The 60948-nt window shown below is 43.3% G+C and overlaps 2 protein-coding genes and 3 pseudogenes across 9 annotated transcripts; 3 read left to right on the forward strand and 2 right to left on the reverse strand.

Moving 5' to 3' along the window:
- Positions 1-11062: 11062 nt before the first annotated feature.
- On the reverse strand, positions 11063-11456 carry LOC149128484 (large ribosomal subunit protein eL39 pseudogene; annotated as a pseudogene).
- A 2050-nt stretch (positions 11457-13506) lies between these two features.
- Positions 13507-24018, forward strand: LOC138846063 (tripartite motif-containing protein 64-like). Of its 2 annotated transcripts, XM_089311936.1 has the most exons (8): positions 13507-13735; positions 14840-15004; positions 16443-16868; positions 17866-17961; positions 18939-19169; positions 20088-20110; positions 21014-21111; positions 23157-24018. In XM_089311936.1, exons 3-8 carry the CDS (start codon positions 16458-16460, stop codon positions 23648-23650), a joined length of 1353 nt encoding a protein of 450 aa, XP_089168062.1. In that variant the 5' UTR covers positions 13507-13735; positions 14840-15004; positions 16443-16457; the 3' UTR covers positions 23651-24018. The 2 variants fall into 2 exon arrangements, with proteins under 2 accessions (XP_089168062.1, XP_069916728.2); XM_070060627.2 differs by lacking the exon at positions 14840-15004 and having other exon boundaries at positions 13510-13735.
- Positions 24019-28701: 4683 nt separating this feature from the next.
- LOC149128485 (large ribosomal subunit protein eL39 pseudogene) lies at positions 28702-29094 on the reverse strand (annotated as a pseudogene).
- A 2049-nt stretch (positions 29095-31143) lies between these two features.
- Positions 31144-36106, forward strand: LOC138846066 (upstream-binding factor 1-like protein 1). 6 transcript variants are annotated; one of them, XM_089311939.1, is made up of 3 exons: positions 31221-31376; positions 31737-31872; positions 33486-34846. In XM_089311939.1, the coding sequence occupies exon 3, from the start codon at positions 33827-33829 to the stop codon at positions 34808-34810; it is 984 nt and encodes a 327-aa protein (XP_089168065.1). In that variant the 5' UTR covers positions 31221-31376; positions 31737-31872; positions 33486-33826; the 3' UTR covers positions 34811-34846. The 6 variants fall into 6 exon arrangements, 3 of the variants coding, with proteins under 3 accessions (XP_089168067.1, XP_089168065.1, XP_089168064.1); XR_016219421.1 differs by lacking the exons at positions 31737-31872; positions 33486-34846 and adding an exon at positions 35913-36106 and having other exon boundaries at positions 31144-31376; XR_016219422.1 differs by lacking the exons at positions 31737-31872; positions 33486-34846 and adding an exon at positions 33192-33477 and having other exon boundaries at positions 31144-31376.
- A 5198-nt stretch (positions 36107-41304) lies between these two features.
- On the forward strand, positions 41305-60524 carry LOC100357717 (tripartite motif-containing protein 51-like; annotated as a pseudogene). Its single transcript, XR_016214604.1, has 6 exons — positions 41305-41451; positions 55041-55136; positions 56778-57008; positions 57683-57705; positions 58525-58622; positions 59862-60524. The product of XR_016214604.1 is annotated as a tripartite motif-containing protein 51-like (transcript).
- The last annotated feature ends 424 nt before the right edge of the window (positions 60525-60948 follow it).

Genomic DNA, 60948 nt, shown 5'->3' on the forward strand with positions numbered 1-60948 from the left:
AAAATAACAGAATAAAATCTATGAATTTAAAGTGCAAAAGTATGATAGAGATGAAACTTTGTACCTAATTCTTAGGTACATTTCCCTGGGCCTGGGAGTGATCTAAGACTGCGGATAGTTAAATTCTAAGATGAAAATTCCTCTATTTTCAAGTTTTAAGGTAAAAAACATGAATTCGGTTCTTCGGACCCAGTAGTTACCTGGCAAAAGGAATGGGTCTTCTGCAACATCTAGGAATGGGTCCTGGGTCAGGTAGGTGGTTCTGAATTCCCTGGGCTCTGCAGGATCAGAAGGTCTCCACAGCCCAGTCAACACCAAGCCTCAGAACTGAATAAACCTTGACTGGGCAAGGCCTTTATACAAGAGGAGCAAGCCCGGCCCGGATGGGGTTACTGTAGCAGAGAGGATTGGGGGGAGGGGCACTATTTCCCATCATTCCTTGGGTGTACTCCTTTCCAGGTGATTTAGTTAACAGCAATTGGATCAATCTCAAATTACACAAACATTCTCTTGATTGAAATGAATAACTATTTGAGAGGTGATATTTGTAAATTTTTGAAATCCAGATAGATATTCTCTGAATACACCCATAAAAAGGATATTATGTATAAAAGCCTAAATTAATAGAAAGCTGAAGTATATTTTTATATTCACAAATTGATACACGATGCCGGATTTAACTGTGTTGCAAAGGCAAGGCCTGCAGCCAAGTACTTGGGAGTTCTTTTGCTGCCCTCCCAAGTGTATATAGCAGGAAGTCGGGTGATAACTGGTGCAGCCAGGGCCCCACACAGCACTGTGCTGGGTTGCCATCAGAGCAAGCAACAAGTTAAACCTGGATAGGTAGTTAACCTGTGTCCTCACACATCAACAGTCAATAACAGGTTGCGAGTCAGGGAATGCTGTTACTTCAGGATATTGGATGCTGGTGTTGAAAGCCACAGATTAACCAGCGGCCACACAACTCCCAACCATAGGGAGCTTTTAGAGTTTGCCAAAATGGTTGTTTTTTCAATATACACTCCTTCCAGATTAAAGGCATTTCAATTTTTTCTACATCTTTGCAGAAAGATATTAGCTTTCTACACGGTATTATCTCACTGTTATTTTATTTATGGGGCTTTCTTGTCTCATGAGGTGTGCACATACAGCCCATATTGTTAATAGCAACTTCCCAGTTGATCATTAATTTAGTTTTCCTTACTTGATTATAACAGAGAGGCTGAAGCTGTTGTGCTTTTCCGGGCTCTTGCCCTGTGGCACACCAGTCACTGGATGCAAGTGCTGCCCTTAACCCTGCTACCCCGGTCTGCATACCTGGAGATCCAGGAACAAACTGGCCAGGTGGACTGCTTCCCAGAGTGTACCAGGGCAGCTTGGCAGACTGCTTTTGGGGAGATTGCCTGTGGGGCACCCAGGCTACAAAGGCTCCTTCCACTGTGCACTCCTCCCAGGCAGCACAGGGGAAGGGAGGCCTCCTAGCTCCTTGAGCAATGGCTGGGGCACAAAGGACAGGAGCCAGCAGAGCCAGTAAGGCTCAGTCTGCACTGGAGCTGGGTAAGAGAGCACCAGGATCACAGCCCCAAAGGAATCCAGCACCTCCCCATCAGCGTCCTCAGGTGTGGTCTTTTCTGCCTGCTGAGCCTTGCTGCGCTCTGGAAGATGGGACAGATCCTGCATCCACTCTGACGTTGGTCCCAGCCATCCCCTGAGGGGACACCGAGGCCCCATTGGAACCACAAGATGACTTTGGACAAAGGAAGTTATGGGGGCTTGAGTGCAGCTCACTGAACCACCAGGTCCATGACCATTTTCTAAGTTCTCCTTTCTAACTTTTTGTGCTGCTGCCACAGGGTGCGCCTAGGAGAAGCCATGATGTTTCACTATCTCAGATCAGGCACATTGGGAGGCTCGCATGCCATGGCTATCTCCAAGGCCCCTGGGAGCCTGGTGTCCTATTTGTTGCCAGCAAACTTGCCTTGGCATTTCCCTGGTAGCTTGGAATCACCGCTGCCGCTGAGTTTGAAAACACAGGGTTTTTTCACGGGGGACAGCAGCTTTCTTTGAAGGAGGCTTCTTCATCTCCAGATCCCTAAACCCAGAAGGGGAGCTGCTGCCAGTCTTATCTCAGAGCCTGGAGCAGCCTAGGAGTCTCATTTACATATCTCTTTGGTCTCTGTCGCTCCCCCTCTTCATGGAGGAACAACACTAAACCCTGCCTAGGCTTCATATCTGAGTCACGGCACCATTATGTCGCTCCCCGTTTTTGTGGAGGAACGACACAGGACCCTGCGCTGTTCTTTTGTCTGTTCGGCCCTCCCCGGGTTTGCTGCTGGTTCTTCCCGGGTTGGCTAAAAAACCCTTCCACCTCCGTGGAAGGGCGGTTCCCCCTGCCACTTTCCCCACTTCCGCAGGGGAGCGGCACACCACCGGCTGGCTCTCTTGGGGGCTGCTCAGGTGTTCCTTCAGATAGATGTTCCTGGTGCATGTTGTCTCTCTCCTCCTTTATAGTCCTCTTCCACCAATCCCAACTCTGCTACCCACACGCCGAGTACGCTGCTCTCCTCCAATCAGGAGCAGGATCAGCTCCTGTAGGTCATCACTCAAGTTGGCGAGAGGCACTGCTTAGAAGTTGTTACTCCCTTCTCAGCGCCATATTGTGGGAGAGAAGATGCATAGAATAAGTCTTAATTCCAGTAACAGTCTAGTCCGAGTTGCTCCCCACAGTCTCTAACCAGCACCTGGAGCTGCAGGAGTCCCTGGCTGGAGTCTGTATAGCTACCAGGTCTCAGGGTCTGTGGGAGCCCTCAGACCTTGGCTCCACCCCTGGTGGCGTGGACTTCAGGGTTAAGGCAGAACCCAGGATCAGAATCTTTTACGCTCTGTCTCTATTGATTCAGTGTTTTCTTCATGGATGGATTTAGTACTTTGTATTGGATACATTTAATTTATTTAAAATGACAAGAACAGCTGTGCCTTGTTCTACAGCATCATTGAGAGTTAGTGGTTTCATAACTAATGGGTTCCCCAATGCTTTCTGTGTAATGTTTTTGGATTGTGTCTTTCTTTTTTTCTCTCTGAGAAACAGGTAGAAAAGAGGATGTCAGCCATCAAGGATTTTAATCAGTGTCTTAGGAAACTTATAAATCCTTTTGACAAGGTTATCTTTATTTATATTTTGTCATGTCTACAATGGTTGGCTTTATTCATTGGTGTATGTTTACATTGTGGTGTAAGAACTTGGCCAGAACAGCCTTGGCCCTCATCCCAAAATGGAGATTTCTCCTGCCCAGCACACTCCAGATCAAGCCTCCAGAGCTGTCCCAGCAAAGGAAGGAAAGATGAGTCTCTGTGTGGCACTGCCTGATCTGTCACCCAGAGCACAAGACAGAAAGGCAGGGGAACCCAACTCAGAGTCTCTGCTCAACACTGTGATAAGAAAAAAAGGACAGTAGAAATGACCAGAGAGAACAATTCTTTACCCTGATCTTCCCACTTAAGTGTGATTTAATAATTAAAGGAAGACGCATTCCTTTCAGGATGTGTTTCTCATCAGATGAGCTACACGAATGCAGCATTTTAGGGAAGAGTCACAAGTAATATCTGGTTTCTAACTCTTCCAAAATAGATGGAAATATACATCCCTATGTTCTTTTCCTATGGATGACCTAGGAAATTTTTAATCTAGAAAGTTTGTAGGTCCCCCCACCCCTGTCTCTCTCTCTGTAACTGCCTTTCAAATAACCAAGCATATCTTAAAGAAAACTCATTCAAAATACACTGATTTCAAAACAGAAGTGGTGAATATGTCCAGGACCATGGGTAAGTACCTGATTTGTACTCACACAGACTACAGGCTCAGATGCAGTTCCCACTTGGGGGAGTGTGGCACAACATCCCCATATAGGTGTTGGCAGTGCTGTCCCTGATGAGGCTCCTTTGAATTGGCCCACCTGGAGGACCCAGAACACACTGGTCAAGTGCACTGGTGCTGGGCCCTCCCCTGGGCCAATTGGAAACCTGCTCCTGGCAAGCACTCAGTTGGGACTTCCCTGCTGCACAGGTCTTCCCTCTGCACACTCCTCCCAGGCTGGGGAGGGGAATGGAAATCCTGTGGCTCAGACCAGTGGGAGGCAGAGCCATGAGACTTTAGACTCCACCCCAGCCAGGAAAGGAAGCATCAGGGCAGCAGAGAAGGTCTATGGAATCCTTGCCATTAATTTCCTCCAGGTTTGGTTCACTTTTTTATGATTTTATTTGTTTATTAGAGAGGTAGAGGCACAGAGAGGGAGAGCTAGAAAGGTTTTCCATCCCCTGGTTCACTCCCCAAATGGCTGCAACAGCCAGAGCTGGACTGACCGGAAGCAAGGCATCAGGAGATTCTTCCAGATCTCCTACAGGTACAGGGGCCTAAGCATTTGGGCCAACTTCTACTGCTTTCCCAGGCCATAACAGAGAGCTGGATCAGAAGAGGAGCATCCAGGACAAGTACCAGTGCCTATGTGGGATGCCAGCACAACAAACAGAGTCTTAGGGCACTAAGCCACAGTGTGGCCCCATGGTCTACTTCTTGTCTCTGGGCTGAGCCTCATTGCCTGTGGGAAGGTGGGGACAGATTCTGCCGCTGCTCTGAAGCTCCTCCTCCTCCTGCACCCACACTTGAGGGGAAGCATAGGACCCCTTTGCACTGCTGGATATCTTTGGACGAAGGAAGATTTCTGGGTCCATGAGCGCAGTCCATTGAATCACCAAGCCCTTGACGGTTCTCACATCCTTCCTTCTAACTCAAAGCAATGCAGGGCCACCATGTGCCCTGAACAGAAGTCTCCATTTGTCACCCACATGGGATTTCAGCACATCAGGGGACCCTATGTCCCAAGGATCCACCAGTCCCTGGCAGCTTAGTGTCCAAGTTCATTGAACTCCCCACAGCATCTCCCTGGGCCCAGAACACCCAGCATGTCTCAGGGAGATGCCCAGCAAACTTGACTTGGCTTTGCCATGGAAGCTTAGAAGGACCACTGTTGTGAGGGAAATCCATGGACATTTCCTTGAAGGAGGCTGCTCCATTCTCAGATCCCTAAGCTCACAAGGCTAGCTGCTGCTGGAGTCTTAGCTGGGGCCTGGAGCAGCCACAATGAGCCTCATTTCCACCTAAGTTGCGTTGCTAAGTGGCAACCTTGACCTACAGGAGCAGCTGGCTGGACTCTACACACCTGCAAGGATCCAGGGGTCTGGGACAGACATCATCCCTTGGCACTAACCAGGTGGTGTGGACTTTGGGGTTTAGCAAGTTCTCAGGATCTGAAGTGTTGTTTCCTGTCTTTGTTTATTTATTTTTGTTAGTAAAATTGGACTTTCTACCTTTCCCTTCTTTTCACAAATATATAAATAAACATGTATTTTATTGTATTTTTTATTTATTTGACAGGTAGAGTTACAGACATTAAGAGAGAGAGACAGAGAGAAAGGTCTTCCTTCTGTTGGTTCACTCCCCAACAGACTGCTATGGCTGGTGCTGCGCCAATCCCAAGCCTGGAGCCAGGTGCTTCTTCCTGGTCTCCCATGCAGGTGCAGGGGCCCAAGCACTTGGGCCATGGTGCACTGCCCTCCTGGGTCACAGCAGAGAGCTGGACTAGAAGAGGAGCAGCCAGGACTAGAACCCGGTGCCCACATGGGATGCAGGTGGAGGAATAACCAAGTGTGCTAGGGCACTGTCCCTAAAAATAAATATTTTTATACAATGGATAATCTTCTCTCTTGCTATTTTACATGAAATATCAGTCAAAGTGTTCTATTTGCCTTTCTATGCTACTTAATGAAAAAAGGAAGGAGGCATAACTCACTATGTGAAGAGGCCCCTGAGTATGGTTGAGGTGTTTCTGGATTGTGACCATGGAACAGTGGGTTTCTATGATGTTGACAAAGGTTCCCTCATACATTGTAACGTTCCAACCCAGTTTACTTCTCCTCTGAATCCCTTTTTTTGGCTTGGTCCCCCATGAAATGTCAGGTTTGATGATGATTCTTTGTGAACTCCCATATGGAGGAGCTTGCCACCCTGGAATATTTTTATGTGAGAGAGCAAAATTGTTTTGGAGCACGTTGTAACTTCATGAGCACAGTGTAGTCATAATTAGAGCTTGGTTAGAAACCACACAGCATACAACTGCAATGAATATATGAACGTTTTCTATTAAAATTTATTTTAGTAAAGAACTTTGAAACTTTCACAGTTATCTGATCCCAGTACTTTTTCATCATCCTGTAAAGAAATCCAATGTCTATTAGTGTACACTCCCCGTGGGCATACCTACTAACTCCAACACCTAAAAAATCCTTTTCTACTTTGACATTTGTGGGGTTGTATATTCTAAGCATCATGTGCTAATAAAATGATGAAATATGTGGCTGTGGCATCTTCTTTCCCATTTAGCTGAATGCCACCAAGGCACATCATCATGCAAACAGCCTTTCATTCCCATAGTTGACTATGTCTTGGGTAGTGGAGTGAGGTCTCTTCTCTCACTTTACTAAATAAAATGAAGTTTGCAAAGGTTTTTCTTCAAATCTGGCCTTTTGGGGTAGATGCAAATGTCTGACAACCAATCACTTCATCAAGTCCTGGTCATTCATTACATTTCAGCTCAGTTTTTTTCAGGAAGCCCTTCACTACTGCAAAGATCACACACTCTAAGCATAACATCCAACATCACCAATAACATCCAACATAAATTCAACAAACTGGTAGTTAATGATAACTGCTCAGTACAAATTCCAAATTTTCCAAATGGGAAATTTTCCTGGTGCTGTATTGCTATTACCCAGAGCACTGTTTAGGACATATCAGGCAAAACAAATGTAGTCAATGAGTGGACTAAAGAACAAATAAGAGTTCAGTGTTGGGGTCGTCGTTGTGGCTCACTTGGTTAATCCTCCACGACCAGTGATGGTTCTGTCCCCGTTGCTCCTTGCTTGTCTTCCAGTCCAGCTCTCTGCTGTGTCCGAGGAGGGCAGTGGAGGATGGCCCAAGTGCTTGGGTCCAGCATCCGCATGGGAGACCAGGAGGAAGCACCTGGCTCCTGGCTTCAGATCAGTGCATCGTCAACCCTAGCGACCACTGGGGGAGTGAACCAATGGAAGGAAATACTTTGTCTCTGTCTCTTTCTCTCACTGTCTACAACTCTACCTGCCCCTCACCCCCCCAAAAAAAAAGAGAGAGAGAGTTAGTATTAACAAAGTTATTCTAACATCAAGAACATTCATGTTTGGCTCAGTGGTTTCAGATCCACTTGGAATGGCCACATCTCTTTTTGGAGCACTTGGGGACATCTCCTGCTCCTCTGCATATTCTAGCTTCATGGTAACAACGGGCACTGTGGGCAACAAGAGGTGATGGCTCAAGTACTTGGTTTCTCCCACCCACATGGAAGACCAGAAATACATTTCTGGATCCTAGCTTTGTCCTTGCCCAATCCTAGCTATTTTGGGTAGTGAATTGGCAGGTGGAAACTCTGTAGGCTTAATATTAGGTAATCTACTAACTCAAGTCACTACTAATTCAACTAACTGTGATGGTCAATCCTGTCTCAAATGTCCAAAATCAACACTGTTTCTGGGTGAGTCTCTCAAAGTGTTAGAAGATGAAACTAGTTTTATCTTTCCCCAAGACCACAAACTCTTTGTTTTAGAAATAAAAAACACCATGAGAAGTGTGATTGTGTGTGTGGGGGGCAGTTTGTTGAAAATACAAAGCAGCAATCATACCAAAAGTGAGTTTCTGCGTTATACTCCCAGCCAGAACACAAGACGACAGGATTTCCTCATCAATGCCAAGCTCAGAATAAATAAATACACACACACAAACAAAAAAGAACCACCATGGAGACAGCATCACTTTACAAACTCTTTCTCTTGATAATTTCTGGTTTCCAGCTGACCAGATAGGTTGTTCTTCTTCTGTTTTAAAAGAGATTCATTTTATTATTTATTTGAAAGTCAGAGTTACACAGAGAGTGGAGAGGCAGAGAGAAAGAGATTTCCATCAACTGGTTCACTTCCTAATTGGCCGCAACGGCCAGAGCTCCCAAGCTAGGAGCCAGGAACTTCTTCCGGATCCCCCACACAGGGCACAGGGGTCCAAGCACTTGGGCAATCTTCACTGCTTTCCCAAGCCATAGCAGAGAGTTGCATCAGAAGTGGAGCAGTCAGGACTCGAATTAGCGCTCATATGGGATGCTGGCACTGTAGGTGGCAGTTTTACCTGCTTCCCCCAGTGCCAGCCCCTTGATGAATTGCTTCTCTCACTGTGTCATCCTTTCTGTGCACGTGAATGGTTTTATCAGCTGAAGCTGTTAGTAATTAACTTTCAGATTGATCAAAAGCACAAACGAATATTCCAGATTCACTGTCCAATGACCCAGGCTGCACCCCTGCGTGGACTCTGAAAATTGGAGCCAGTTCTCCAGTCTCAAAGGTGCATAGTGCCCTTGTCAGCTCCACATACAAGTACTCCATCAGAATTTGCAGTCAATGTGTTAATATTAGCTTTATGTCCAGAAACAATTTGAATGAAACATCCATCAGGGAATTTCCACTGTTTGATGTTCTGTGGCGAACCAGAGCAAATGTGTAATGTCTGGGATGTAACACCCCAGCTGTCACTGATCCTTTATGATTTGTTAATGGCACTCTCATCTTCCCAGCCACCAGATCCCATAATCGTATTGTAGTGTCATGGCTTCCTGTAATAATTTGTGCTTCTGCAGCTTGACACTTCACTGTAGCAACTGCATTTGTATGTCCAGAAAATGTGTGTACACTGGCGCTTGTTCTCACATCCCAAATCTGTGCAGTCGAATCTCGACTACAGATTACCAGCACATCGATTGTTGTGTACAAATCCAAGCCCTACACTGTGCTCAGATGTCCATGATAATGCCTTAGAACCTTATAACTTTATTTTACACTGAGGGCTGAGAGTGCCAGGCTTTTGCACAAGCTGACACTGGCAGGACGTTAGAGGGCAGGAGGATGGCAGAAGTCTCTGTGCCTCTCCTCTGCCTTAGAGGAACCACCTCTACCCCGCTGCCACCCTCCTTGCAGAACTCTGGTCCTGTTGTAGTTTATATCACAAACCTCCTTCACCTATAGTTAGGGTGGTCTCGGCTCTTTCAGATGTTACTTTCTGGGTTGTTTCACTGTCTCATGTTTGGTTTTTCAGGTCTTCCTTCACTCCCGTATCAAATACCTGGCAGGAAACGCCCCTATGGGAGCTCTCTGTCTCTCTCAGTCTATAGAAAGAAAGAAAGAAAGAAACAGGGTTAGCTACAATTTGAAGATTTTAAAAATTCATGGGTACTACATTCTACCACTTGTCTTCACCAATCATCATCCAATTCTATGGACACTTTCTTCATCTTTTCTACAATTTTAGGTGTCTGGGAAGAATTCAGAGAGGAAAACCAAGCTTTTTCCTAAGGACATTTGTCAATAATGGCGACAATAAGACAAATAAAATAATTTTGGAGGTATACCTATAATAATCATAGGACTTGGTAATAGACTTTTTTTTTTGACAGAGTTAGACAGCGAGAGAGAGAGAGAGAGACAGAGAGAAAGGTCTTCCTTTTGTTGGTTCACCCCCCCTCGCCAAATGACCGCCATAGCTGGTGCACTGTGCCAATCTGAAGCCAGGAGCCAGGTGCTTCCTCCTGGCCTCCCACACAGGTGCAGGGCCCAAGCACCTGGGCCATCCTCCACTGCCTGCCCGGGCCACAGCAGAAAGCTGCACTGGATGAGGAGCAACTGGAACAGAATCCGGTGCCCCAACCAGGACAAGAACCTGGAGTGCTGACGCAGCAGGCAGAGGATTAGCCTAGCAAGCCGTAGCACCAGCCTGACTTCTTAAACCATTAATACAATCTTGATGTGAATGGAAGGGGAGAGGGAGCGGGAGAGAGGAGGTTTGTAGGTGGGAGCGAAGTTATGGGGGGGAAAAAGCCATTGTAATCCATAAGCTGTACTTTGGAAATTTATATTCATTAAATAAAAGTTTAAAAAATGTTAAATACCAGATAGCAATATGAGTCACATATCTAATATTAAATTTTCTAGTGAACACAAAAAAATAAACCAAATAAAATTAACATTAATGATATTATTAAATTTCTTATACACTAAACATTTTAAATAGCTCTTGTTATAAATATTACTAATGTATTTTACATATTTATATGCTAATTTTGTGTGCAATGCACATTTTACACCTCAACCATCCCTGGCAATACACATTCTCTTTTAGTCACTTGTTGATTCAAGTTCTTTTGCTGGTTCTTCTCTGTTTCTCTGAACTGTTTTGAAACATGCCTGCTCAGATGTGCAAATCACTGAAGAATCGGCATACAGTGTAAAGTATGGTGCAGATTACAGAGTGGCACACTCTACCCAGGGATAGGGAATTTTCTTTCTGGCTGTTTATAACATCATTTGTGGCATCTTCTCTGCATTTATAAAAATGCATCTGCATATATTAACTGTCATCGGAGGCTCTGACTAATAGAACCGAGAACAAGATAATTCTTGTGAAAGCTGTTGGTGTTGTTTATTGGCGTTCAGTAATGAGTTCCATTGTCTCATTTAGGCGAGGAAGAGGTCCTGGGACATAGTGTTTGCTTACAAACAGTGGGGTGACATGCAGGGGAAATGTACACTGTGCTGTAGAGATGAGGGACACCAGTTCGAATATGTACCTTTGATTTCTAAAACAACCTGAATCACAGTGGAAAAATGTTTCATTCTCTTCTAGTTTTGTATCTCTCCTATATAACAGAGGAACATTTCTCAAACCCTGCACTAAAAGTTTTGTTCTTTGGGGGCTGGGAGATAGGATTAGGGTGGGGCATGTGTGAGTTCTCTGGGCTTCCTGGCTTATTGTGTGACTCCTCACCTGTATGTGATCTGCCAATCATCACTCCTCAGGCACCAGACAAATGAGCCACTCTAATTCTCCTAATCCTTTCATCTGTAGGTTCATGGAACTGAAATTACAAAATATATGGCATTTTCTATTTTTCTTTTCTTTTTTTTTTCAAAAGGGATCACATATTTATTACTGAACCAGCCCACTGGTCACAGCCCTAATCAAACATGTCCAGCTGTCCAGATGATGATGACATCTTCAGCTTGATGTGGTGATAGTGACGTTGTGACATTGAGACAGAAGAAATGAGCACGCCATTCAAGTGCAATTCCTTATAGACCCAGTTTGGTTCTTCTCCAATGTCTCCTCTTGGAGTTATACCTGATTTTATTACCAGTTTTCATCCGAATCCATTGCGGAATGGGGCGGTTTTGTTTTTGTTTTTGGCCAGGAACCTCTTGATTCTGAAGGTCTTGTGAGAAGACATGGCGAGGAAGAATCAGGGACACCCACCACAATGGCGGAGGAAAGGAGAAAGGCATTTTCTATTTTTCTTTCACATAACTGTGTTCCCCAGGTTCATCATTATTATCAGCAATAATATTAACATTCATTGAATTTTAAACAAATTATAGCTGACAAAAGACAATTCATGGAATGTTCCTTTTATTGAAACAACATAACTAAGTAGCCTTTTTTTGTGAACCTATTTTTGTAAGAGTTTATTACTTGAGAGTTGGAATTACAGACAGAAGGAGAGCCAGAGAAAAGGGTCTTAGATCTGCTGCTTCACTCCTGAAATGGCTGCAATGACCAGAGCTGAGTCCATTATGAACCCAGGAGTTTCTTCCAGCTCTCCCAGCTGGGTGCAGAGGTCCAAGCACTTGGGTCATCTTCTTCTTCTTCTTTTTTTTTTTTTGGACAGGCAGAGTGGACAGTAAGAGAGAGAGACAGAGAGAAAGGTTTTCCTTTGCCGTTGGATCACCCTGCAATGGCTGTTTTGGCGGCACGCTGCAGCCGGCGCACCGCGCTGATCCGATGGCAGGAGCCAGGTGCTTCTCCTGGTCTCACATGGGGTGCAGGGCCCAAGCACTTGGGCCATCCTCCACTGCACTCCCTGGCCACAGCAGAGAGCTGGCCTGGAAGAGGGGCAACCGGGACTAGAACCCGGTGTGCTGGCGCCGCAAGGCCGAGGATTAGCCTAGTGAGCCGTGGCTGCCGGCCACTTGCGTATCTTCTACTTCTTTCCCGGCACAATGCAAAATCCTGATCCAAGGAGGAGCAGCTGCACCACAAACTGGCAAACATATGGCAGCACTGCAAGAGGAAGCTTAGCCTACATTGCCACAGCACCGGCTGGGCCTGTCTTCTTTTGAAACTTCTATGAGATATACGTGCCTTATTACAACTGTTTTGAAACAGTGGTTAATTCCCTTTTCCAGATAATCAAAACACTTAAAGAAATAAAACAGCAATCAGGTAAAATCATCCCAGCAGGTTTTACTACTATTAATTCTGAGAATCATATCTCCAGGTATACTTCAATTGGTATTTATTGATATGGCCAATCCTATATATAACTTCAACATATTAAAGTTTTAATTTGAAAGTTATCACTAAAGTTATAACTTCAACACAATTAAATTCTGCATCATGTATCAATTTGTGAATGTAAAAATGTACTTCAACATTCTATTAATTTAGGCTTTTATGCATAATATCCCCTTGATGAGTACATTCAGAAAATATCTATCAGAATTTCAAAAAGTATCCCAGCAGGTTTTACTGCTATTAATTCCAAGAATTATATTTCCAGGTATTCTTCCTTTGATACTTATTGATATGTCTAACCCTATACATTACTGCCTTGTATTGATTTGTGAGTGTAAACATGTCACTCACCCATCTATTAATTTAGGCTTTTATACACACTATCTCAATGGGTTTATTCAGAGAATATCTATCTGGATTTCTAAAATTAACAAATATTGCCGGTTTCATTTCAGCTGCTCCCTTCCCATCCAGCTCTCTGCTATGGCCTGGGCAAGCAGTAGAAGATGGCAGAGTGAAGGAGAGAGGGAGAGAAAGAGATCTTCCACTAGCTGTTTCACTCTCCAAACTGCCAGACAGCTTGGGCTGGGTCAGGCTGACCCAGAAGTTTCATCAGGGAATCCCATTTGGATGCAGGTGTCCAAATGTTTGGACCATCTTCAACAGCTTTCTCAGTTGCATTAGCAGGAATCTGAAGTGGAGCAGCAAGGATTGCACAGGCACTTCCATATGTGATCAACCCTCAGTTTAAGTTGTGATAATCTCTGTCATTCCAAGCACATTCCATTTTTTAAAAAAATTTTTTTTAACTTATTTGAGGAGAAAGAGAGAGGCAGAAAGAAAGGCCTTCCATAGTTATACAAACTATCTCGATGGGTGTAGTCAGAGAATATCTATCTGGAATTCAAAAATTTACAACTGTCACCTCCCAAATAATTATTCATTTCAATCAAGAGAACTTTTGTGTAATTTGAGATTGATCCAATTGCTTTTAACTAAATCACCTGAGAAGGTGTTCACCCAAAGAATGATGGGAAATAGTGCCCCTCCCCCTAGTCCTCTCTGCTACAGTAACCCCATCAGGGCCGGGCTTGCTCCTCTTGTATAAAAGTCTCACCCAGTCAAGGTGTATCTTGTTCTGAGGCTTGGTGTTGGCTGGGCTGTGGAGACCTTCTGATCCTCCAGAGCCCAGGGAACTCAGAGCCACCTACCTGACCCAGGATCCAATCCAAGAAGTTGCAGAGGACCAATTCCAATCGTCAGGTGAGTACTGGGTCCAAAGAAATGAATTCAAGTTTTTTACCTTAAACCTTGAAAACAGAGGAATTTTCATTTTATGACTTGGCAATAAGCAGTCTTCTGTTGCTTTCAGGCATATGTTCATGTGTCTAAGAAATATATATAAGTCATCTAGGGGGTGAACCAATGGAAGGAAAACCTTTCTCTCTTTCTCTCTCTCACTAACGCTGCCTATCAAAAAAATAGAAATATGTATAAAAATTTTTGACTATTATACTTTTGTATCTTATAAATTAATATATTTTCTGTTATTTTTCTGATGCCATATGCATCAAATGCTGAAGTTCTGGCAAGGTTGCCATAGAAAATCTTGTGGAATCTGTAAAATGATTTCTCTACAGAAATTTTACAGTGCAGCCAGGTTGTCTAATGATGGTTTAATCTAAGCTAGGAAGGAGCCAGAGCTTATTCCAGGTCTCCAGTGAAAGGCACAGGGCCAAGCTCTTGAGCCATTTGCCAATGCTTTCTCAGGCATGAAAGTGGGGAGCTGGATTGGAAGTGGAGCAGCTTGGATTACACCACAGCTCCCACATGGAATGCCAGCATTGTGAGCTGTGGCCTAACCCTTAGGCCAGCCCCTAAGTTAACCATTCAAGAAAACATCTGAGACCATGGAACAAGGTCTTGGGGCCACTTTGGGAAAAAAAAAAAAAAAACATAATGGCAGATATTCACAGTGTTGGAACAACCCAGAGAGCAGCATCTGAAAGAGTGTAACTATGGGTGAAGGAGGTTTGTGGTGTAAACTACAACAGGACCAGAGTCCTGCAAGGAGGGTGGCAGCAGGGAGGAGGTGTTTCCTCTAAGGCAGAGGAGAGCCACAGGGACTTCTGCCATCCTCCCACCCTCTAACGTCTGCCAGTGTCAGCTTGTGCAAAAGCCTGGCACTCTCAGCCCTCAGTGAAAATTTCTTGGAACAATTTACATCTGGTCAACTTCCCCACATCTCCCAAACCCAGTCTACAGTTTGCTTGTCTCTTAGCCCCTGGGTACTATTTTCTGAACCTTGTAAATCCAATGAATCACTTTTCCACCTTCCCTGTAACCTCATGATGCAAATCCAATTAGTTCTGAAGACAGAAGCTCTCTCATTGAGTGGATTTGGTGGGTGGGTCTGGTGAAATCCTGTCAAAGGGGACACACCCAGAGGAGTTGAGATCAGAAGAGAGAATCCTGAACTGGAAACAGCTGTGCATAGAACTGAAACGACCAATCACATCTGCACTTCCAAAGGTGAGACTACTCATCACACACACTTTGAGTATAGAATTTAGAGGACAGGCCTTCATGTTCAGTTTCTTTTACAAATATACTTGAAGTTTAATGATCAGATTACAGATGTTTTATCAAAGCAAATGTGTCTTTTCTACTAATTTTTTTTTAAGATTTTATTTATTTATTTGGGAGGTAGAGTTAGTGAGAGAGAGAGAGGCAGAGAGGGAGAGAGAGAGAAGTCTTCCCTCCAACGGTTCACTCCCCACTTGGCCACAACAGCCAGAACTGCACTGATTTAAAACCAGGAGGCAGGAGCTTCATCCCAGTCTCCCACGTGGGTGCAGTTGCCCAAGCACTTGAACCATCTTCTACTTGATTTAAAGGACAATTGGCCAGTTGTTGCCCATTGCTGTGGTTGACTGTTCACCTTTTCAGAATGTGACCATCCCTCTGATGACATGAACTAACTCTGGGAAAATGATATTTTCTCAAACTGGAAATGATTTGCGTAGCTTACTACTTGAAGAAAATGTTCAGGTTGAGGTTGAAAAGGAAACTCACCTGCTTATTGTTTTAGAAGCTGAGCATTCAACTTAACACTGATTAAATCAAATAATCTTCAATTAAGCCTGGTCTCATAACTGATTTCAGAAAAGTACCTCTGAGTTGCAAGGCAGAGAGGATAGATCCATAGTATGGAGTTCCACTGTTTTTGTGTGTGTTAAAGCCGAGCAGTCCTGGAGGAAATGAATAGCGTAGGAGCTCAGAGAAGAGAGAGAGAGGAAGAGGATGAGGAGGAGGGGAGATGCAGAAAGAAATACTGATCTTGTGTTGCTTCTAGGCCAATAAGAAAATGAAAACAAACCTTGGAATCATCTCATCTTTTACCATCACCTTAAATTTCTCCAAATAAATTTGTTACGTACTGTTTATTATGTAGTTGAAGGGTTTATTTATTTATTTATTTGAAAGAGAAATTCTTAGAGGTAGAGACAGAGAGAGAGACAGGTCTTTGATTCTCTAGATCACTCTCCAAATGTTCCCAAAGGCCAGCACTGACCCAATCAGAAGCCAGGAGCCAGGATCTTCTTCTGGGACTCCCCATGGGTATGCTCAGTGGCCCAAGGACATTGGTCATCCTCTGCTAGCTTCTCAGGCACATCAGCAGGGAGCTGTTCAGAAGTAGAGCAGCCAGGACTCAAACTGCCACCCACATAGGATGTGGGCCCTGCAGCTCAGGGTTTTAATCTGTTGCGCTACAGCACCGACCCAGGTTACTTCCCTTAAACAACCATATTACATGTATTACTTTCTTATTTCTGTTAGATTGTAGACCCAGCATGTTTATACTCATGATGTATAGGTTTGTATGCAGGCAAGTAGGGGAAGAAAACGGTACACAGTGCATGCTTTCTCTCTTCAGGGAAGACCACTTTATTTCTCTCTGTTTTTAAAGGATCTTCATCGAGACATGGATCCAGCCACGTTGCAAGTCTTCCAGCAGGAACTCACATGCCCAATTTGCATGAACTTCTTCCTAGACCCAGTTAGGATAGACTGTGGACACAACTTTTGTAGATCCTGCCTTTCTCTGAGCTGGGAGGAAGCCGAGACTCCCATGTGCTGCCCAATGTGTAAGGAGATGTCAGAGAAGACAAACTTCAAAACCAATGTCGTGCTCAAGAAGCTGGCTTCTGCTGCCAGAAAGTACCAATTGAACCAGGTCACCAGGTTGCAGGAGCAGGTCCCTGGTGAGCAGACAGAAGCAGCAGGGCTCCTCACAGAGGTGGACAAGAGCCTGCACTACCAGCCTCTCTCTGGATGCCCACAGCCAGAGATACATGACCACACCATGATGGAATGTGCTGCTGAGGAGTCCCGGGTGAGTAATGCCTCCAGAGCCATGTGGATTCTCTGGGATCCTGAACTAGAGAGAAAGGTGGGGATTTGTGGAAATGGAGTGGAAGTGGGTGAGAATGGAGACTGTGATGGTAGTGATTTTTCCCTGTGAATCCCAAGATGTAAATGTGTCCTTCCATGTTGTTACTCAATGGACTCCATATTCACAATTGGGTTGAGTTGTCATGAGGGGGAGCCAGCTTAGAAGCACTGTCCATGCATGGCCAGTTGGTAAGGTGCAGTGCAAGTGGTCATCAGCAGAAACTTGGGCTTGTGCTGCAACTGTGACTGCTTCACAGCCAAGTAACATAAACACCGTTTCTAAGGAAGCCAATTTTATTGACTTTATTCAAATTTTCTATTGTAAGTTTCATCTTTTATTTTTAAGATTTACTTATTTCAAAGGTAGTTTTATATGCAAACACAGAAAGCAAAAGAGAGAAAGAGAGAGAGAGAGAGAGAGAGAGAGAGAGAGAGAGAGAGAGATGTGCCATACATTTTGTGGTTTCCACCACAAATGGTCACATGACCAGGGCTGGGCCAGGCTGTAGCTGGGAGTCAGGATATTCTTTTGGAACTTTCCTGTGGGTGTCAAAGGCCAAAGCACTTGGGACATCTTCCGTTGCTTTCACAGACCATCAGAAGGGAGATGGAGCAGAGGTGGGGGGGGCAGGACATGAACTGCAGCCCACATGGCATACTGGTTTAGCAGGAGGCCAATGAACTCATTACACTGCAATGTCATCCTTGTAATTTTCTACCACACTCTGTATCCCAAATCTAAGACTCAAATTAGGTCAACTTGTGAAAATATGACCACTCCACTTTAGTCACAATCACTTACATCAGAAAAAGAAGTCAGAATACAACAATTAGTAGTCTCAATACTATTCTCTCAACCACCACCATTTCTAATAAGTAAGGAGGTAAAATATACAAGCATATATTCCATGTTGCTAAATCTTATCATTATTCTGCAGGAAAAGCTTTTAAAGGAAATGAATACTTTATGGGAACTGATCCAGGAATTGAAAAACAATGTGACAGAGGAAATTAAAAAGACTCATTCATTCAAGGTAAGAATGAAAAAGATGTTCTTCAATTACTATAATGCTTACAATCACTATACTGCTTTGGCAAATTCTGTTTACCATGAAGAGTTTGTGATTTCCTCCCAGAAGCAGTGGTGGTTTCAAATGGTAACTCAGTGATCACAAATCCTGTGCCAGCCAAGACACCTAGTGAGAAGCATACCCTGGTGTATGGAAAACAGGTCATCCCAGATACTCCAAGTCCAACCCTGAAGGTTTACACAAACCTTTTCCAACAGGAAAGATAGCATTAAGTATGGCTATGAAGAAGCAGTGAAAAGTAGAATCGTATCAATTAAGAAAATGAAGTCATTAAAGAAAACTGTGTGACGTGGACTCTACCTAAATAGTTCTAATGATTTAGAAGAATCAGGCAAAGGAACAGAACAAACTTAAGTAGGCTTACATTACAGTCAAAAGAGTTGATGGGGTACAAATACTGAAGAAGCTTCCGAGAGGTGGTTGCGGGGGCGGGGGGGAGAATCACCTGAGATCATTTGGTGAATCTTGATTTAAACATAGAAAAAGACTAAGAACCTACAGGAGGCACGCACAGAAAAGACTTGCATATACTCAAGAGGTGTTTCATGGGTGAGGCAGAAAGTCTGCAAAGTACATTTTGAAATGTTTTATTTAGTTGAAAGATAGAGTGATGAGGTGAGGGGAGCATCCATGTACTTGTATATTCCCCAGCTTATAATGGCTGGACCAGGCTGAGAAGAGGAGGTTGAAACTTCATCAGGGCCTCCATTGTGGAAAGTAAGGGTCCAAACACTTGGGCCTTCATCTGCCTCCTTTCCAGGCATGTTAGAAAGCAGATGGATGAGAAGTGGAACAGCAGGGACTTGAAGAGGCACTCCTATGGGATGTCAGTGTCTCAGGCAACTCTGGAAATAATATTGGCCGTTTCCATTTTCTGTTCAGCATGAGATATGTAAACTTTTTACCTAATATCTCTGCAGGAATATGTGTCCTTAAGGGAGCTGATGATAAAAGCTCAGTACCAGAAGTTGCGTATATTTCTCCACGAGGAGGAGCAACTGCAGCTGCAGGCCCTGCACAGAGAAGCACAGGAGATTTCCCAACAGCTCAAGGGTAGTGAAATGAGAATGACCCAACAGAAACACCAGGTGATGAACACGTACAGAGAGCTGGCTGAGGTGTGTCACAAGCCTGACATGGAGTTACTCCAGGTGAGCAGGGAGAGTCCATGTTATGGGAAAGAAGTGCTTTTCTGGGCAAGGGCGTAAGAACCAAAAAATGATACCTGCACCTATCACTACTTTACGCTGCGTGATTCAGGTCTACTGCCCTGTATCTTTATTTTTGCCCGATCACTTGGTTCTGCATAATCTGATAATCTTTTGGGTGCTTTTCTTTGTCACAATTCAGATAAGATAAAAGTCCCTGCATTGTAAGCAGGAAAACTACTCTAGAGAAAATTATCCAGGAACTCAACGACCACACAAGGGTTACATCTTCGATTAATTCTCAATTTATTCTCCCCTCCAGGGGTGCTGATTGTCCAGAGGGTTATATAAGGCCTGTGATATCAATCGGTTTGGCCCTGCCTAGGCAACCCCAGAATATTCAATAAATCTGCAGGATATTTATTTTTAGGTGATAATTTGTTGTGTCCATGAATGATGTTGTAACTATCCAATTGCCTTTCACAGAAATAATATTCCCTACTCTTGCCTCCATCGTCACAAGGGTACAAAACAGAGAACAATTTTCTGATGACATTGAGGCCTTGCCTTTGCCTAAGAAAGCTTTGATAATCATTTGCAGTGAACTCCGATGTTCGGAGGTTTCCCTGCTTTGCAATAATGTTAGCAGCAGTCAGACCTCTCTCTGGAATGTGAGTGGGTGTGAGGCAACCTACAACCTAATCTTTTTACAGCTGCACATCTAAATCCTGAGTACCACCTTCTTAATTCACACAGAGGAAGTTCCTCATGGATCAGGACATAGTCTGTTATTAACAGACTCTGATCCCTCTTTACAGATCATAAGGAGAAAATATATTACTACAAATTAACAATGCAAGTATTTCATAGAGATCAGAGGAGAGAATTATCATAACTGAATGGTTTTTTTTTTTTTTGCAGGATATGCAGAGTGTATTAGAAAGGTAAGTTTACAATGAGAATCTGCAATGTGTAAGAAAGTTGTGTTCTTGCTGATGCAGCAGATGCTTCTGTTTTGCATGATTTCCTTTGATCTTCCTGACTATTTACCATGTTGTTGGATAAGGGATTCTGAGGTCTTCTACTCTTTGGTGCCAGATGAGGTGTGGGTGAACCAAAATATACAAAAAAAGATTTGACTTTCTGGGCTTTATTTCACCTTCTCTCTCCTCCCCTTCCTTTGAAACTATTCCAACCAACCCTTATGTACATATTATTCTGAGAAATCCCAGAGCAGGCCCCACCCTTGAAAGAGGGAAAGTGAAAAACACACAGGAAAGAGCAATTCCCACAGCAGGGAAGGAGGAGGGAGGATTCACTCCTGGGAGCAGCAGTGAGCAGGTCCTGCCCTCTGAGTCTGTCCCAGTTGCTGGCTGGATCAGGGGCATTAGCCACCTCAGCTCCCTCCAGACCATGGCTGCCAGTTTGGATTTCCATTCCCTTGCTTGGCAGAAAAGCTCACAGCCTCCTGGCTCAGTGCAGATCCTCCTGACTGTACTGTTGGGGATGTCTGTTGACTGAATTCCCATAGATTCTACCTAAAAGCCCTGCTCTCTGTAGCTACTCAGGATTTCTGTTTTACCTGAAGTCAAGTGAGGGATACAGGGGGCAGCCACTGTCATTTGAGAGGTTGAATAATGTCTGAGAAGAAAGAGGCAAATGGATGTGATGTGAAATTTAGAGAGAAGTACTAATTTTATTTCACCTAAGGTAGTGAATACATTTATTCTAATTAGATGATAATGGGAAAATTCCCAATGAAATATCTTGGATTTACAGCTGGTACTTTTGATTTGACCCTGCCATTGCCCTTTGACCTGGAGTGTCACTCGTGTGATTCTTTACAGAGCAGAGCTGGTGCAGATGCTCCGTCTCCAGGGGGTGAACCCAGAGCTGACATTGCGGAACATCACTGGACTCAGAGAGATGCTAAACAACTTCAGAGGTGAGCTCAGCCTCCATCCTTCCAGCCCTAATTTCCTTCTTCACGGCTTTTGTGCCTGAGCCATTTCCTATTTTATTTCATTTTGTGTCCCTGAAAATGTTATAGGATTTTTTGAAACTGTGCCTTCTCTCTTTGTTTCATCACATTGCAATGATCGAAACTGAAATTTGTAATGAGCATGCTGATGTAAGCAAACTACAGGAAGAGTATCCAGGTCATTTGATTAAGAAGGGGTACAATGCTCACTTCTTAGAGCAGCAGTCAAAACTGTGTGTTTACTCCATTCACTGCAGGATTTTAGAGAGAAATAGAGAGAAAGGGAGCTCTTCCACCTGCTGCTTTACTCCCCAGAAGGCTGCAATGGCCATGGCTAGCACAGGCCAAAGCCAGGAGCCAGGAGCTTCTTCTGCTACTCCCACAAGGGTAGCAGAGGCTCAAATATTTGGGTCATCTGCTGCTGCTTCCCCAGGCCATTCTCAGGGAGCTGGATTGGAAGTGGAACAACTGGGACAGGAAGCAGCTACCATATGGGATGCCCGTGTCAGAGCCATCAGCCTTAACCACTATGCTGTAATACTGGCCAGATCTTAAAGTTTAAATTTGGCACTTGTGGTTTTTAATTTGTTCTATATGCCAAGTACATTTATGCTGCACTGCTAATATAGCTATTATCATTGATAAACTCAGAAGTACTTGACCAACCCAAGAAAGGAGAAATTCTCACAAGCAGAACCATTCCGGCTGGCACCACGGCTCACTTGGCTAATCCTCTGCCTGCGGCCCCAGCACCCCGGGTTCCAGTCCGGTTGGGACTCTGGATTCTGTCCTGATTGCTCCTCTTCCAGGCCAGCTTTCTGCTGTGGCCCGGGAAGGCAGTGGAGGATGGCCCAAGTGCTTGGGCCCTACACCCACATAGGAGACCTGAGGAAGCACCTGGTTCTTGGCTTCAGATTGACGGAGTGCACCAGCCACAGCGTACCACCCGTAGTGGCCATTTGATGGGTGAACCAATGGAAAGGAAGACCTTTCTCTCTGTTTCTCTCTCTCTCACTCTCTCTCACTGTCTAACTCTGCCTGAAAAAAAAGAGCAGAACCATTCCAATACTATCAATGATTCTGAAAACAATTAAATGATGAGAGATCTGTGAACACAGTGTAGTGATGTTAGGCCTGCAGTAGAGAGAGTTCAGGGACAGACGGTTGAAACCCAGATTGGGCTAAATCCACATTCTGAACAGATAAGCTGAAGTCAGAACATTCTTTAAATATACTACTTATTGGAGCATGAGTTTTATTTTGGAAATATTCAGATGTGTAGCTGATTTCCCATTTAAGATCTATCACATTTCAAAGTATTGTATTTACAAATGGAATTAAGTAAAACACTAAAGGATACTTTCCTAGCCAAGAAAGTAGAAGTTGCATAGTTGTCTCAATACATGCTATCGAGTGGTAGGCATTTGGCTCAGCAGTAAAGTGTCTTGGGCATCCTTACCCCATAGCACAGTGCCTGGGAATCAGTCCCACCTCAGCTTCCATCCAGCTTCCTGCTAATGCACACCTTGGGGGGCAGCAGATGTTACCCCCAATGTCTGGATCCCTGCCATCCATGTGGGAGACCGTGTTTGGATGCTGGCTCCTGGCACAGGCCGGGTCCAGCCTTGGTCGTGGGTATATGGAGAGTGAGCGAGCAGATGTAACATTTCTCTGTCTCTGTGTCTCTATTCAAAGACATATAATTAAACATATATATTCAAAACTATTGAAATAATTAACACTCTAGATCAACCATAACCCTACTTCACACAGTGTGTGATATGTTTAAGCTCCTTTTCTTATTTTTCTCTGTTGTTTGATTATTTTTTTTTCCTGGAAATGCACTTGAACCTTTGATTTTCTCAGTTGAGTGAATCTCAATTCATTATGCTACCTTTCTTCTGTTAGTTTTCCTTGCAAAGTCGAGTGAAGTGAATCCACGGGCAGCAAAGTTTTGTCTTCAGGCCATGGAAACAACATTCATTGATCAGATTGTTCTCTTTCTACAGTGGATAATGGTCTGAGGAGGGAAGTGGCCCGCCGCTATGTAAGCTTCTCTGAAGATCTCAGAAGCACAATATTTGGAGAAGAACATCGCAGTGCTCCCAACCATTCCCAGAGAGCAGAGAGCTTTGCTGTGTGGGGTGCTCAGACCTTCACCTCTGGCCAACATTACTGGGAGGTGGATGTGTCATCCTCTTCCAACTGGATTTTGGGAGTCTGTTATGATTCCAGCACAAGTGATACCAGCAACATTATTCATTTTGAAGAAGCATTTCTCCTGGCCTCCCTGAAGAGTAACAACCATTACATCCTCTACACCAGTGTTCCACCCTTAACTCACTATGTGAAGAGGCCCCTGAGTATGGTTGGGGTGTTTCTGGATTGTGACCATGGGACAGTGGGTTTCTATGATGTTGACAAAGGTTCCCTCATACATTGTAACGTTCCAACCCAGTTTACTTCTCCTCTGAATCCCTTTTTTTGGCTTGGCCCCCCATGAAATGTCAGGTTTGATGATGATTCTTTGTGAACTCCCATATGGAGGAGCTCGCCACCCTGGGATATTTTTATGTGAGACAGCAGGATTGTTTTGGAGCACGTTGTAACTTCATGAGCACAGTGTCATCATAATTAGAGCTTGGTTAGAAACCACACAGCATACAACTGCAATGAATATATGAACGTTTTCTATTAAAATTTATTTTAGTAAAGAACTTTGAAACTTTCACAGTTATCTGACCCCAGTACTGTTTCATCATCCTGTAAAGAAATTCAATGTCTATTAGTGTACACTCCCCGTGGGCATACCTCTTAACTCCAACACCTGAAAAATCCTTTTCTACTTTTACATTTGTGGGGTTGTATATTCTAAGCATGGTATGCTAATAAAATGATAAAATATGTGGCTGTGGCATCTTCTTTCCCATTTAGCTGAATGCCACCAAGGCACATCATCAGGCAAACAGCCTTTCATTCCCATAGTTGACTATGTCTTGGGTAGTGGAGTGAAGTCTCTTCTCTCACTTTACTAAATAAAATGAAGTTTGCAAAGGTCTTTCTTCAAATCTGGCCTTTTGGGGTAGATGCAAATGCCTGACAACCAATCACTTCATCAAGTCCTGGTCATTCATTACATTTCAGCTCAATTTTTTTCAGGAAGCCCTTCACGACTGCAGAGATCACACACTCTAAGCATAACATCCAACATCACCAATAACATCCAACATAAATTCAACAAACTGGTAGTTAATGATAACTGCTCAGTACAAATTCCAAATTTTCCAAATGGAAAATCTTTCCTGGTGCTGTATTGCTATTACCCAGAGCACTGTTTAGGACATATCAGACAAAGCAAATGTAGTCAATGAGTGGACTAAAAAACAAATAAGAGATTAGTATTGGGGCCGGTGCCATGGCTCACTTGGTTAAACCTCTGCCACCAGTGCTGGTTCTGTCCCTGTTGTTCCTCGCTCCTCTTCCAGTCCAGCTCTCTGCTGTGGCCCAGGAGGGCAGTGGAGGATGACCCAAGTGCTTGGGACCAGGAGGAAGCACCTGGCTCCTGGCTTCAGTTCAGTGCATCGTCAACCCTAGCGACCACTGGGGGAGTGAACCAATGGAAGGGAATACTTTGTCTCTGTCTCTCTCTCTCACTGTCTACAACTCTACCTGCCCCTCACCCCCCCAAAAAAAAAGAGAGAGAGAGAGAGTTAGTATTAACAAAGTTATTCTAACATCAAGAACATTCATGTTTGGCTCAGTGGTTTCAGATCCACTTGGAATGGCCACAACTCTTTTTGGAGCACTTGGGGACATGTCCTGCTCCTCTGCATATTCTAGCTTCATGGTAACAATGGGCACTATGGGCAACAAGAGGTGATGGCTCAAGTACTTGGTTTCTCCCACCCTCATGCAAGACCCAGAAATACATTTCTGGATCCTAGCTTTGTCCTTGCCCAATCCTAGCTATTTTGGGTAGTGAATTGGCAGGTGGAAACTCTGTAGGCTTAATATTAGGTAATTGGCTAACTCAAGTCACTACTAATTCAACTAACTGTGATGGTCAATCCTGTCTCAAATGTCCAAAATCTACAATATTTCTGGGTGAATCTCTCAATGTGTCAGAAGATGAAACTAGTTTTATCTTTCCCCAAGACCACAAACTCTTTGTTTTAGAAATAAAAGCACCGTGAGAAGTGTGTGCGTGTGTGTGGGGGGGGGGGCAGTTTGTTGAAAATACAAAGCAGCAATCATACCAAAAGTGAGTTTCTGCTTTATACTCCCAGCCAGAACACAAGACGACAGGATTTCCTCATCAATGCCAAGCTCAGAATAAATAAATACACACACACAAACAAAAAAGAACCACCATGGAGACAGCATCACATTACAGACTCTTTCTCTTGATAATTTCTGGTTTCCAGCTGACCAGATAGGTTGTTCTTCTTCTGTTTTAAAAGAGATTCATTTTATTATTTATTTGAAAGTCAGAGTTACACAGAGAGTGGAGAGGCAGAGAGAAGGAGATTTCCATCAACTGCTTCACTTCCTAATTGGCCGCCACGGTCAGAGCTCCCAAGCTAGGAGGCAGGAACTTCTTCCGGATCCCCCACACAGGGGACAGGGGTCCAAGCACTTGGGCAATCTTCACTGCTTTCCCAAGCCATAGCAGAGTGTTGCATCAGAAGCGGAGCAGTCGGGACTCGAACTAGCGCTCATATGGGATGCTGGCACTGTAGGCGGCAGTTTTACCTGCTTCCCCCAGTGCCAGCCCCTTGATGAATTGCTTCTCTCACTGTGTCATCCTTTCTGTGCATGTGAATGGTTTTATCAGCTGAAGCTGTTAGTAATTAACTTTCAGATTGATCAAAAGCACAAACGAATATTCCAGATTCACTGTCCAATGACCCAGGCTGCACCCCTGCGTGGACTCTGAAAATTGGAGCCAGTTCTCCAGTCCCAAAGGTGCATAGTGCCCTTGTCAGCTCCACATACAAGTACTCCATCAGAATTTGCAGTCAATGTGTTAATAATAGCTTTATGTCCAGACACAATTTGAATGAAGCATCCATCAGGGAATTTCCACTGTTTGATGTTCTGTGGCGAACCAGAGCAAATGTGTAATGTCTTGGATGTAACACTCCAGCTGTCACTGATCCTTTATGATTTGTTAATGGCACTCTCATCTTCCCAGCCACCAGATCCCATAATCGTATTGTAGTGTCATGGCTTCCTGTAATAATTTGTGGTTCTGCAGCTTGACACTTCACTGTAGCAACTGCATTTGTATGTCCAGAAAATGTGTGTACACTGGCGCTTGTTCTCACATCCCAAATCTGTGCAGTTGAGTCTCGACTACAGATTACCAGCACATCGATTGTTGTGTACAAATCCAAGCCCTACACTGTGCTCAGATGTCCATGATAATGCCTTAGAACCGTATAACTTTATTTTACACTGAGGGCTGAGAGTGCCATGCTTTTGCATAAGCTGACACTGGCAGGACGTTAGAGGGCAGGAGGATGGCAGAAGTCTCTGTGCCTCTCCTCTGCCTTAGAGGAACCACCTCTTCCCCGCTGCCACCCTCCTTGCAGAACTCTAGTCCTGTTGTAGTTTATATCACAAACCTCCTTCACCTATAGTTAGGGTGGTCTCGGCTCTTTCAGATGTTACTTTCTGGGTTGTTTCACTGTCTCATGTTTGGTTTTTCAGGTCTTCCTTCACTCCCGTATCAAATACCTGGCAGGAAACGCCCCTATGGGAGCTCTCTGTCTCTCTCAGTCTATAGAAAGAAAGAAAGAAAGAAACAGGGTTAGCTACAATTTGAAGATTTTAAAAATTCATGGGTACTACATTCTACCACTTGTCTTCACCAATCATCATCCAATTCTATGGACACTTTCTTCATCTTTTCTACAATTTTAGGTGTCTGGGAAGAATTCAGAGAGGAAAACCAAGCTTTTTCCTAAGGACATTTGTCAATAATGGCGACAATAAGACAAATAAAATAATTTTGGAGGTATACCTATAATAATCATAGGACTTGGTAATAGAGTTTTTTTTTTTTTTGACAGAGTTAGACAGCGAGAGAGAGAGAGAGAGACAGAGAGAAAGGTCTTCCTTTTGTTGGTTCAACCCCCCTCGCCAAATGACCGCCACAGCTGGTGCACTGTGCCAATCTGAAGCCAGGAGCCAGGTGCTTCCTCCTGGCCTCCCACACAGGTGCAGGGCCCAAGCACCTGGGCCATCCTCCACTGCCTGCCCGGGCCACAGCAGAAAGCTGCACTGGATGAGGAGCAACTGGAACAGAATCCGGTGCCCCAACCAGGACAAGAACCTGGAGTGCTGACGCAGCAGGCAGAGGATTAGCCTAGCAAGCCGCAGCACCAGCCTGACTTCTTAAACCATTAATACAATCTTGATGTGAATAGAAGGGGAGAGGGAGCGGGAGAGAGGAGGTTTGTAGGTGGGAGCGAAGTTATGGGGGGGAAAAAGCCATTGTAATCCATAAGCTGTACTTTGGAAATTTATATTCATTAAATAAAAGTTTAAAAAATGTTAAATACCAGATAGCAATATGAGTCACATATCTAATATTAAATTTTCTAGTGAACACAAAAAAATAAACCAAATAAAATTAACATTAATGATATTATTAAATTTCTTACACACTAAACATTTTAAATAGCTATTGTTATAAATATTACTAATGTATTTTACATATTTATATGCTAATTTTGTGTGCAATGTACATTTTACACCTCAACCATCCCTGGCAATACATATTCTCTTTTAGTCACTTGTTGACTCAAGTTCTTTTGCTCTTCTTCTCTGTTTCTCTGAACTGTTTTGAAACATGCCTGCTCAGATGTGCAAATCACTGAAGAATCGGCATACAGTGTAAAGTATGGTGCAGATTACAGAGTGGCACACTCTACCCAGGGATAGGGAATTTTCTTTCTGGCTGTTTATAACATCATTTGTGGCATCTTCTCTGCATTTATAAAAATGCATCTGCATATATTAACTGTCATCGGAGGCTCTGACTAATAGAACCGAGAACAAGATAATTCTTGTGAAAGCTGTTGGTGTTGTTTATTGGCGTTCAGTAATGAGTTCCATTGTCTCATTTAGGCGAGGAAGAGGTCCTGGGACATAGTGTTTGCTTACAAACAGTGGGGTGACATGCAGGGGAAATGTACACTGTGCTGTAGAGATGAGGGACACCAGTTCGAATATGTACCTTTGATTTCTAAAACAACCTGAATCACAGTGGAAAAATGTTTCATTCTCTTCTAGTTTTGTATCTCTCCTATATAACAGAGGAACATTTCTCAAACCCTGCACTAAAAGTTTTGTTCTTTGGGGGCTGGGAGATAGGATTAGGGTGGGGCATGTGTGAGTTCTCTGGGCTTCCTGGCTTATTGTGTGACTCCTCACCTGTATGTGATCTGCCAATCATCACTCCTCAGGCACCAGACAAATGAGCCACTCTAATTCTCCTAATCCTTTCATCTGTAGGTTCATGGAACTGAAATTACAAAATATATGGCATTTTCTATTTTTCTTTTCTTTTTTTTTCAAAAGGCATCACATATTTATTACTGAACCAGCCCACTGGTCACAGCCCTAATCAAACATGTCCAGCTGTCCAGATGATGGTGACATCTTCAGCTTGATGTGGTGATAGTGATGTTGTGACATTGAGACAGAAGAAATGAGCACGCCATTCAAGTGCAATTCCTTATAGACCCAGTTTGGTTCTTCTCCAATGTCTCCTCTTGGAGTTATACCTGATTTTATTACCAGTTTTCATCCGAATCCATTGCGGAATGGGGCGGTTTTGTTTTTGTTTTTGGCCAGGAACCTCTTGATTCTGAAGGTCTTGTGAGAAGACATGGCAAGGAAGAATCAGGGACACCCACCACGATGGCGGAGGAAAGGAGAAAGGCATTTTCTATTTTTCTTTCACATAACTGTGTTCCCCAGGTTCATCATTATTATCAGCAATAATATTAACATTCATTGAATTTTAAACAAATTATAGCTGACAAAAGACAATTCATGGAATGTTCCTTTTATTGAAACAACATAACTAAGTAGCCTTTTTTTGTGAACCTATTTTTGTAAGAGTTTATTACTTGAGAGTTGGAATTACAGACAGAAGGAGAGCCAGAGAAAAGGGTCTTAGATCTGCTGCTTCACTCCTGAAATGGCTGCAATGACCAGAGCTGAGTCCATTATGAACCCAGGAGTTTCTTCCAGCTCTCCCAGCTGGGTGCAGAGGTCCAAGCACTTGGGTCATCTTCTTCTTCTTCTTTTTTTTTTTTTGGACAGGCAGAGTGGACAGTAAGAGAGAGAGACAGAGAGAAAGGTTTTCCTTTGCCGTTGGATCACCCTGCAATGGCTGTTTTGGCGGCACGCTGCAGCCGGCGCACCGCGCTGATCCGATGGCAGGAGCCAGGTGCTTCTCCTGGTCTCACATGGGGTGCAGGGCCCAAGCACTTGGGCCATCCTCCACTGCACTCCCTGGCCACAGCAGAGAGCTGGCCTGGAAGAGGGGCAACCGGGACTAGAACCCGGTGTGCTGGCGCCGCAAGGCCGAGGATTAGCCTAGTGAGCCGTGGCTGCCGGCCACTTGCGTATCTTCTACTTCTTTCCCGGCACAATGCAAAATCCTGATCCAAGGAGGAGCAGCTGCACCACAAACTGGCAAACATATGGCAGCACTGCAAGAGGAAGCTTAGCCTACATTGCCACAGCACCGGCTGGGCCTGTCTTCTTTTGAAACTTCTATGAGATATACGTGCCTTATTACAACTGTTTTGAAACAGTGGTTAATTCCCTTTTCCAGATAATCAAAACACTTAAAGAAATAAAACAGCAATCAGGTAAAATCATCCCAGCAGGTTTTACTACTATTAATTCTGAGAATCATATCTCCAGGTATACTTCAATTGGTATTTATTGATATGGCCAATCCTATATATAACTTCAACATATTAAAGTTTTAATTTGAAAGTTATCACTAAAGTTATAACTTCAACACAATTAAATTCTGCATCATGTATCAATTTGTGAATGTAAAAATGTACTTCAACATTCTATTAATTTAGGCTTTTATGCATAATATCCCCTTGATGAGTACATTCAGAAAATATCTATCAGAATTTCAAAAAGTATCCCAGCAGGTTTTACTGCTATTAATTCCAAGAATTATATTTCCAGGTATTCTTCCTTTGATACTTATTGATATGTCTAACCCTATACATTACTGCCTTGTATTGATTTGTGAGTGTAAAAATGTAACTCACCCATCTATTAATTTAGGCTTTTATACACACTATCTCGATGGGTTTATTCAGAGAATATCTATCTGGATTTCTAAAATTAACAAATATTGCCGCTTTCAGTTCGGCTGCTCCCCTTCCCATCCAGCTCTCTGCTATGGCCTGGGCAAGCAGTAGAAGACGGCAGAGTGAAGGAGAGAGGGAGAGAAAGAGATCTTCCACTAGCTGTTTCACTCTCCAAACTGCCAGACAGTTTGGGCTGGGTGAGGCTGACCCAGAAGCTTCATCAGGGAATCCCATTTGGATGCAGGTGTCCAAATGTTTGGACCATCTTCAACAGCTTTCCCAGTTGCATTAGCAGGAATCTGAAGTGTAGCAGCAAGGATTGAACAGGCACTTCCATATGTGATCAACCTTCAGTTTAAGTTGTGATAATCTCTCTCATTCCAAGTACATTCCTTTTTTTTAAAAAAAAAAGTTTTTTAACTTATTTGAGAAGAGAAAGTGAGAGACAGTAAGAAAGCCTTTCATAGTTATACAAAATATCTTGATGGTTGTAGTCAGAGAATATCTATCTGGAATTCAAAAATTTACAAATATCACCTCCCAAATAATTATTCATTTCAATCAAGAGAACTTTTGTGTAATTTGAGATTGATCTGATTGCTTTTAACTAAATCACCTGGAAAGGAGTTCACCCAAAGAATGATGGGAAACAGTGCCCTTCCCCCTAATCCTCTCTGCTGCAGTAATCCCATCAGGGCGGGACTTGCTCCTTTTGTATAAAGGCCTGCCCAGTCAAGGTTTATTCAGTTCTGAGGCTTGCTGTTGACTGGGCTGTGGAAACCTTCTGATCCTGCAGATCCCAGGAAACTCAGAACCACATACCTGACCCAGGATCCAATCCAAGAATTGCAGAGGACCAATTCCAATCGTCAGGTGAGTACTGGGTCCAAAGAAATGAATTAATGTTTTTTTACCTTAAAACTTGAAAATAGAGGAATTTTCTTCTTAGTATTGAACCAACAGCAGTCTTACATCACTCCAGGCCTAGGGTAATGGGTTTGATATTTCCTTATTTAAGAATTTATTTATTAATATGAAAGTGAGAGTTAAACAGAGAGAGAAGGAGAGAGAGAGAAAGAGAGAGAGAGGTCTTCCATGTGCTGGTTCACTCCCCAGTTGGTCGCAATGGCTGGAGCTGCACTGATCAGAAGCCAGGAGTCAGGAGATTCTTCTGGGTCTCCCACACAGTTGTGGGGGCCCAAGGACTTTGGCCATTTTCCACTGCTTTCCCAGGCCATAGCAGAGAGCTGGATCAGAAGTGGAGCAGCTGGGACTTCAACCAATGCCCATATGGGCTGCCAGCACCGCAGGATGCAGCTTTGACCCACTATGCCGCAGCACCGACCACTTTGTCTGGAAATTCTAACAGGTATTCATGTCTTCTTTGGCTCTTCATGGTCTATAATGGCTGCATCTAGTGGTGTCTGTGATCCAGTTGGTGGCATTTTTTTCTAAGATGCCGACCTCCTTAAATATCATTTGCTTTATGGAGTCAGCTTCCCTTAGTCTTCTGATACTGGAGGGAAGAGTTAGGTCCGAATCTACCCTCTTTGAAAACTGAAAAGAAAATATTGGCATAAACTGGCTCAAGCACATGTATCACACTAACTGATGGTTCCCATCTCCAAATAAACTCCTAGAATCCATGTATTGATGAATCCAAGTAAAAATAATATTCTGTTTTTATACTAGCAGTTTTAAGATTTTGATTATGTCATGCAGTGCAGCTCTAGTATAAAAATTCAAAGCTTTTGTTTTTTTTACCTGGAAATCAAATCATCATATGTGCAAACTGATGGCTACTGATGAGCACTGCTCCAGCCATTATGAACATTTGGGGAGTGAACCAGCATATGGACGATCTTTCTCTCTGTCTATCCCTCTCTCTGTAATGCTTTCTGTCCAATAAATTTTGAAAAATCTCTAAAAAATGTCACTAGGCAGTGTGTGTGTGTCTATTCATTTGCTGATGAAGAACTTCAGAACTGACTGGGAATGATACTGCTGGTGTCCCAGGATGGAGAGAGCAGAGCCATGACCAGAGGAGCTAGCACCCTGCTGGTGACTGATACAGTGCTCTACAGGGCAACCACTGAGAGAGAACCCTGGTGACCAGGAACCAGGTTGTCATAGCAGCTACCTCTATCAAAGTACCAGCTGCCTCTACAGATATGACATCAAACCCGATGAAGAAACATTCCTTCACAGCATCTACCAGAAGCTGTTGGGACAGAGTCTCTGGCTTTACTTGCTCAGCTTTTCAGAGAAGTAATGGGGACAGAGAGAATCTGGACAAAAAGGAACCTGAGATATCGTGAGATTACAAAAGACTGTAAAGTGAATCAGGGAACATGCAAAATATTTCAAATTATACTTTAGAAAGGAAGAATGAAAAGAGGAGAGAGAGAGCTCTTCCATCTGCTGGTTTACTACCCATATACCTGGCATGGCTCGGGCTGGGTCGGGCTAAAGCTCATTCTGGGCCTCACACATGGGTGGTAGGGATCCTAGTACTTGGGCAATCACTTGCCAGCACTCATGGTGTGCATTTTCTGATCCTCGGTCATACCTTCAGTCAAGGGTATCTGAACTCGACACAGACTGTGGCCACATTCAGTCACTACAGGGATTGTCCTTCCTTTATAAGTTATGCCTCCTTCCTTTTTGTGTTTTTTACTTTGATCTCAGGATGCTTAGTCACTTCATCTTCTTGACTGTGTGGTCTGCTGCTTGTCTTATTGAGTTCCCTTTAAATAAGCTCCGGTGAGATTCCGTAAAAAACTGGTGAGGCTGGTGTGGCGGAGATTGTGAAAAGCGCAAATGCAGCATGTCAAAGGCAAGCCTAGATTCCATTTCAGACGTGGCAGTTTTCCAGTTACACCGCAGAGCCCATGAAATGTATGAAGGATGTACCCTGCGTGAGTTGTGGTTTTCCCACTAATCTTAGTGAAGGAGAATAATGTTCCTGCCCTTTCTCCTCAGAGCTGCTGAATGACTATAGGATGCCCACAAACACATTCTTGGAGTCTTGTGGGAGAAAAACTTTGAGACATGTCAAGGATGGTACACAACAAGGACTTTAAGAGTGGTCCACAGCACTGCTTTAGACTACGCTTTCTGTTCCAAAAAACAACATCTTGGAATTCATAGAGAATAATCTCCCAAACACCGGACTCCACGGAAACAGAGAACAACCCAGTCACATCTGCCCTGGGGAAATTAGCTTTGAGAGGATTTGCTGGGGAAGCTCTCCAACTGAGATAATTACAGATCTCTTCTCACTTCAGGAAGTTCTACAACTTGACAGAACTGTCCTGGGAACTATGGAACACATCAGACAGAAAAGCCACAAGAAACATCCAGACTTCCCAAAGAAGCCCCTGACTGCTTACATCCGCTATTTCAAGGAGATGCGGCCCCACTACTCCCAAAAGTACCCTAACCTCAGCAACCAAGAGCTCACCAAAATCTTATCTGGGAAATACAAGCAGCTCCCAGAGCACATGAAGCAGAAATACTTCCAGGATTTCCAGAGGGAGAAGAAGGAATATGAGGAAAAACTGGCTCGGTTCAGGGAAGATCACCCTGATCTGGTCCAGGGCTCCAAGAAATCGGATTTCTTCAAGAAGGGCCAAGCCCAGGCCCCCAGGAAGTCTCAGGGAAATGGGAAACATGTGAGGTCTCCTCCAGAGAGGTATGGCTTGTCCAGGAAGCTGGTCTTCCTTGGAGAGCCCAAGAAGCCCCCTATGAACGCATACCACAAATTCCACCAAGATTTATGGGGCATTCCAGAGCTGCGAAGCCTGCACCCGAGGGAGCGCATGGTGGAGGTCAGCAGGCGCTGGCAGCGTGTTCCACAAAGCCAGAGGGAGCACTTTACCAGACAGGCAGAGGAGCTGCAGAGACAGTACAAGGTGAACCTGGACCTCTGGCTGCAGAGTCTGTCACCTGAGGAATATGCTGTCTACAAAGAAGCCAACTATGGCAAGGGGAGGAATATGCGCATGACCGGAGGCCCAAACCCCAACTTCAGACAGGGTTATCTGCAGCCCACATCAATAAGGAGTTCCCAAGAAGCACCTGTAGAGAAGCAGATGATGCAGGCTCTCAGGAAAGATCGCTCAGAGCATTTTGAGGTCGATTCTCCTCCCTCACAGCGAGTAGACGTGGATGTGGAGGAAGATGGAGAAGAGGATGAAGGCAGTAACTCTTCAGACTCTGTCAGTGAGGATGAAGATGAGGCTGCAGGGAAGATGGGGATGAGCGAGGATGCTGTGTGTAGCTCATCTTCCTCAGACTCTGACTGAGCTCTGCTCACAGTCTAGAAGCCTGGACAGTGACAGTGATCTCCACAAAAAGTGTTCATGACCAAATGTCACAGAGAGGACTCCCTTGTCCCTGCTGCTTGTATTTTCTTGCCTTTTTTCCTTTCCTTCTTCCCACCTTCTATCTCAATAATCATAGACCACGCTAGTATGAGGGGAAGGTGGTGCTGTATCTCTGTATCAAGTTGGTAAATCTGGAGGGATGGCTTTTCTGAGCAATGCATGTAAATGCTAGCTGGTACCGCCCATCATCATCCCCAATTCCATCCCTGAGAAATTCCAAGTAATTGAAGCTCTTGGTAAACAAGGAACTGCTTGGGCTGTGGGGCACACGGTGGTAGATGTGTTGGTCATCTTATCTTCTGTTGGGGACATGGTTGAGTGGATGACCACTGACTTGCCTGGGGAGCTGCTCCTCAACTCCTGCATTGAATCCAGGGTCCAGAGTGTTTGATGGGCAGCAGGAGAGGTGACCTAGGAAAGTTGTCAGACTCTACATAGTGCTCCCTCTTGCTGATGTAAGGATTGACGTTGCCAGGAGAGCAGTGGGCATCATCACACTTCCTTTGATGTGTGTCTTTACTTCTTAGCTCTCTATGGGTCTCTTTTTACTAATTTCAAAGAGTAAAAGTTTTAAAACAAGAAACAAATATTTCTATTTCAATTAAATGAGCTCCTCCATAGAATCAGTATGTTATTAGTTTGGGTTCTGCTGTTCTGTGTGGAGCCCTCATTTACCCTGAGCAGAAGCTCCTAATCCTTCCTTCTCTCAGTACCAGTGAGTCTCCCGTTTAGCATTTGGCATAGAGAGATTCGTGCACATTCGGATATCCTGAAAAGGTACAAACTTCTACTCTTGCCAGTTCAACTGGATGATACTGCTTTAAACTCTTTGGTTAATGCATTTTTGGAAACCTATTTAAGTCCCTCCCATCTCATTCTACTTTGCTTTTGACTATTTCTACATTTTGTTAAAAGAATATTTGTGTCACAGTAGTAGTGTAGGCTTCACAGATGAAAGCCATTTTTGAATGTTTATTTTATTCCTGGAAATCTTAGTAAAATGTTATTTATCTTTGTCTAGGTCAAAATTTGTTTCAGGATGCAACTGGAATATTTTCAACTTTTATAGCTCGCGTTTCAATATGATCTTTGGGAAGTTTGCAAGCAGTGCTAAATACTAGAAATGATTTGTTCTTGCTTATCACTTTGAAGTTAAGGTCTACATTATTTTCCACCATGAAATTTATTTGAAACAAATAAAATACCAGCAATATTTCTATCTATAAGCATGAGCTGTTTTTTAAAATATTTATTTATTTGACAGCAAAATAAAGAGGGGCCTGAAAGAGGAGAGGGGCTCACGCCCCAAAAGACTACAATGGCTGAGGGCATTCCTTTCTCCTGTGTTTTGCTCTCTTCAGGAAGTCAATGGATTGGATGACATCCATAGGTTTTGGGGAGGAGAATTCTAAATGAATACAGTCATTCAAATGCTCATCTCAACTTATACCACCTTCACAGACACAACCAGAAATAGCAGGACCTTGTTTATCTACATCAGAGGGGAGAGCAGACAGGGCCATTAAAAGAGGCAGAATGAATTGTGGGTTGCCAGAACACAGACTTGTGTACCCTCCAAAATAATGAATTCTAAAGTACAATGGCCACAGGCTGGGGTGGGTGCAGTGTGTGGTGAAGCTAGGACAGACATGCATTCAGCAGGTGAGGACAGTGTCCCTGGGAACAGCTGCTCCAAGGGCAGGGCCATGGAATGAGAGCTCCTGGGACAAGCTGCATGGAGAGGAATGCTGTGTCTTGCATTCAGTTTCAACCAGTGGTTCCCAGAGACACATTCAGTTGGTCCCTAACATAGCCTTGTTATTACTTTGGAATTTTGATACCAGTCACCTATTCACTTAGATGTAAACCTTTCATCTTCTAGAATACTCACTGTTGATGAAACATTTGCATTCTGGGGTCCAGCATTTGGCAACACTGCTTTATCACAGGGAATTTCCCTCACGTTAAGCAACTGGTGACACTCTTACAAAGGGAATTCAGAGAGAGAAAGGAGAAAAAGCAATAAATCAGCAGGAGGAAAATAATTCAGTTTCTTCTCACGACTCTGCCTAGACTGCAGGACATTTCCAGAGGCAGGGATTCTCCTACAATAAAACGTGCCTAATTGCTCTTCCTGTCCCTGAACATGCTGATAGCAGGCATTCACTTTGGTATAAATACAAAGTTAATTCATTTACTAATTTGTTTGCAAGATGGGGGCAGGGACATGAGACACACACAGTTCCAATTTGCTGGTTCACTCTCCAAATGCTGGGAGAGGAAGCTGGAAGATGGAAGTGAAGACTCAATCCAGGTCACCCATGTGGCTGGCAGGGAGCCACCTGTCTGAGACATATGTGCTGGATCTCAGAGTCCCCATTCGCAGAAAGCTGGACTTGGGAGTGAAGCTGAGACTTGAACCCGGAAACTCTGGTAGAAGAGGGAAGCACCCCTTCTGAACATCTGTGGTGTCTCCAGTGCCAGGTTTGATGCCCTCACATGCCTGTTTTAGTTTAAGATTTATTTATTTCTTGGAAAGGCAAAGTTAGAGAGAGAGAAGCAGAGACAAAGAGAGATCTCCCACCTGCCTATTAACTCCCCTAATGGCTTCAATGGCCATAGCTGTGCCAAGCTGAAGCCAGGAGTCAGGAGTTTCTTTCTGGGTCTCCCACATAGGTGCAGCGGCCCAAGGACTTGAACCATCCTTGGCTGCTTTCCCAGGGTCGTTAACAGGGGGCTGCATTAGAAGTGGAGCAGCCTGGACTCAAACAGGTGCCCTCTATGGTGGTTATACTGGCTCCTCACAACTCGAGAACTACACACATTTCTTCAGGAATGAAGACACTGTGAACAGCCAGAATGAGGAAAAAAACCCAAATCCACACATTAGCTGCTATCTCTTCTTTCCATTTTCTCCATCTGTTGTTTTCCATATATTTTTAGATCTGTATTTCTCAACTTCTATTTTTGACAGTGTGCTTTTGCGCAAAATTTTTTTTACGATCTAGATCATTCTTAGGATATTATTTACCAATTTAAAGTGTACAGTTGGACAATTTTGATTTTCATTAAGTAGCATGGAAAGGCAAATAGAATACTTTGACTGATATTTCATGGAAAATCGCAAGAGAGATGATTATCCATTGTATAAAAAATATTTATTTTTAGGGACAGTGCCCTAGCACACTTGGTTATTCCTCCACCTGCATCCCATGTGGGCACCGGGTTCTAGTCCTGGCTGCTCCTCTTCTAGTCCAGCTCTCTGCTGTGGCCCAGGAGGGCAGTGCACCATAGCCCAAGTGCTTGGGCCCCTGCACCTGCATGGGAGACCAGGAAGAAGCACCTGGCTCCAGGCTTGGGATTGGCGCAGCGCCAGCCATAGCAGTCATTTGGGGAGTGAACCAACAGAAGGAAGACCTTTCTCTCTGTCTCTCTCTCTCACTGTCTGTAACTCCACCTGTCAAATAAATAAAAAATACAATAAATGTTTATTTTTATATATGTGAAAAGCAGGGAAAGGTAGAAAGTCCAATTTTACTAATAAAAATAAATAAACAAAGACAGGAATCAAAACTTCAGATCCTGAGATCTGGCTAAACCCCAAAGTCCACACCACCTGGTTAGGGCCAAGGGATGATGTCTGTCCCAGACCCTTGGAACCTTGCAGGTGTGTAGACTCCAGCCAGCTGCTCCTATAGGTCAAGGTCGCAACTTAGCAAGGCAACTTAGGTGGAAATGAGGCTCATTGTGGCTGCTCCAGGCCCCAGCTAAGACTCCAGCAGCAGCTAGCCTTGTGAGCTTAGGGATCTGAGAATGGAGCAGCCTCCTTCAAGGAAATATCCATGGATTTCCCTCACAACAGTGGTCCTTCTAAGCTTCCACGGCAAAGCCAAGTCAAGTTTGCTGGGCGTCTCCTGAGACATGCTGGGTGTTCTGGGCCCAGGGAGATGCTGTGGGGAGTCCAATGAACTTGGACACTAAGCTGCCAGGGACTGGTGGATCCTTGGGACATAGGGTCCCCTCATGTGCTGAAATCCCAGGTAGGTGACAGATGGAGACTTCTGCTCAGGGCACAGGGCGGCCCTGCAGTGCTTGGAGTTAGAAGGAAGGATGTGAGAACCGTCAAGGGCTTGGTGATTCAATGGACTGTGCTCAAGGACCCGGAAATCTTCCTTCATCCAAAGATATCCAGCAGTGCCAAGGAGTCCTATGCTTCCCCTCAAGTGTGGGTGCAGGAGGAGGAGGAGCTTCAGAGCAGCGGCAGAATCTGTCCCCACCTTCCCACAGGCAATGAGGCTCAGCCCAGAGACAAGAAGTAGACCATGGGGCCACACTGTGGCTTAGTGCCCTAAGACTCTGTTTGTGGTGCTGGCATTCCACATAGACACCAGTACTTGTCCTGGATGCTCCTCTTCTGATCCAGCTATCTGTTATGTCCTGGGAAAGCAGTAGAAGTTGGCCCAAATGCTTAGGCCCCTGTACCTGTAGGAGATCTGGTAGAATCTCCTGATGCCTGGCTTTTGGCCTGTCCAGCTCTGGCTGCTGCAGCCATTTGGGGAGTGAACCAGGGGATGGAAAACCTTTCTAGCTCTCCCTCTCTGTGTCTCTACCTCTCTAATAAATAAATAAAATCATAAAAAAGTGAACCAAACCTGGAGGAAATTAATGGCAAGGATTCCATAGACCTTCTCTGCTGTCCTGATGCTTCCTTTCCTGGCTGGGGTGGAGTCTAAAGTCTCATGGCTCTGCCTCCCACTGGTCTGAGCCACAGGATTTCCATTCCCCTCCCCAGCCTGGCAGGAGTGTCCAGAGGGAAGAGCTGTGCAGCAGGGAAGTCCCAGCTGAGTGCTTGCCAGGAGCAGGTTTCCAATTGGCCCAGAGTTAGAAACCAGATATTACTTGTGACTCTTCCCTAAAATGCTGCATTCCTGTAGCTCATCTGATGAGAAACACATCCTGAAAGGAATGCGTCTTCCTTTAGTTATTAAATCACACTTGAGTGGGAAGATCAGGTTAAAGAATTGTTCTCTCTGGTCATTTCTACTGTCCTTTTTTCTTATCCCAGTGTTGAGCAGAGAGACTCTGAGTTGGGTTCCCCTGCCTTTCTGTCTTGTGCTCTGGGTGACAGATCAGGCAGTGCCACACAGAGACTCATCTTTCCTTCCTTTGCTGGGACAGCTCTGGAGGCTTGATCTGGAGTGTGCTGGGCAGGAGAAATCTCCATTTTGGGATGAGGGCCAAGGCTGTTCTGGCCAAGTTCTTACACCACAATGTAAACATACACCAATGAATAAAGCCAACCATTGTAGACATGACAAAATATAAATAAAGATAACCTTGTCAAAAGGATTTATAAGTTTCCTAAGACACGGATTAAAATCCTTGATGGCTGACATCCTCTTTTCTACCTGTTTCTCAGAGAGAAAAAAAGAAAGACACAATTCAAAAACATTACACAGAAAGCATTGGGGAACCCATTAGTTATGAAACCAATAACTCTCAATGATGCTGTAGAACAAGGCACAGCTGTTCTTGTCATTTTAAATAAATTAAATGTATCCAATACAAAGTACTAAATCCATCTATGAAGAAAACACTGAATCAATAGAGACAGAGCATAAAAGATTCTGATCCTGGGTTCTGGCTTAACCCTGAAGTCCACGCCACCAGGGGTGGAGCCAAGGTCTGAGCGCTCCCACAGACCCTGGGACCTGGTAGCTATACAGACTCCAGCCAGGGACTCCTGCAGTTCCAGGTGCTGGTTAGAGACCAAAGAGATATGTAAATGAGACTCCTAGGCTGCTCCAGGCTCTGAGATAAGACTGGCAGCAGCTCCCCTTCTGGCTTTAGGGATCTGGAGATGAAGAAGCCTCCTTCAAAGAAAGCTGCTATCCCCCGTGAAAAAACCCTGTGTTTTCAAAACTCAGCGGCAGTGGTGGTTCCAAGCTTCCAGGGAAATGCCAATGCAAGTTCACTGGCAACAAATAGGACACCAGGCTCCCAGGGGCCTTGGAGATAGCCATGACATGTGAGCCTCCCAATGTGCCTGATCTGAGATAGTGAAAAATCATGGCTTCTCCTAGGTGCACCCTGTGCCAGCAGCACAAGAAGTCAGAAAGGAGAACTTAGAAAATGGTCAAGGACCTGGTGGTTCAGTGAGCTGCACTCAAGCCCCCATAACTTCCTTTGTCCAAAGTCATCTGGTGGTTCCAATGGGGCCTGGGTGTCCCCTCAGGGGATGGCTGGGACCAACGTCAGAGTGGATGCAGGATCTGTCCCATCTTCCAGAGCGCAGCAAGGCTCAGCAGGCAGACAAGACCACACCTGAGGACGCTGATGGGGAGGTTCTGGATTCCTTTGGGGCTGTGATCCTGGTGCTCTCTTACCCAGCTCCAGTGCAGACTGAGCCTTAATGGCTCTGCTTGCTCCTGTCCCTGTGCTGCCTGGGAAGAGCACATGGTGGGGTGCCCCACAGGCAGTCTCCCCAGAAGCAGCTGCCAAGCTGCTCTGGTACACTCTGGGAAGCAGTCCACGTGGCCAGTGTGTTCCTGGATCTCCAGGTATGCAGACCTGGGTAGCAGGGTTAAGGACAGCGCTTGCATCCAGTGACTGGTGTGCCACAGGGCAAGAGCCCGGAAATGCACACCAGCTTCAGCCTCTCGGCTATAATCAAGTAAGGAAAACTAAATTAATGATCAGTTGGGAAGTTGCTATTAACAATAGGGGCTGTATGTGCACACCTCATGACACAAGAAAGCCCCATAAATAAAATAACAGTGAGATAATACCGTGTAGAAAGCTAATATCTTTCTGCAAAGATGTAGAAAAAATGAAATGCCTTTAATCTGGAAGGAGTGTATATTGAAAAACAACCATTTTGGCAAACTCTAAAAACTCCCTATGGTTGGGAGATGTGGGGCCGCTGGTTAATCCGTGGCTTTCAACACCAGCATCCAATATCCAGAAGTAACAGCATTCCCTGACTCGCAACCTGTTATTGACTGTTGATGTGTGAGGAAACAGGTTAACTACCTATCCAGGTTTAACTTGTTGCTTGCTCTGATGGCAACCCAGCACAGTGCTGGGTGGGGTCCTGGCTGCACCAATCATCACCCGACTTCCTGCTATATACACCTGGGAGGGCAGCAAAAGAACTCCCAAGTACTTGGCTGCAGGCCTTGCCTTTGCAACACAGTTAAATCCGGCATCGTGTATCAATTTGTGAATATAAAAATATACTTCAGCTTTCTATTAATTTAGGCTTTTATACATAATATCCTTTTTATGGGTGTATTCAGAGAATATCTATCTGGATTTCAAAAATCAACAAATATTCCCTCTCAAATAGTTATTCATTTCAATCAAGAGAACGTTTGTGTAATTTGAGATTGATCCAATTGCTGTTAACTAAATCACCTGGAAAGGAGTTCTCCCAAAGAATGATGGGAAATAGTGCCCCTCCCCCCAATCCTCTCTGCTACAGTAACCCCATCCGGGCCAGGCTTGCTCCTCTTGTATAAAGGCCTCGCCCAGTCAAGGTTTATTTTGTTCTGAGGCTTGGTGTTGACTGGGCTGTGGAGACCTTCTGATCCTTCAGAGCCCAGGGAACTCAGAAACACCTACCTGACCCAGGACCCATTCCATTTGCCAGGTGACTACTGGGTCCAAAGAACCGAATTCATGTTTTTTACCTTAAAACTTGAAAATAGAGGAATTTTCATCATAGAATTTAACTTTCCACAGTCTTAGATCACTCCCAGGCCCAGGGAAATGTACCTAAGAAATAGGTACAAAGTTTCATCTCTATCATACTTTTGCACTTTAAATTCATAGAATTTATTCTGTTATTTTTCTGATGCCATATGCAGAAAACTGCTGAATTTCTGGTGAGGAAGCCCTTGGGAAATCTTGTCGTGGAATGTGAAAGTTGATCTCTCTACAAAAATTTTAGATTTTTGCTTGTGTTGTTAGAGTCGACCGCCCGAAAAACATCACCAAGAGAGACGTCTCTTATGCAAACAGCAAGGGGAAGCTTTATTGATTATCCAGCATGCTGGGGCTGTCTGTTCATACAAGAGCAGAGCAGCCCCGAATAACCAAAGGTTAGGGTTTATAAAGGCAAAAACCGCAAAACCGGGAAGGGGGGAATACACGGTTGCTATGCACAGTTGCTATACACAGTTGCTAAGATCAAAAGAGAGTACATAAAATCAAAAGAGAGTATATGGTTACTGGGGTCAACATAACCTAAAACCTAAGTGAAATTAATATTCATCATAATTTTGACAATACCAGTTACAATGTTACAATTAGCAATTAGGACTTGACATTAATGTAAGACACAGACAAATCACATCTTCATTATTAGCCCAGGTTACCCAGGTGCAACCTTTCTACTTTTAAGCTTGAGCAATCATGCTAGGGGTTTTTTGTGCTCTGCCAAGAGTGATGTAGTGCACTGCAATTGTCCGACTATTTGAGATCATATTTTCAGAAGAGAGTCTCACGGTGGGGGGGTGCATTTTCAGAATGGAGTCTCAAGTGCTCCAAAATGGAGTCCCTACTGTCAAGGTGCTACTTCACTCTTATTTTCACAGCTGTACCAGGAAGGTTTAAACCTGCAAGCTTAAGCTTAACTTTTTACACCCGCACACATATACAATTTTAACTCTTCAGTGTGTTTATCATGGAATAGCATTTTGGAATATATTTTTAATATTTTGTAGAAATTATTTACATTATAAAATTTTAATATACACATTTAAAAGCATATGGTGTTGGGGCTGGTGCTGTGGCACAGCGAGTTAACACCCTGGCCTGAAGCACCGGCATCCCATATGGGTGCCAGTTCGAGTCCCGGCTGCTCCACCTCCAATCCAGCTCTCTGTTATGACTTGGGAAAGCAGTGGAAGATGGCCTAAGTCCTTGGGCTAATGCTTCCACGGGGGACCTGGAGGAGGCTCCTGGCTTTGGATAGGTACAGCTCCGACCATTGCAGTCAATTGGGGAGTGAACCATTGGATGAAGACCTTTCTCTCTCTCTCTCTCTCTCTCTCTGTGCCTCTGACTTTCAATTAAAGTAATTAATCTTTAAAAAAATAAAAAATGAAAACATATGATGAGGGGGCCAGCAGCCCATATGGACAACGTTTTTTTTTTTTTTTTTTTTTTTTTTTTTAACTTTTATTTAATGAATATACGTTTCCAAAGTACGAATAATGGATTACTATGGCTTCCCCCCCATACCGTCCCTCCCACCCACAACCCTCCCCTTTCCCACTCCCTCTCCCCTTCCATTCACATCAAGATTCATTTTCGATTATCTTAATATACAGAAGATCAGCTTAGTATACATTAAGTAAGGATTTCAACAGTTTGCTCCCACACAGAAACATAAAGTGAAAAATAATAGATGATTTTTTTTAATGATGATGAAATCAGATCAGACCTATTGTCATGTTTAATCCCAGTGAGAGTCAAGTTGGGAGTTGATAGTTTCTTTTTTTTTTTTTTTTTTTTTTTTTTTACAGAGGATCAGTTTAGTATGCATTAAGTAAAGATTTCAACGGTTTGCACCCCCATAGAAACACAAAGTGAAATATATTATTTGAGTACTCGGTATAGCATTAAATCTCAATGCACAGCACATTAAGGACAGAGATCCTACATGAGGAGTAAGTGCACAGTGACTCCTGTTGTTGACTTTACCAATTGACACTCCTGTCTATGGCATCAGTAATCTCCCTATGCTCCAGTCATGAGTTTCCAAGGCTATGGAAGCCCTCTGAGTTCTCCGACTCTTATCTTGTTTAGACAAGGTCATAGTCAAAGTGGAGGTTCTCTCCTCCCTTCAGAGAAAGGTACCTCCTTCTTTGAAGACCTGTTCTTTCCACTGAGATCTCACTCACAGAGATCTTTTGCCAGAGTGTCTTGGCTTTCCATGCCTGAAATACTCTCATGGGCTTTTCAGCCAGATCGGAATGCCTTTAGGGCTGATTCTGAGGCCAGAGTGCTATTTAGGGCATCTGCCATTCTATGAGTCTGCTGAGTATCTCACTTCCCATGTTGGATCACTCTCCCCTTTATTTATTCTATCGGTTAGTGTTAGCAGGTACTAGACTTGCTTATGTGCTCCCTTTGACTCTTAGTCCTTTCATTATGATCAATTGCGAACTGAAATTGATCACTTGGACTAGTGAGATGGCATTGGTACATGCCACCTTGATGGGATTAAATTGGAGTCCCCTGGTATGTTTCTAACTCTACCATTTGGGGCAAGTCAGCTTGAGCATGTCCCAAATTATATATCTCTTCCCTCTCTTATTCCTACTCTTATGTTTAACAGGGATCACATTTCAGTTAAATTTCAACACTTAAGAATAACTGTGTATTAATTACAGAATTAAATCAGTCATATTAAGTAAAACAGACAAAAAAACTACTAAGAGGGATAATGTATTAAGTTGTTCATTAACAGTCAGGGCTATGCTGATCAAGTCACCGTTTCCCATAGTGTCCCTTTCACTTCAACAAGTTTCCTTTTTGGTGTTCAGTCAGTTGTCACCGATCAGGGAGAACATATGGTATTTGTCCCTTTGGGACTGGCTTATTTCACTCAGCATGATGTGTTCCAGATTCCTCCATTTTGTTGCAAATGACTGGATTTCGTTGTTTCTTACTGCGGTATAGTATTCTAAAGAGTACATATCCCATAATTTCTTTATCCAGTCTACCGTTGATGGGCATTTAGGTTGGTTCCAGGTCTTAGCTATTGTGAATTGTGCTGCAATAAACATTAGGCTGCAGACCGCTTTTTTGTTTGCCAATTTAAATTCCTTTGGGTAAATTCCAAGGAGTGGGATGGCTGGGTCGAACGGTAGGGTTATCTTCAGGTTTCTGAGGAATCTCCAGACTGATTTCCATAGTGGCTTGACCAGTTTGCATTCCCACCAACAGTGGGTTAGTATCCCTTTTTCCCCACATCCTCGCCAGCATCTGTTGTTGGTAGATTTCTGAATGTGAGCCATTCTAACCGGGGTGAGGTGGAACCTCATTGTGGTTTTGATTTGCATTTCTCTGATTGCTAATGACCTTGAACATTTTTTCATGTGCCTGTTGGCCATTTGGATTTCCTCTTTTGAAAAATGTCTATTGAGGTCCTTGGCCCATCTCTTAATTGGGTTGTTGGTTTTGTTTTTGTGGAGTTTCTTGATCTCTTTGTAGATTCTGGTTATTAACCCTTTATCTGTTGCATAGTTTGCAAATATTTTTTCCCATTCTGTCGGTTGTCTCTTCACTCTCCTGACTGTTTCTTTTGCAGTACAGAAACTTCTCAATTTGATGCAATCCCAATAGTTAATTTTGGCTTTGACTGCCTGTGCCTCCCGGGTCTTTTCCAGAAACTCTTTGCCTGTGCCAATATCTTGAAGGGTTTCTCCAATGTTCTCTAGTAACTTGATGGTGTCAGGTCGTAGATTTAGGTCTTTAATCCATGTTGAGTGGATTTTTGTGTAAGGTGTAAGGTAGGGGTCTTGCTTCATGATTCTGCACGTGGAAATCCAATTTTCCCAGCACCATTTATTGAATAGACTGTCCTTGCTCAAGGAATTAGTTTTAGATCCTTGATCAAATATAAGTTGGCTGTAGATGTTTGGGTTGATTTCTGCTTTTTCAATTCTGTTCCATTGGTCTATCCTTCTGTTTCTGTACCAGTACCATGCTGTTTTGATTACAACTGCCCTGTAGTATGTCCTGAAATCTGGTATTGTGATGCCTCCGGCTTTGTTTTTGTTGTACAGGATTGCTTTAGCTATTCGAGGTCTCTTGTGCCTCCATATAAATTTCAGCACCAATTTTTCCAGATCTGAGAAGAAGGTCTTCGGTATCTTGATTGGTATTGCATTGAATCTATAAATTGCTTTTGGGAGAATGGACATTTTGATGATATTGATTCTTCCAATCCATGAGCATGGAAGATTTTTCCATTTCTTGGTATCCTCTTCTATTTCTTTCTTTAAGGTTTTGTAATTTTCATCGTAGAGATCTTTAACGTCCTTGGTTAAGTTTTTTCCAAGGTATTTGATTGTTTTTGTAGCTATTGTGAATGGGATTGATCTTAGAATTTCTTCCTCAGCCATGGCATTGTCTGTGTATACAAAGGCTGTTGATTTTTGTGCATTGATTTTATACCCTGCTACTTTGCCAAACTCTTCTATGAGTTCCAATAGTCTCTTGGTAGAGTTCTTTGGGTCCCCTAAATAAAGAATCATGTCATCTGCAAAGAGGGATAGTTTGAGTTCTTCCTTCCCAATTTGTATCCCTTTAATTTCTTTTTCTTGCCTAATAGCTCTGGCTAGAACCTCCAGAACTATATTGAATAGCAGTGGTGAGAGTGGACATCCCTGTCTGGTCCCAGATCTCAGTGGAAATGCTTCCAACTTTTCCCCATTCAATAGGATGTTGGCTGTGGGTTTTTCATAGATTGCTTTGATTGTATTGAGGAATGTTCCTTCCAAACCCAGTTTGCTTAGAGTTTTCATCATGAACGGGTGTTGTATTTTATCAAATGCTTTCTCGGCATCTATTGAGAGAATCATATGGTTTTTCTTCTGCAGTCTGTTAATGTGGTGTATCACATTGATTGTCTTGCGCACATTAAACCATCCCTGCATACCAGGGATAAATCCCACTTGGTCTGGGTGGATGATCTTTCTGATGTGTTGTTGCATTCTGTTGGCCAGAATTTTATTGAGGATTTTTGCATCTATGTTCATCAGGGATATTGGTCTGTAATTCTCTTTCAGTGCTGCATCTTTTCCCGGCTTAGGAATTAAGGTGATGCTGGCTTCATAGAAAGAATTTGGGAGGATTCCCTCTTCTTCAATTGTTCTGAATAGTTTGAGAAGAATTGGAGTTAGTTCTTCTTTAAATGTCTGGTAGAATTCAGCAGTGAATCCATCTGGTCCTGGGCTTTTCTTTGTTGGGAGGGCCTTTATTACTGTTTCAATTTCTGTCTCAGTTATGGGTCTGTTTAGGTTTTCGATGTCTTCATGGTTCAATTTAGGTAGGTTGCATGTGTCCAGGAATCTATCCATTTCTGATAGGTTTCCCTGTTTGCTGGCATACAAGTCCTTGTAGTAATTTCTGATGATTCTTTTTATTTCTGTGGTGTCTGTTGTTACATTTCCTTTTTCATCTCTGATTTTATTGATTTGGGTCTTTTCTCTTCTTTTTTTAGTTAGTTGGGCCAATGGGGTGTCAATTTTGTTTATTTTTTCAAAAAACCAGCTCCTCGTTTGGCTGATTTTTTGTAATGTTTTTCTTGATTCAATCCTGTTGATTTCTTCTCTGATTTTAATTATTTCTCTTCTCCTACTAGATTTGGGTCTGGTTTGCTGTAGGTTTTCTAGATCCTTGAGGTGAATAGAAAGCTCATCTATTTGGTGCCTTTCCAATTTCTTGATGTAGGCACCTATTGATATAAACTTTCCTCTTAACACTGCTTTTGCTGCGTCCCATAAGTTTTGGTATGTTGTGCTGTTATCCTCATTTACTTCCAGAAAGTTTTTGATTTCTCTTTTGATTTCTTCTATGACCCATTGTTCATTCAGGAGCATGTTGTTCAATCTCCATGTGTTTGCGTATGCTCTAGGGATTCCTGAGTTGTTCATTTCCAACTTCATTCCTTTATGGTCTGAGAAGCTGCATGGTATGATTCTAATTCTTTTGAATTTGCTGAGACTTGCTTTATGGCCTAGTATGTGGTCAATCCTAGAGAAGGTTCCATGTACTGCTGAGAAGAATGTATAATCTTTAGCTGTAGGATTGAAAGTTCTGTATACATCTGTTAGATCCATTTGGGCTATAGTGTCGTTTAAATCTACTGTATCCTTGTTGATCTTCTGTCCTATTGACCTGTCTATTTCTGAGAGTGGAGTATTGAAGTCCCCCAGTACTATTGTATTGGGGTCTAAGTCTCCCTTTAAGTCCGTTAACAAATCTTTTAGATAAACCGGTGCCCTGTAGTTAGGTGCATATACATTGATAATTGTTATATCTTCCTGTTGAATTGATCCCTTAATCATTATGTAGTGTCCCTCTTTGTCTCTCTTAATGGTTTTTGTGGTAAAGTTTATGGTGTCTGATATTAAGATGGCTACGCCTGCTCTTTTTTCATTTCTGTTGGCATGGTATATCTTTTTCCAGCCTTTCACTTTCAGTCTGTATGGATCTTTGTTGGAAAGATGTGTTTCTTGTAAGCAGCAAATAGATGGGTTTTGTTTTTTAACCCAATCAGCCAAACGGTGTCTTTTAACTGGACAGTTCAGGCCATTCACGTTCAATGTGACTAATGATAAGTGGTAACTTTGCCCTGCCATTTGCCAAAGATAAGTTCTAATATATGCTTTGAATTCCCTGTGATCTTTTGCTGTGAGCTTTCCTTCCTTGGTTTCCTTCCTTTACCTTCTTTCATATTGATGACCGTGTTTCTTTGTTTCTGTGTGTAACACATCTTTAAGCATCTTTTGCAGGGCTGGACGATTGGCAACAAATTCTTTCAATTTCTGTTTGTTATGAAAAGTCTTTATTTCACCTTCATTCACAAATGATAGCTTTGCAGGATATAATATTCTGGGCTGGCAGTTGTTCTCTCTTAGTACCTGGGCTATATCTTGCCATTCCCTCCTAGCTTGTAGAGTTTCTGATGAGAAGTCAGCTGTGAGTCTGATTGGAGATCCTCTGAGAGTAATCTGACGTTTCTCTCTTGCACATTTTAGGATCTTTTCTTTATGTTTCACTGTGGAGAGTTTAATTACAACGTGCCGTGGTGAGGGTCTCTTTTGGTCGTGTTTATTAGGGGTTCTGTGAGCTTCCTGTACTAGGATTTCTCTGTCCTTCTCCAAACCTGGGAAATTTTCTGCTAATATCTCACTAAAAAGGCCTTCTAATCCTTTCTCCCTCTCCATGCCTTCAGGAACTCCTAGAACCCGAATGTTAGGTTTTTTAATAGTATCCTGAAGATTCCCGACAATATGTTTTAGATTCCTAATTTCCTCTTCTTTTCTTTGGTCTGACTGTATCCTTTCCTGTTCTCTGTCTTCTAAGTCCGATATTCTCTCTTCTGCTTCTCCCATTCTGTTTGTAAGGCTCTCTATTGTGTTTTTCATTTGATCTATTGAATTCTTCACTTCAGTCACTATCCCAGTTTCCTGTTGTACTAGTTGTTTCGTTTCATTTTGATTCCTCCTTAATATTTCATTTTCACGAGAGAGATTTTCTATCTTGTCCATTAAGGATTTCTGTAGTTCAAGAATTTGTTTTTGAGAACTTCTTAATGTTCTTATCAATTTTTTGAGATCTGCTTCTTGCATTTCTTCTATGTCATCATCCTCATAATCTTGAATTGGGGTGTCTTTTTCATTTGAGGGCTTCATGGTGACTTCCTTGTTTTTATTACCTTGGTTTTTGCGTTTGTTATTTGGCATATTGGAGATATTTGGTTTCTTCACTGTGGTGCTTTTTCTTGTTATACTATGACTCTAGATTAAGTGGACTATCTGTTTTTGATGGAGCCTTAGGGCTTGAGATGGGTGTGGCCTGAGAGCTCTGTTTGGTGTGCCAAAGGTGACACTCCCAGGTTAGGCGTGGTAAACCTCTCTCTCTCTCTCTCTCTCTCTTTTTTTTTTTTTTTGATTCAACAGGGAAGTTATTCTGCACAGCTGAACAAAGTTGGAGGTAGTTAGCAGGCAAATGATATACCCACAGGAGCCAGAGATCAGAAGCTCTTTCCCAAGGACCACACAGGGAATCTGTTCGGCCCTTAGAGTGGGCTCAAATTCTCCTTCAGTCTCCCACTGGGTTGCCAAAGTTACGGAATTGTAGCGTCTCTGGAGAGTGCTCACGTGAATTCCGTGAGTTCTCTCCCCCACCGTCTCTTTTTTCACAGTCTCAGTTCAGTAGCACCATAAATTTACTAAGTCCTAATCTCCTGTTAATTCGCCCCACCCAGAGTCAGGTTTTACTGCTAGGCTCAGGGCCGGTGCAGACCTGAGGTCGCTCTGCTTATGACGTATGTCCAAGATGGCACCTGCTCTTTGTCTTGCTCGCCCTTGAGAGGTGAGCGGAGAGAGAGAAACCCGTGTCCATACCAGTCACCTTTTTTTTTTTTCCCTCTCTCTCTCTTCCAGTTAGCTTGGTGAAGTCCCCCCCGCCCCGGGGGTCGTTCCCTCTAGTCTCCTCTCTCCGCTTGCCTGCCGGTGTCTCGGGTTATTGAGGTTCGGCTCACCTCGCGTTCCAGCGCTGGTGTGTTGAGTCTGCCGCTGATGTCCCGAACTGTGGGCTCCCACGCTCTCCACGCAGGTCTGCTCCCCTTCCAGCGCCGATGTGTGGACTCGGAGCCCTGGACTTCCCAAGTCTCCCCGCTGTTGCACTCCCCTTCGAGCACTTGCGTGTAGACCCTGCAGCTTGCGCAGCTCAGTCCCGCGGCTCGGCTTCCGCGGCTCAGTCCCGCGGCTCGGTCCTGCGGTTCGGCTTTCGCGCGCAGTGGGCGACCTTGTTCTCCCAGTAGGTCCTCCGATTCACGCCCACTGGATCCAGAAGAGTTTTGTCTGCAATATTTTCCTGGTTCTTTTTTCTGAGGCTACCGTAACTCCCCTTTTATTAAACTAAATTTTCCCGGACTATCGGTGCGCGCCCTCACTATTCCGCCATCTTGGCTCCGCCTCTGGACAACGTTTTGAGTCCCAAATGATCCACTTCCAATCCAGCTCTCTACTATCTCTGGGAAAAGCAGTGGAAGATGCTTAGGCCCCTGTCTCCACATGGGAGAACTAGAAGAAGCTCCTGGCTCCTGGCTTCAGATCAGCCGAGCAGTGGTCATTGCGGCTATTTGGGGAGTGAACCAGCAGATGGAAGACCATTCTCTCAGTCTCTCCCTCTATTTGTCTGTAACCCTACCTCTCAAATAAGCAATAAATGAAATCTTAAAAATAAACTGATATTCCACACTCTACCATCCCTCCTGCCCGCTCTCCAACTCTTCTTTCTCCTCCATCTACTGTTCTGACTCTTAATTTTTACAAAAATCTGTTTTCAGTTTATTTAATGATCATGAGGGCAACCCTAAACTAGGTAAAGAGTTCAAGAAAGAGCATTTTTGTTTTGACAGGCAGAGTTACTGAGAGAGAGAGAGAGAGAGAGAGAGAGACAGAGGGAAAGGCCGTCCTTCTGTTGGTTCACCCCCCCAAATTGCCATTACAGTTGCTGTGCTATACCGATCTGAAGCCAGGAGCCAGGTACTTCCTCCTGGTCTCCCATGCAGGTGCAGGGCCCAAGCACTTGGGCCATCCTTTGCTTCCCTCCCGGGCCACAGCAGAGAGCTGGCCTGGAAGAGGAGCAACCAGGACAAGAAACAGCAGTGCCGGTGCCACATGTGGAGGATTAGCCAAGTGAGCCGTGGGGCACGCCAAGAAATAGTATTAAGTAAAACACTCTTCCTCAACAGGAGACAAGGGCTGTAAACAGTCATCAAATCTCAAAATGTGCATTTAATTCCAATACATTACCTTTATGGTACTGTATTAGTTACTCCAGATCAGGGAAGAGATTTTGAAAAGCCATTTCTGTATAATAAACTCTTATATGTGGGATGACAATCCTTCCCTCTTCTATCTGATTTATGATAATTATGCCCTAACAGTCTTTGAACATATAACTCTTTGTGAGTCATTCATTATTATTTAAAGCTATTTATTTATTTATCTTTAAAGATACCTTTATGGGATAGTCAGAGTTAGAGACTGAGAGAGGGCTTCCATTTGCTGGTTTACTTTTTAATTTTTTTTATTTTAGAAAGCTTTAAATAATTATATATTTCATAGGTACAGTTTGTGGATTATAGCAGTTCTTCACCCCATACCCGCCCTACCACCTCCAAAGTGCACCACCGCCTACTCCCTCTCTCATCCCATTCTTCATAAAGATTCAGTTTGAATTATCTTTATATACAGAAGGTCAACTCTGTATTGAATAAAGATTTCAACAGCTCATACCCTCATAGACATAAAATATAAAGTACTTTTTTACTTGGCTTTCTCTTCAAATGGCCACATCAACCAGGCCTGAGCCATGCCAAAAACAGGAACCAGGTGCCTCATCCAGGTCTCCCACAACGGTACTGGGGCACAGCGACTTGGGCCTTCTTAAGCTTCTGTTCCAGGCATATGAGCAAGGAGCTGAATCAGAAGTGAGGCAGCAGGGACTAGAACTGGCACTCATATGGAATATTTGCTTTTCAGATAGTGAGTTAACTCGCTGTAACACAATGTTGATCCCTTCTAAAAGATATTTGCAATTCTTTTTTAATAAGTTATTTATTTATATTTGAAAGACAGAGAGAGAGAGAGAGATGTTCCATCCATTGTTCCACTACCCAAATGGCAGCAAAGTCCTGAGCTGAGCGCTTGCAAAGCCAGGGCCATGAGGTGCTTTTGGTTATCCCATGTGGATGTAGAGCCCCAAACACTTGGGCCACCTTCCACTGTTTTCCCAGGCCATAGCAGAGAGGTGGATGCGAAGTGAAGCAGCCGGGGCTTGAACCTGCACCCATTTGGGATGCTGACGTTGCAGACAGCAGCTTAACTCGCTATGCCACAGCTCCTGCCCCAGTTTTCTGCAATTCTAAAGTTGTCCCACTTCCCCATATATCCATTAGTGTTATTAGGAAATTAGAGGATAGTTGACTACTTAGAACTGCCAAAATAAAGATCGCAATTAACACAAGATTCTCTCAGAGCTGGCATTGTGGACCATTGGGTTAAACTGTCTCATTAGATGTCAACATGCAGTATACCCTGCCAGTTCAAGTCCCAGCTGCTTCAAGTCCTGTCCAGCCTCCCGCTAATGAGCATCTTAAGGTAGCAGAAAATGCTACAAGTACGTGGAACAACTGCATGGAGTTACAGCTCCTGGCTTCGGCCTTGCCTTGTCCCATGAACTGCAGCCATTTGAGGAGTGAACCACTAAATGGATGATTTTTCCCTCCCTCCTTCTCTCCCTCTTTCTCTACCTCCACTCCCTGCACTTTTGCCTTCAAATAAATTGACCTAAACAAAACAAAGGTATTTCTACTCTGGATTAAAATGAGTCGATTCTTTTATCTTCAGAAAATAAAGAAGAATGTGTTTTCAAACAGTCCTTTTTAAAAAATTTTGGACACTAAATTTGGACACTAATTAGAGCTAATGCAGACTACTTAACCATTAGAGTTATGATCAAAATATATATGTTCACTTAAGACAACGCATGGGTACAGAGTTTGGATGGTTCCAGAGAGAAATTTCTGTCATGTTAAGAGAGGTTAAATAAACCTGACGTTGTATCATTCCATCTTTCTATGAATCTAGATTGCTTCCATCTGATTTGAGTTTCGTTGATTAAGAGGTGAGCTATTGTATCGAACCCTGCCCCCACCACCAAAGACTTCTATAAAAATTTCTCACCATCTCATCCTCATAGTTTATGACTAAATTAGAAAGATCCTCCCCCACTCCTGAGACAATTTTCCAGCCATTGTATGGGACGAGGATTGGGAAAATTAGGATAGGTTTTTTTTTTTTTTTTTTTTTTGACAGGCAGAGTGGACAGTGAGAGAGAGAGAGACAGAAAGGTCTTCCTTTTGCTGTTAGTTCACCCTCCAATGGCCGCCGCACTGCGGCCGGCACACCGCGCTGATCCAAAGGCAGGAGCCAGGTGCTTCTCCTGGTCTCCCATGGGGTACAGGGCCCAAGGACTTGGGCCATCCTCCACTGCATTCCTGGGCCACAGCAGAGAGCTGGCCTGGAAGAGGGGCATCCGGGACAGAATCTGGCGCCCCGAGCAGGACTAGAACCCAGTGTGCCGGCGCCACAAGGCAGAGGATTACCCTAGTAAGCCTAGGAGTCCTCTCTATGTCCCATTCTGAAGCTCTGTTCTGAGTATTCTCAGGCTCACATGTGACAAATGTCTGACATGAACATGCAAGTACTATGATGATATTATTGTCAGTGAGGCAGACTTGCCTCTCCTTGGCAGCCCCAGTTCGTGTTGCAATGTGCATCTTACACTATCCTCTTCACTAGTGTTCAATGAATGATTGTATCTGTGTCTGCAGGAGACCCTCCTGAAGACAATGGAGTGTTTATGGAAAAACTTCTGTGAAAATAGCAGAAACATGAATATGGAAATAATCAAAACCAGATCATGGGAGGTTAGTGTGCTGCCACCTTTACCTTTGCCAAAACTTGAGATGAACATAGGGACAATGTTTAAAATAGGAACTTGATCTGAAATGACAAAGTATCGGATTTCATCCTAAAGAGGGTGAGGTCATAGGAAATGATGTCCTCAGTTACTCCACAGGGAAGTATGGCCCTTGCCTAGGAGTTCTGGTTGCACCACAGATGTGATGACTTACCCCCATAATAGGACATTTGGTACCACATATCAACTACAAGAAATGGGGTTGTCTCACAGAGAGTCATGTGTGCTGAGGTGTTGCAAAACCCAGGTAAGTATGACATCCGGGAGGCATGGGACACTCAAGTCAAGCTTCCTGGCATAGTCAGCTTGCATTTGAATTAAATAGTATTTGGAGGTGGGTAGAAACCTTTCAACAAACACAGCACTGACTCAAATCTGAGGAAACGCTAAAAGGAGTACCCTAAGCAATTAATGTGAATCTTTAACATTATAATGAATTGTGTGTAAATATGATAGGAGATGTAGTTTCAATCTCTTGAAGGATACATAGAAACCTACCAAAATATGGGACTGGTTTGCAACCTAAGTGTAGGACTCAGCCTTTAAGAGAGGAATATAAGTGTGTCTTGGCAGATGGTTTTCTTGGGGGTATGCTAATTTGAAAGAAGACAAATTCCTTTAACCAAAATGTCAAGAGCAGGTATTCTATACAAAATTGTGACAAAAAAATGTGACAGCATGCATGACTGAAAAAAATCCTTTGCTAAATGAGGCTAAAATCTGAATCAGAGAGGCAAATGGTAAACATCGAAGTAAAATGCATTGTAGGTGCGAATGTGGCAAAGTTTTAGGGAAACATTTGAGTAAGGAGTTTGTGAAGCAGTACAAGAGAATACAGACTGGAGATGAGAGTATGAGTTTAAATGTCTACATCAGAGAAAGGCTTACAAAAAGATGACACTGAAATAAAGAAGGCCACTGAATGATAAGGCCAGGAAGAGAATTCTTGGTGGAGAAAACTGTCCGTGCAGAAGTGTGTCAGTTGTGTATATTGGGTGGGGTTGATGAGCTTGAGAGTCCACAACAAAATCTCTGGGCACAGTGAGTGATGTAGGAGGCTAGAAGTAAATGAGATGAAGTGGTAAAGAGGGTCAGATAGAGAGGAAAGCTTAGGAGGTCAGGTTTATGGGAGAAGTAATTGCATGAGAATGAGTATGCCAGTCTGATGTACTGCACACATAATGGTTTTCATAACTGGAAGTAACTCTGAGAAACAGTGCTAAGGAATGGATTCCAATCCAGTCACTACTGCCATAAAGGGCATTTTCTACTCATGAGTTTTGTTGCCTTCTGATAGATATATATGCATGTATATGTGTTGCATGTTAGAAAACACGAATCAAATGAATAGATTTATTGTTTTCTCATGAAAACTTCATGATGAATCATCTGAATGTAGTTAATGAGATAACATGATGTTGATCCTCATACAGGAGAAAAAAACAAGAATGAAGTTTTGTAGATGTTGAGAAACAGAAGTGATGGGGGTTATAGGTAATTGATGTGTACGAGACAAAATCAAATTCATGAGATAAAGCAGAATAGAGATAAATGGGTTCTTGTTTTGAATAACTGAATGTGATTGCAGGATTATGTCGATTCGAGGAGAGAAGCAATCAGAAATGTATTTCAGAAGATGCCTCTGTATCTCCAGGAGGAGGAGCAACACCATTGGGAGATCCTGTACAAAGAGCGCAGGGAAATTTTTGAGCAACTCAATGAAAGTCAAGCCAGAATGGCTCACAAGAGGGAGACTTTAAGAGGAATGTATAAGGAACTGAAGGAAATGTGTCATAAACCAGATGTGGAGCTACTTCAGGTTAACAACTGACAAGCCAGGCATCAGCATGTTAGACATTCATACGTAGCTCCTCATTCTCTCTGCTGACATCTGCCTCTCCCTTTCCTTCCAGTATTTGTTCCTGACTCCTATTTCCACACTGAAGCTACCTTTTGGAATTTTATGGACCAAAGGTCCCTCAGACGTTCTCCACGAGTGCCCAAACTTGTGTAATGGTTATGAAAATCGCTCCAAAGATAATCACCTTACAAATATCAATAAACTATTTTGGCTTTTTGAAAATTCACAACAAGTAAATAGTTTATTGACAGCTAGGCTAATTCATAACAAGGCTGATGGGGAGATCTGAGGATCTGGGTGTATTGCTGTCATTCTCTGCTCCTGTCCCTTGGGAAGAGGGCCTGCGAAAGACAGCTGCCTCCTTTCTTTATGGCTACAGCAGAGCACACAGCTCTCCTGCCCACTCTCCCCTTCATTCCCATAGAAAATGTCCTCCACTTTCTGAACTTAGGAGGACTACAATTAATGAAAATGTGATAGGCCAGGTTTTTAAGAAGAAAAAATAGGAACTGCAACCTGGAAGGAAAGCGGTGTGGAAATAATGATGAGAACCATCTCAAATTCCCACCCTGGACACAGGTTTAGAGATATCTTGGGAAATTCACTAAGCCTTTTTCTTTGTCTTCTCACAGGCTTTTGGAGACATCCTGCCCAGGTGAGTGTGTACCTGCATTCCCACAGGGGCTTTCCCAGGGTCTCCCCCAGTAAGCCCTTGGATCCTCTGGAGTGAGAGCAGAGCTTCTTAGGAAACTGACTGAATAGTTTCCTGAATCCTCTTTGCTCCCCACCTGCACATACACATTTTTTGTGGTTGTACCCAAGTGACTTTATTAGGCAGTCTTCATTTCAGTTCTAAAAATCTCCACAGGTGGAAGAGAAGGGCTGGAAGTCCCTAGGAGTGAGATGTCAGATCCCTCCAGGGACCATCAGTGGCAGCTGAGGCAAGAGAGGGATAGCATATTCCAGCAGTGAGAAAATCCTGGTGTTGTGTTGATCCTGCATTTACGAGTTCACAGCTTTGGGAAGAACACAAAGGAAACCTCGAATGATTTAGAACACTGTGGGGCAGAGGGTAGCTGTGCTCTGGGACACAGATCTCCCTTATGGGACAAGGTTCACAGCCTTTAGCCACAGAAGGAAGCAGCACACATGCCAGGTTTCAGAGAACCACACATGGCCAGGTAGAGCGTTTTCAGGGAGGTCTGGCAGTTGGACACCAGACTCCCCCTCCTGATTACTCTTTGGAGCATCAGGGATGTAACATCTACCCAGATTCTTGAGCAGTAAGAAGCACTGGACTCAATTCTGATTGACTTTTGTATTCTATTTGGAAATTCAGGAGTTAAAAATAGAATTAGTTAGACAATGTGGTGATTTCTCAAATTCCAGATGGGTTTATTAAGAGTCTGGTTTCTTTTCAATGAAAATGATTTCTTTTGGCTCCACTCATGTGAACTTTATCTTGTTCTTGCAGGTGTGAATCCATGCTGCTGCACATGCCCCAGCCTGTGAATCCAGAGCTGAGTGCAGTGCCTATCACTGGACTGATAGAAACCCTCAGATACTTCCAAGGTGAATTTCAGCCCACTGACCGTATTCTTGACGCCCTTGGCTTGTTGTGCAGATCACATAGGTGACCTTTTCCAATTTATCAACTGTTACACACATTTTGGCATGTGAGGGAACCATAGGCTTATCTACATACATCACAGGCTTTTCTATATAGTCAGCTTTTATAATGTGAAGAGGGAAAAAGCTATTGAAAAATATAAATGTGATCCAAGATCATACTTAGTTATCATATAGAGAAAGGAATGAGGAAGTGTGGGCAGATTGAGCAAATGAAGGTTAGTTATTTAGTGTAAAACATACAAAAGGATCCTTTTGTTTACGATATTTAAGCTGGCTTGGAAGAAGATGCTTCAAAGGTTTCAGAGTTTATTGGATCTTAATTTTTTTATATATATAATGGGCATAAGAGAGTACATATAGAAGTTCGTGGGAAAAGAAGTTCATTTTGGAGCAAACAGTTTTTAAACCCATCCCTAGTTTTTCTACAATTAGCATTTCCCATGAACACTGTGAAAACTGTGAATCTTAAATTTGACATCTTTGAAGCTTAATCTTGTCTGTGTTTACATATATATATACACACACATATATATACACACTAGTGTTTCAATGCTAGAATAAGAGAAATTTTGTATAAAATATATTAAAAGAAATGAATAATCTGTTTGTCCTCATCATAGGTATGTGCCTGTCTACTTTCAAAGTGCAAGGTGTTCCAGAAGACTTACAAAACTCCAGTGCACATTTAACATTAAATGTTAAGTAACATCTGCAATGGACATAGAGAGATTTACATAAATATATATGTCTACAGTGGAAATATGTAGTTTTTTTTTTCTACAGAAGTGCTTTAACTAGGACAAAATCTTCAATCTTATCCCACATGACATTGTTATTAGAAACATGAAATCTGTTTCTGACAGTGATGTTGGACAACTGGAGACAGTTCCAGGCACATTGTCCATGGGTACGTTGCTTTGAAAATTGAGTTGTAAGGCATTAGATTTACATTTGATTCCAATATTTGAATTCTGAAAAACCATTTCAGTTTCTGTAGTTAGGTCTTTGTTCTGCAGTGTGTATTGGGCCCTCTCTTCTATTAGGTGTTACAACCCAAATTCTGCTCACTGTGGTAACCTCTGACTTCCCAGGAGATTAGCTTCTGGGAGATGTTTTCCCTCTGGAGGTTAAACTTTCATTGTTGACATGTGTGTCTACTTCTGTTCTTTTGTTTTACAGTGACTGTCAGTCTGGATCCTGAAAGATTCAACTAGCACATGTTCCTACAGGGAGATCTCCGAAGCCTGCACATTGGTTGTTTCCCTCATGATGTGCCCTGTCTCCCGGAGAGGCCTGGATGTTTTCTGGCATGGGGTGTTCAGACTTTTACTTCTGGCAGATATTACTGGGAGGTAGAAGTGGGAAACTCTTGCAATTGGGCTGTAGGTGTTTGTAATAGCTTTTGGAAAGCGAAGTACAGGAATACCAAGATATTTGTTGATGAGGGACTCTTTCTTATTGCATGTGTTAAGGAAGATGTCCATAACAGTTTCTTCACCACCTCTCCACTTTTAGTGCAATATGTAGCAAGGCCGATTAACCACATAGGACTATTCCTGGATTATGAAGCTAGAACTATGAGCTTTCTTGATGTTGATCACAGTTCCCTGATATATACCATCCCTTCTTGTTCCCTTTCTATTCGTCTCAAGCCTATCTTCTGCTGCTGTCATTTATGAACAGACACGGGGGAAATCCACTCTCTGAAACCCTTGTCCTTGAGCCTCATCAGATAGTAAAAATAGGTGGCATTTTATGAAATTTCAATTCCTCCTACTATCATGAAATCCCATTTACTGTGTTCTTATCAATTGTAGTAACAATAAAATTATGTATGCTGTACATGTTGTTGTTTATTCAATATTTTCTCATGATGCATTGAAAACAACACATTGTCTGATTCTCACTTTATTTATGAACTTTGAGAAAGTGAAAGAATAGATTTTGGTGGTGTTCCAGTAATGTCCAAATCCAATTCAATAAAGGACGAATCAAACAAACATGGTTGTAAACATCCAATGGAGATATGGAAATAGTTTGTCCTTTCTCTTTATTTAACAGTAACTACTTGTCATTTTCCATTTTATAGTGTAATAGCAAATAAGTGAAATGGCTTTAAGTCCTCAAAAGCACTGTTTTGAGCTCACAACTCTTGAGAGTGAGCCAAGGCATTTCACAATCATGGTGTCAGCATCAACTGAGCTTCTGCTGAAACCTCTTGAAGCATCAACTCATGGCAGAAAAGCTGAAGGGAGAATTGTGTGCA

Source organism: Oryctolagus cuniculus, chromosome 1 (genome assembly GCF_051225735.1).
Source record: "Oryctolagus cuniculus isolate XC-2025 breed Fujian yellow rabbit chromosome 1, ASM5122573v1, whole genome shotgun sequence".
NCBI classification, from domain to species: domain Eukaryota; kingdom Metazoa; phylum Chordata; class Mammalia; order Lagomorpha; family Leporidae; genus Oryctolagus; species Oryctolagus cuniculus.

What these genes read in the sequence shown, in the direction of transcription:
- LOC138846063 (XM_089311936.1), top strand. Translation starts at nt 16,458, where the DNA reads ATGGATCCAGCCACGTTGCAAGTCTTCCAGCAGGAACTCACATGCCCA. An exon ending in AAAAGACTCATTCATTCAAG is followed by an intron (nt 17,962 to 18,938) that starts GTAAGAATGAAA and finishes ATATCTCTGCAG; the next exon opens with GAATATGTGTCCTTAAGGGA. An exon ending in CTGACATGGAGTTACTCCAG is followed by an intron (nt 19,170 to 20,087) that starts GTGAGCAGGGAG and finishes TTTTTTTTGCAG; the next exon opens with GATATGCAGAGTGTATTAGA.
- LOC138846066 (XM_089311941.1), top strand. Translation starts at nt 33,827, where the DNA reads ATGGAACACATCAGACAGAAAAGCCACAAGAAACATCCAGACTTCCCA.